This window comes from Pan troglodytes, chromosome 21, assembly GCF_028858775.2.
Source record: "Pan troglodytes isolate AG18354 chromosome 21, NHGRI_mPanTro3-v2.0_pri, whole genome shotgun sequence".
NCBI classification, from domain to species: Eukaryota; Metazoa; Chordata; class Mammalia; order Primates; family Hominidae; genus Pan; species Pan troglodytes.
The window spans coordinates 63,358,737-63,430,335 of record NC_072419.2 but is presented as its reverse complement, the minus strand read 5'-3'; the positions used below and the strand labels follow the sequence as shown (position 1 = coordinate 63,430,335).

Below are 71,599 nucleotides of genomic sequence, written 5' to 3'. Positions count from 1 at the left end.
AAAGGTAAAAGCAACTCAAACATCCGTAACTAATGAGTGCATAAACAAACTGTGGTCTGTCCATACGATGGAATATTTTTCAGCCGTAAAAAAGAGAGAAGTCCTGCTACCTGCTACAGCATGAACGAACCCTGGAAATAATTCTGCTAAATGAAAAAAGCCAGATGCAAAAGGCCACATATTGTGCAATGCCATTTATAGGAAATGTCCAGAACAGGCAAATCCATAGAGACAGAAAGAGGATTAGTGGCTGTTAGGGGCTAGGGGAAGCCGGGAATGGGCAGTGACTTCTCAATGGATATGAGATTTCTCTCTGGGGTGATGAAATGTTCTGGAATTAAATAATGGTGACGGTCGCACAATTTTGTAAATGCGTGGAAAGCCACTGAATTGTACATTTTAATATGGTTAAAACAGTGAATTTTGTCATATGAATTTTACCTCACTAGAAGACAAAAGATAAACAAAAAGTAAAGAGTTGGGCCTGAGGCCGGGCGCAGTGGCTCACACCTGTAATCCCAGCACTTTGGGAGGCCGAGGCGGGTGGATCACCTGAGGTCAGAAGTTCAAGACCAGCCTGGTCCACATGGTGAAACCCCATCTCTACTAAATATACAAAAATTAGCCAGGCGTGGTGGCAGTCGCCTGTAATCCCTGCTACTCGGGAGGCTGAGGCAGGAGAATTGCTTGAACCTGGAAGGCGGAGGTTGCAGTGAGCCGAGATCGCGCCATTGCACTTCAGCCCGGGCAACAAGAGCAAAAATTTCGTCTCAAAAAAAAAATAAAAGAGTTGGGCCAGAAACGAAGTCACACCTGTGAAGCATTTGCACAGCCCCTGGCATGGAAGAAGTGCCAGCTGAACTTAGCTCCCGGGAAATAAAAGTGAAGACGTGCACAGTTCTAAAGCGTGCCGTGTACCCCAAGCCTGAAAGCTCTGCTCCAAGAAGCCGGCAGTCCGCCCTGGGCCTGGGAAGCTGGACAGAAGCCCTCTCCATGAACTCTCCCAATCCTAGTTTACGTGGCACTCGAGGACTCAAAGGAAATTAAGGCCAAACAGGGAAATTGCAGGGGAAGTAACTGCAGTAAAGGAGAATGATATGAAACAGTGGTGAGTCCTCTTTCTTCATGAAGACCGACTCAGGAAAAATAAAAATCTTATGTGTGGCATTCTTTTTCCCATTTAATAATGAAAGTCGTTAAAGTGTGTCCCATAGAAAATATATAATCTTACAACATAGACTACATACTGTTTTGAATAACAGTGCAGGCTCCGAAGCCAGACTGCCTGGGGTCAAATCCTGTCTCTGAAGCAGAGGCTGTGGCGCTTCAGGCAAATGGCTTAACCTCTCTGTGCCTCAGTTTCCTCATCTGTACCTACCTCATGGGGTGGTTGTGAGAATTTCATGCAAAGTTGTTGGGCTGGTATCTGGCACAGCAAGAGGGCTCCATAAATGCTAGTGTGCATTAGAGATATTATTATACAACAACTATTCCTGAGAAAACATTTCCTATTTTTTTCAGCCACCAAAATGTTAATTGCTGAGCAAATGTCACGAGCACAACAGGGAGACAGCTTTCCTTTGTTGTTGATGTCTTTGTTGTTGTTTTAGAGACAGAGTCTCACTATGTTGCCCAGACTGGTCTCAAACTCCTGGCCTCAAGGATCCTCCTGCCTTGGCTTCCCAAAGTGGTGGGATTATAGGTGTAATCCACTGTGTCCAGCCAGGAGACAGATTTCTGATCCTTCAGTCTGAGATTTGACTTTGTGAATGAAATGGGTCATGGTGATTATAGACCAGGTTTTCTCAATTTGGGCACTATTGACATTTGGGGCTGAATACTTCTTTGTTTGGCGGGGGAGAGGGTAGTGTCCTGGGTATTGTAGGAAGCTTTTAGTAGCATCCCTGGTCTCTATCCACCACCTGCCTCCCCACCCCTCGACTGTGACATCAAAAATGTCTCCAGATATTGCCAAATGTCCCCTGGAAACAAAATATGCATTGGTTGAGAACCACTGCTATAGAAAGACCAGTGGAAAAAAGGAGACAGTTATTACATTTTATTATATTTTCTCTGTTTCTAGAGAAGTTTTGAGAAATACTACATTGGCGTGAGTTTTCAAAGATCACATTTTAGAGTGACAGATGACGTCTCAGTTTGAGGGAGTGAAAAGACGTTTGAACTAAGCTTAAAATCCAGGCTGGGCATGGTGGCTCACGCCTGTAATCCCAGCACTTTGGGAGGCCAAGGCTGGTGGATCACTGAGGTCAGGAGTTCGAGACCAGCCTGGCCAATATGGTGAAACCCCTTCTCTACTAAAAATACAAAAATTAGCCAAGTGTGGGGGCATGCACCTGTAATCCCAGCTACTTGGGAGGCTGACACAGGAGAATGGCTTGAACCTGGGAGGCAGAGGTTGCAGTGAGCTGAGAGTGCACCACTGCACTCCAGCCTGGGCAACAGAGTGAGACTCTGTCTCAAAAAATAAAATAAAATAAAAATAAAATAAAATAACATAAAATAAAATCCAAATAACATAAAATAAAATCCAGTGTTTTTGCCCTGGCCCCGCATGGGTATATGTGTAACTTGAGGCACATACTTGGTGCCACCCTCCGTCTCCACTCTGTCATCTGTCGCCTGGAGACAATCGCAGCAGATCAAATGGCTTCTCCAGAACTTGTGGCCGTCAGCTGAGCCAGTGTTCCCCAAACTTCACTCACCTTCACAATTTTTACCTACACCCACCAAATGACTGTATTATTCTTTAACATTTTATTTAAATCAACCGTACCCCTTTTTTCTCATTTAAATACTTACTTTAGCCCCGACTTAAGCAATTGTCTTTGTCATGTGTGATATGCTTGCTATGTTTTTAAAATACGTTTAAACATAAATAAATAAAATAAAAATGTTTGTTGGTGTCTCGCCTAAAATCATCTCACGTGCTACCAGGAATGTTCAGAACACCCTTTGTGAAACATCAAAATAAACTCTTACAGGGGAAAATCCTTTGCAATGTAAAAAAAATTATAGATGCTAGACATGACTTTGATTCACTTGAACCAATACTTGGTAACAGAATTGATGTTCAACTCTCATTGAACATCGCAAGGAGACCAGTTGCTTCTTGTTCTGCTTTCCTGTGGTTCATTCCTCCTTCACTTCTGTCACTTGAATGTGGAGAGGTGACGGGCCTTCTGTGCTTGGTAGGAAGCTGCCTGGTGGCCTAGAAACTCATTTTCCACACTGGAGAGCTGAGCTGGTTTTGATACCCCCCTCTGATGGTCCCTGGTTCTCTCCAGAAAACCTCCCATTTGCTTGGGTGGGCATGGCAAATTTGAATAATCCGAGAAATTAAAGGGTGCTCGAGGGAGCCTCCCTCACTGTCAGAGCGGGCAAGGCGCACAGGAGAAGCGGGCTTGCTTTTCCAAGAAGGCAACGACCGGAAGATGTTGTTCAGGGCTTCTTCAACTCCCCTTCTCGCTACTCCGCTATGGCTTCCTCTAAACTTCCCCAGCCTTTTCTAAACCCTAACTCCAGCTCCCTGGCAGCAGGAAATACTGTTGTACGAACAAACAACATTATGAGTACAACCCCTTCCCCACCTCAGCCCACATCTCTCTTTGGGGAGAACTGTCCCACCCAAGAGGGTGGGCCTCTTGGCAGCCATGTTTGTGCACCACCGCGCTGCCTGGGTGGCCACAGCCCATTTGGCTCAGAGACAGCATGTGACCCACACTGGGCCAATCAGAGGCACTTCCTGGGGAATTTGCCCTGACAGACACAGAGCCTGGGGCTGGAGATTTTCTGAGATACCTCAGGCTCCTTCCCACAAATTTCGCATCAGCTTGAGCTCAGTGGGAGTAGAATCTGCCACCGACGAACTCCTAAGATGGCTTTGTTCATTCCCACCTTCATCATAAATCAGGTCAGCTGGGAACACGGGAAGGTTGCAGAACCCACCTTGCACCTGCCTCCCCTGGTGTCCACCTACGCATTTACTTAGGGGTTTGGAGGCCAAAAAACAACAACAATGGCCTCAATCGCTGTAGGGTGCTGAGTACTTAGTGCAGAGTCAGGATTAGGGTATGACGAGGGAGGTACTTGCCTCAGCCACAGAATTTAAGGGGGTGCCAAAAAAGTCATCCAGATAAATAATATTTTAATGCACTGCATTTAAAAATCAAAATTAATGCCCAAAATTCCATGATGAACAAAATATCAACATTTTAAAGAAAGACAGGGTCATTCGCAGCGCCGTGTCAAGCCATATTGGAGCCTGAGGCAAAAGGAAAAATCAGTAATACGAATTGTGTCTTTATTTATTTTGATTACCGAGTTTTTTGGCAGTTCCTTCTCCCCATCTTACATTTTGCACTCTAGGTGAACGCTTCACTTGCTCTGTCCTCTTGCCAGCCCTGACTGACTGTGTGCTGGCCCTGGGCTGCCGGCCTCATCTACTTTAATCCTCCTTTCCGCCTGGACACTTCCCATAGCCCATACCTGGTCTCTTGACTCCTCTCCCCCTGCTGGCCCACAATCTATTTTCCATCCAGAGCCAGAGAGATTTTTAAAACGCAAATTAAATCTCATTACTCTCCTACTCAGAATCTTCAAATGGATGCCTTCACACTCAGAGTAATAGCTAGACTCTTTGGCCCCAGAGCCGTACACATTGTGGTCCCTATTTTGCCACCACTCTCCTCCCTCCCTTGGTTCCAGCACAGGGTCTGCCTTGCTGTAGCAGGAGCGCCCCACGCCTGTCCCTGCTCCAGGGCCTTTGCACCGGCCACAGCCTTTGCTGGAACACTCTGCCCCTGAGTGTTTGCCTGGCTCACACCTTCCAGGGTTCAAGGCCAGTGTTGCTTCCTTAGAGAGGCCTTCCCTGGCCATCAATCTAAAGTGGCCCCATCCCTGGTCCCTTTTGGGTACATCCCATCCTGTTCTCTTTATAGTATTATCATGACCTGAAGTTTTGTCTGTTAATCTGTTTGTTTCCTTATTGGTTAAAGTTTTTTGTCTAGACTGTAAGATCCATGAGGGCAAGGACCTGGTCCTTAATGCTCCCCAATGGACCCCCTGTGCTCAGCCCACACTCTGTAAGCATTTTCAGAATTAATGAATGAAGTCTAGTTTTCAGATGAAGACACTGGTCTGCAGCTCTTTCCAAAGCTCTGAAGGAGTGCACTCTGAACTCTAACCCGGATCCTCTTTCTCTAGGTGGTCACTGGGATTTTCTGTGTAAAGATTCCTGACCCCCGCCCCCCATCTCTTCAGCTCCCCACACCCTCAGTCTGGCTCTGATTACTGGGCTGCCACCCACCCGCAGACTAACAAACGTAGAACAGCTGTACCGCAGGAAATCGCCTCCAACTCAACCCTGATGGTGCAGGGATGTCTTTAGTTAACGTAAATAGGCTTTTAACATTCATTTTTTTCTCTTTGTGCAAAATACCTATCATTAATTCTGACTTGTGAGATCAAACAGTTAACAACGTGTTGATCCTAGCTTACTTTCAAGTGATGTATTGTATCATTTTGGAGAGTTATGGGGGGCTGATACTTTCCTTGACAAATGCATCTGAGTCCCTGAGAAAGGGGCCGGCCAGCATCCCGGGAAGGAAGCAATTAACAGCTCCGCTCTGAGGGTTCTGCACACCATTGCGTCATTCCTCCACGTTTTATTGAACACTGGCTTTTTCTTTTGCTTTCTGGGTTTTTTTTTTTTTTTTTCCAACCAAAGGAAATGAACTTCTCTAATTTATCACTTTGAGCAGCATCAGAGGTAGAGTGGAAAATAAAAGGGCTTCACTGAGCATCATTGGGGTTCTTTTTTCCCCCTCTCCGTGCTGACATGGCTCTGCAGGGTCATTTTGTGAATGGACTCTTCTTGATCTCTTTTGATTGGAGCCCTCTCTGTCTTACCGAGACCCCATGGCTTTTCTGCATTTTGTACCTGAAACACCAAGAGTTCCAAGACAAGAGCATATACTCAAACACCTCCAGGGTCTAGGGAAATATAGAGTGACATAGGCTAGATGTAAGACTCTAGGGAGTGGTGGCAGTTTTGCCACAGTCCCCAGCACTCCCTAGTGTCTTGTACCCAGCCTATGTCGCTACTCAGAGCCACACAATTGTGGCCACAGTGGAAACAATTTTAGAAGAATCTGGAAATCTGGATTTGTGTGTGTGTGTGTGAAAATTGAAAGACACCATGCATGCCAAACAAAAACAGGGGGCCAGAGGCCAGCTGTGTCTAAGCCCTGCTCCCCAGCTGAGCTGCTTAAACTGGAGCGTGTTTAGCCTCAGGATCCAAGTCAGTGGGTGAAGGAGTCGGAAAAACCTCAGAAGAAATAAGGTTCATCCTCTGGGAAGGGTATTTGATTAGAAGCATTTTAGGGGAGAAAGTTTGTGAAATTTCACTCAAAGACAATTAAGCACATCATTCTGATATTAAAACAGATATAGAGGAGAGGGTAAAAAAAACAAGGGAATATAGAAAACAGAACTTCAAAGAAATTTTGCGTTTGCGGCGGTAGACTTGGGGAACTCCTCTGAGTCTTCAGCTCACAGGCTCCTTTTCTTCGGCTTCCTGGAGCATTTTGATGGGAAAGTTGAGAAACTTAAGAGACTTGGTTTTTTCATCTGTGAATTAGGTGTGATAATCGTAACTACCTCTTAGGATGGTTTTGAGTGATCAGAGAGAGAATAGTGCATATGGACTTCCTGGCATGGACTGACTCTTTAAGTACACTTCAGCTGTGATTATTACTATTGTTACTCCTTAGAAACAACGACATGTTGCTCCCAAGGGTTGTTTTGGTCATGAAAGCACAATGGATTTCTCACTTTCTCCCATCTATTCATTCTCTTCGGCTGAACTCCATCCCGCTTCTCTCTGAAGCTCTCCTGATTTCTCAGTCCCCGCTGCTCTCTCTCCCTGGTGTATGTGCTGGTTTACGCCACACGCAAATGCAGACACTTGGCCTCATGTGGCTGTCCAGGTTGACCATTCAATTTGGAGATCAGGACCTCAGCCCTCCCTGGTGAGCCTTCAACAGGTGCGGGCTGTTGTCAGCTTGCCCGCACCAGCTGGGGAGGGGAGGCCACCTCCCCAACCTGCCACCCCTCTGTCCAGTCATCTCTCTGTAGCAGGCATAGCTAGGTCCCATCACTGTCCCCAGACTACCCACAGAGCATAAGCATAGCAGGAGAGAGCATTCAAAATTAGCCTTGGATTTCTTATTCTGTCTTCGTAAGAAGGGTGTGAATTTTAAACCATCTCAGACAAACAGGGGCAGGCCTTCCAGCCCACGGTTTTCCAGGCTGATTCCCTGTATTCTTGAACATCTCCTTCCAGCTCCTGCAGTGTTCCCTCTTCTGGGATGCAGGGCCGTGGACTGGAGCACTCCCCTCAGCCTCTTCCAGGGCCAGGTGTGCGCTGACACACAGTAGGAGCTCATGGAAATTCGGTGGAAATAAAAGCATGCCAGATTAGTTTCCCATACAGGCCATCTGCTTCAGTGGAAATCATTTCTGGCAGAATTTTGATGACATTGGGGCATGTTGAGTGATTTATGGAGCCGTTAAACATACACTAAATCAATCTTGCTCTTTTTTTTGTAAAGGTGGGGGTGGAGAAGCAATATCCCTAAGGGAAAAATAAAAGTCTCCAAGCTAGGACTTTCAGCCTGGGGCCTGACATTGCACAGAAAATGGCCACTGCAGTCTAACAGGAACGCAGCCAGTCAATGTGAGTATGATAGCTTTCATGTTCCCTGAATCTTACAAAATGTGTATCCAATTAACCACTACTGAAGGGCCTTATTTATAAAATAATACTTTTGTGGTCAGGTTGCACTTTTTCCACTCATTTCGGGTGGACGGGGCTCAAGTTGCAGGTTCTGCCTGTGATTAATGGGGACAAACATGGGGTTTCTGCTGGCATCCACGGTGCTGGGCGGAGTCTGGCCAGAGCAGAGTTTTGTGTGGAACTCAAACTCGGAGACCTCTCTTCTCATTTTGGCCTCTCCTGAGGAGCACCAGGGTGAGGGAAGCTGGGAAGAAGTCTCAGGGAAGGAGGGATGAGGCCATGCGAGCAGTAAGAGGACAAGTCATTGATCTTGGGCAGCAGAGGGTATAGTGCTGTGCGGTCACATCTCTTTGGCTCATTGGAGGGGGAAGTCTGGAGAATTTTGTAGTGTGTGGGGAAGAGCTCCCTGGGCCACTCGAGGGCTGGGTTTCTTGAATGCTGTGTGCCTCGTTCTCCAACGCTGGTTGAGTTGCTATAACGAAAGCAGAGCTTAGCGCAGGGAGATTGGAATTTGGAGCAGGTGGGAAAGTGCAGAGGTTGACAAGCTTTTTTTGCAAAGGGCCAGATAATAGATATTTTCAGCTTTGTGGGCCAGACCGTCTCTGTCGCATCCACTCAGTCCCGTCGTTGTAGCGGTGAACGAAGGGGGAGTGGCTATTCCAGTGAAACTTTATTTACAAAAACAGGCAGTGGGCCAGATCTGAGCCATCAGCCCTGGTTCGCTGACTCTGGTTTAGTCCAGTGAGAATGGAGACTCCCAGAACTGAAGCAAGCTGACCACCATACCCAGGGACTAAATACATTCTCTGTGTCCACAGTGGGCATGAATTTCAGTCTGCAGTCTACGGTGTGCAAGAAATATAAGTCTAATGGAAGTTAATTTATCTTTCAAGCCCCTGTTCCAAGTGGCAGAAACCTAATTTTACGGATTTGGGTTCTCCCTTTCCCTAAGTATTGCTCCAGTTTGGGTGGTGGGGGGTGGAGGAGACCCAAATAGCCCAGGCATGCGAGTGATGTCAGCCTGGATTCTCTCCAGGTGACCCAGACATCTGTGGAAACTGCCTCCTTCCCTCTGGAGTGGTCCTCAGTTCTCACCAGTCGCACCTGTGCCCTCTGCATCTTGAGAGCAGAGCATCTCTGGGAGTGCTTGGCCGCAACTCCCAGAGCAGCCTGAAAGCCCGGCCCATGGGAAGATTTCATTGGATACTGGGGCGTTCTGAGCCGATGAAACCCTGTGAGGCTTCCAGGCACCCAGGCAGACATTTCTTCTGTACCTGCTCCTCTGTGTCTCAGGGAGATGTGGGGAGTTTGCCAGCTCCTGTATTCTATGAATGCTTGACCTAGATTTTCTGTGCTCTTGGATCCCCAGAGTAGAGTTCTATCACTTTCCCCCACATGACTTTGGGGTCTTGGGGAACAGGAGTGTGTGGACCTCTTGAATGTTCACTATTGTGCAAGTCAGCTATTGACAATGTTGCATAACACACTGTTACTAAGCTCGGTTTCTTGGAACAGTGACAGTGGTTGATCGTGATGCAGGTGATCTAAGCGGGGCCCTGCTGGAGGTCTCTGCTTCAGGCTCAGGGTCCGCTGGCCTTGGTTATAGGACACAGGTTGGGCTCATGCAGCCGCACATGTGTTTGTTCTGGGGCCCAGGCTGAAGGGGCAGGAGCTTATCCTGGGTGTATTCTCCTCATGGCAGATCACTGGGGCACAAGAGTAGAGCCCAAACCTGCAAAGACTTCGAAGGCCTCTGCATGTGTCACATCCATTGCTGTTCATTGGCCAAAGCAAGTCACTTTGCCAAGCACACCATAAACAGGATAAGAGGCATATTCTGCTCATTATGCAAAGGAGAGGGGAGTGACTGTGTGTTGAACAATATTCCAAACTATTGCAAATATCACACAAATCTGTTAGGAATGCTTCCATCAGTGAGGAACAGAACATTCATCTAAACTTAGCTTAAATAGCAGAGATTTGATAATCTCATCAACAAGAAGTCTGGAGATAGTGGAGATAGATGGTTCCAGGACTTTTTTTTTTTTTTTTTTTTTTTTTTTTTTTTTTTGGAGATGCAGTCTCGCTCTGTCACCCAGGCTGGCGTGCAGGGGCGAGATCTTGGCTCACTGCAATCTCCACATTCCAGGTTCCAGAGATTCTCCTGCCTCAGCCTCTTGAGTAGCTGGGATTACAGGCATGTGCCACCACGCCTGGCTAATTTTGTGTGTGTGTGTGTGTGTGCGTGCACGTGCTTAGTAGAGATGGGGTTCCACCATGTTGGCCAGGCTGGTCTCGAACTCCTGATCTCTGGTGATCCGCCTGCCTCGGCCTCCCAAAGTGCTGGGATTACATTCGTGAGCCACCATGCCCGGCTCCCTTAACTAAGTCAGCAATGACCTCCCCCTGGACTCCTGGCCTGCCATCCTTTGTGCTTGGCCCTGTCTCATGGTGGCCAGATGACTGCCAAGGCTCTGAGTAGAGCAGCCTTAAATGACAGCATTCTGAGAAGAAAAACAAGGAAGGCCCTTCTCCTCCCACACCTTGCTCTTATGGAGGAAGATCTTTGCTCTCAATTCCACGCAGGCCCAACTCTTCTGCCTCCTGCCTTCTCCGTCTCGGGCCTACAGATACACAATCCCTGAAGCAAAGAATCGTTTGCAAGAAGACCAGAAATCTGGTGGCTTTGTTTGTGATACAGCATTGTTGTATGCAGAATGTCCCCTCAAAAATGTCCGCACCCTAATCCTTGGAGCCCGAGAGTATGTAATTTTACATAACAAAAGGGACTCTGCAGATGTGACTAAGGTTAGGGATGTTACAGTAGGGGATTATCTTGGATTTTCCAGGTAAACCCAATGTAATCCCATGAGCCCTTAAAAGCAGACAACTTTCTCTGGCCAAAGTTAGATGTGGCAGGAGACGTCACATTCATGGCATGAGAGGGACTCAACTCACCATTGCTGGAGGAGGCACATGTAAAGCGCAGGCAGGACCGCAGCAGCCTCTCAGAGCCTGTCCGGGCTCACAGCCAGCGAGGAGCGGGGACCTCAGTCCTTCACACACAAGGAACTGAATCCAGCCAGCCACTGAATCAGCCTGGAATTCCAGCTCTGGATTCCTCCCCAGAGCCTCCAGGAAGGAGCTCAGCCCTGCCGACACCTAGATCTCAGCCTTGTGAGATCCAAGGCCGAGACCTCACTGAGTCCACTGGGACTTCTCACCTACAGAAGGGGCATCAGCTTATCGGCAATAAATGGCTGTGGGTTTAAGCCCATCACATTGGTAATAATTTCTTACAGCAGCATTAGGAAACAAACACAGGCAGCATTTCTCCTTCCCCTGCTCTGGGCAGCCGAGGGGAGATCACATGGGTAATCCTTGGCCACCGTCAGGAATACAAGCATGTGCTCTCTTTAGAGAGCAGCCTCTGTCTAGTGGACACTAGACACTGCCACTCTGCCAGTCCAGTGTTTCTCACCCTGTAACTCAGAACTGCTTGGGGTCCTTGTGTAATATGCCTATTCCTGGGCCCACTACATGCCTGCTGGGTCCCACTTTCTGGGTAAGGTCCAGATCCAAGCCTCTTAACATGCTCCCCAGATGACTTCGCAGCAGGCTGATGTCTGAGCTCCATGGTCTCGGTGGCATGGGCTTGGCGGAGGCTCCATTGCTGGTTGAGCATGGGAATCTCTCCGGGCAGGAGTGCGTACTTAACATTCAGATTCCTAAGCACAGGCACTGCCTCCACTGTGTGGCTGGCAGCCCACGTGTAACACCCCATGTCCTCTCTGTGCTTATCATTCCTGTATCAGGAATGGCAAACTCCTGCCCCTTTCTATAGCCTCTAACCTCCAGGGTGGCAAGTGAGTGAATTGGGAACTGATTCCAAGAAAGATTAGCTGGGCAGACAGAAGGGAGCACGTTTCTGCTGTGGGCACCTGGGGGTCAGTTTCACTGGGGGCTTCCCATAGGTGGTTCAGGAGGTGCCTGGGAGTTAGCCCTTGAGGAGATGAACAGTGCATTCACTCCTCCCATTAATCATTGCCTGAGGGCTGCTCCCAGGAGAGTGTTAACCCCTCTGCCCTGAGTACTTCTGGGGAGCACTAGCATGTCCTGGCACTGGGAGCTATTGCGTTCTAATACCCAGGAAAAGTGAAGGCCAAGGGGGTAAGGACAGGGCCCCCACAGCATCTGCTAGAGTCCTGTTCACTAATTTATCTGCCACCTCCCTTTGGATGGAAAACCAACCTCTTTCCAGATCAATGAGTACACTTTCCTAATATCCATTGTTACAGCTGCAGAGCGTGGCCTCATAATGGATGATCCCAGAGGATGGTACCATCCCCTGCCGTTCCACATTCAGTTATATCAGGTTTTCATCTCTGTTAACAAGAGGTTTTTCACCAGTACCTTTTTTGAGAGCCACATCTTACAGATTTCTGAAAGTTCATTGCTAACTTGAAAAGAACTGTTTGCTTCTGTCCCCTGCCAGCGGGTGAGGGTGACTGCACGTAGATCTCATCTTGCTTCCTTTTGTTTCAGTTTGGGTAAAATCTGGATAAGAAGCAGGCAGCAAAGAGCAGGACAGCCTTGTGCAGGTGGCGAGAGGAGCCTCCACCAGTGCAGAAGGTAGCGGACAAAGCAGGAGAGAGGCAGGGAACTGCAAATGGCTTCCCCCAAACACTGTGCGGTGCATTTGTTTTATTTTCTGGTAGGAGTAAAAGCGACCCCATAAAACTGACAGTTTATCTTCAAGCCTTGGGATACTTTTGACTCTAGGGGGATGATCAAAAGAGAATGTTGGAGGGAAATATAAACACCTTTGGGGTCACAGGTTAGCACTGAGCCTTGCTTTTGGCAGCGTAATTAAGAGTCCTTTGACATGGGGGGCGTGGGGCTGACATCTCCCTGTGACAACAAATTCTGCCCGTGCTCTGCCTCGAACTTCCCAGCACAAAATCCTGGGCCTCCTCTCTCCTGCCCAGCCTGAAGGCACCTGCCTCCCGCACAGCTACAGAGAAAGAGATGACTCAGCCCCCAGGAGTTCGTCCACACTTGCCCTTGTTAGCAGACGCCAGTGGGCATGTGGCGGCCCCTCTCCCCAGCAGGCCCACCCTTCCTTCTTTCTTTCAACGGGTCCTGAACCTCCATGAGGCCCAGTTCACTGGGCCCCTGTTATCACAAGTCCAGGGTACCAGTTGTTCTGCCAATTCCTGTATTCATCCAGTCAACAGATAATTCCACAGCACAGAGCAAAGCGGAGAAAAACTGCATCGTGGCATCTTCCCAGGAGACAAGACGGAGAACAAACAATGCGCAACCAAGCAAAGAAGGTCGTTTTGCGTGATAGCAAGGGCCGTGCAGGAAACAAACAGGATGTGGTAAGAGCAACCAGAAGGGCCACAGGATTTATTTTAGAAAGACCATCAGGTAAGGAGCCTGCCCTGCAAGAAACTGAGATGCAGGGACCCCATGATTGATGCCCTTAAGTTGCTGAGTGAGCTTGTGTATTTGAGGACCCAAGAAGGCCAGGGAAACTGTATGACTGTGAGCAAGGAGGAGGATGCTAAGAAATGAGGCCAAATGGCAGGCAGGAGCCAGACCACAGAAAGCCTTAAGTCCTCGGGGGAAGAGGAGGCAGAGTATGGAAGCCTCAGTAAAGTCTGTTCTGAGGAGACGTCACCTGAGGAGAGGTGGAGGTGCCCTGGTGGGTTTTCACATTCAGTCCCTCACTCGTTTATTCTGCAAGTATGGATTGAACAGCTACTATGTGCTGGACATGTGACAGAAAAAAAAACAAAACCCTGTCTTCAAGGAGCTTCTGTTCTAGAACAGGGTTTCTCAATCTCCCCACTGCTATTTTGGGCTGGATCATTCTTTGTGGCAGTGAGGCTGTCCTGGGCATTGTAGGATATTTAGCTGTGTCCTAGCCTCTACCTGCTAGACACTGGTAGCACCTGCACCCCCCAAGTCCTGATAAACAAAAACGTCTCATGGAGCTCCATCCCTTGTGGGAGACATTGCTGCCTGGTTGAAACCACTGCTGTAGAACTTGACAGCAGAACTCATCTTGGGCAGGCATCTTAGGTTGGCTGTCCCGGCAAATCTCAGAGGGAGATTTGCTGCAGAGGTTGCTGGGGGAAGAGCTTTGGGATCAGTGGGGTGGGGACGTCAGCAAGGTGGACAGAGGATGCGGATGGGGATGGATGGGGATGTGGTGGCCACAAGGCCCTCAACCGGGTCCTGTGCTCCTGCAGAGGTGTCCTGCCTTGAGCAAGAGACCAGGCCTCCCTACCCCATAACCTGTCAATGGGCACCAGGTCGCCTCCTGGGACAGGGTGTGATGTTGGGGATATGGCTTTTGTCAGCCAAGGGCCTTGGTCACTGACACCCCCAGCAGCTGGGGAAGACTGTCCTTGTGTCTCAGTTACTGTACAGGGGCCTTAGGTTGACACAGGAACAATTTTATGTATAGGCAAAGGATTGGGATTTGATTTCAGGCCAACTGGGACTATGCTGGCCTTTAAATATGTCCCTGAAGCAGAGATGTTGCTTTTTAAAAACAAAATTGAGGTGAAATTCACATAATGTAAAATCAACCATTTGGAGGCGTGAACTTCAGTGGCACTTCGTGTGTTCACTGTTGTGCAGCCATCACCTGTAGCTGCAAACATTTTCATCCCTCGAAGGGAAACCCCATACCTGTTAAAAAGTCTTTCCCACTTCCCTCTGCCCCAGCCCCTGGTAACCACGAATCTGCTTTCTGTCTGCACGAGGTGACCCACTCTGAGTATCTCCTATAAATGGAATTATACACTCTGTGGCCTTTTGTGTCTGGCTTCTTTCGCTTAGCAGGATGTTTTTGCGGTTGGAGCTCAAATTTACAATGTAAATATTCCTGGGGAGGGCGATGCAGCTTCTTAAGTGACTGATGCTGCGTCCAGTCTTGAGAGCCAGTATTAGGTTCCCGGTATGTTGCCTTTGAACTGAGCAGTCATGATCCAGCTGCAGAATCGTCCCATGTGGCAGCCGCCACCTGTGGAGGCCCCTTATGTGTGGTTGTTAAAAGTCCACGTGCAATTCTGAGGATGTCCCCAGGCTAAGAACCTCTGGAAAAGTGTTTTCATTTTATGCTCTATCACCTAACTCTTAGACCTATATAAAAATATGCCTATAATAATGGTATAATCTATTCACAGTTATGATAATAATTGTTTACCCCCTTCCTCATTTTATAGATAACGATGCAGTGGGTCAGAGAGGTCCAGTTAGTTGCTTGTGGCTATTGAGTAGCAAGCTGGGATCAGAGCCAGGTTTGCTTGACTCTTGAGGACTAAAGAATTGGGGGGAGGAAGTGATGGCAAGGAGAGGAAAGGGGATGAGGGGAGAGACAGATGCCGTGTGTTTCTCAAACCATCTGATACTCCTCTTGGGCTCCCAGGAGACACTTGCAGCTCAGTGGTGCGGTGGGACGGGTTTGCCAGACGAAGGGTGGGTGGAAGTCACTTTGAAGCCTGGCACTTGGGGCCTCCTGCAGGATCTCTGCCCTCACCTCTTCTGTCTGAGCTTTGGTTGGCTGGAGGCCCTGGGACCCCTAGAGCCTGATGATGGTAGGGGCCTAGCCCCAATCGTGACTTGGGAAATGGTCTCACTTTGTTAGATTGTGAGAGGGGCAGGAAGTAAACTTTTACTGTGTATGTTCATTTCCAATTTCTGCTGTACACATTACCACAAACTCGGTGGTCTTAAACAGCAAAAATGTATTATCTTATAGTTCTGGAGGTCAGAAGGCGTAAAGTCAAGGTCTCACCAGGACTGTATTCCCTTCTAGAGGCTGGAGGAAGAATCCGTTTCCTTGCCTTTTCCGTCTTCTAGAGGCCACCTGCCTTTCCTGGCTCCTTCCTTCGTCTTCAAAGCCGGGAGTGCAGCATCTTCAGATCTCTCTCTGCCCCTGTCTGTGCTCTGTCATCTTATCTCCTTCTTCTTCTGCCTCCTTCTTAGAAAAACCATTATAAGAGGTCCAGTTAATCTGTCTATTCCAATATCTTTAATCACATCTGCAAAGTCCCTTTTACCATGTAAAGTATTATACAGGTTCTGGAAATTAGGACCTGGTCACCTGCGAGGGGCCGTTCTTTACCCAGCATTCAGTGTTAAGCCACTGTGGTTTAGGGATTATTTGTTATAGCAGCACACAGGGTTACCCTTACTGTTGTCCAACCGAGGATGTCGACTACCAAAATTAAACTACTACCTCCAATTGTGCCACACTCAGACCTGAATGGGAATCAAGGAAAGCGGAAATGAATTCCCTTAAAAGGGCAGGTCTTTCTGTTTGAGTGGAGCGTGAATGGCTGTTAGGAATTACTCTTGCGAAAATTCTAGTTGCCAGCCACAGAAGCTAATGGTAAAAGGAAGACACGACGAGAATTGAAGAGAACTGACTTGTCATTCTCACTCAGCTACCAAAAGGCTTAGAGCAATTTGCTTTTGCTCAGAGAGCCTCACTTACTTCCTCTATAAAATGAAGGGTTTCACCAAGTTTACAGTCAAAAAACATTCGATGCATATGCTTCGCCTATCATTCTGTGCCTGAAGCAGACATGACTAATCAATCACAATGAAGCATTCCGTCCCACTCAATCCAGCCTCAGCTCCACACACTTGCATTGTGCTGTGACCCAGGCAGCTATTCCCAGTTAAGGGAGTTCCTTCAAGATGAGACCCAGCTGAATCTGAGCCTTAGATGATCGCTAAGCTCTCTTTTAATTTTTGCATTCTATGAAACCATGATTTTGTGAGCAACCTCATCCTAGCAGGGGGAAGGTAAACCAAATTGTGGAATTTCAGAAAGATTTTCCCAACAGTTAGAGCCACTCCGCTTCTAGACCTGTGTAAATAAAGCCCCAGGCAGCTTTAGCTTGGGGGTCAGGCTCTCCTCCTTGTAGCCCAGCTTCTAAATTACATGTTTCAAATTTCCCTTCCTCTGGTTTGGGATGCCATGGTTTGGAATGGGGGAGGGCTATTAACTTTTACAACCATGGAATACAAATAATATTTCTCTTGGAGAATTTTCTCATTCCCCAGGCCATTTCCCCAAGATCCAAGAGTTCAAAGTTATTGCAGGGTGTTGTTGAGTTGTATTACTTAAACCCACAGAGTCCGTTTAATATTCACTCAGGCCCCAGTGCTCAAACTTTTATTCTTAGTGATTTCAAGCATGACTTCCCCACCCTGTGGCCGCGTTGCCACTTGGTACACTCCCTTGTTTCTTCTTTGTGATCATCCTAGTTAAATTGGCTTCTGGAACATGTGATGGGCTTTTTCTTCTCTGGAAGGACTGTTGATCTGTGCAAAAGCTGGTCTTGCTTCTCTTTCATACCTCTGTGTGTATAGTTTAAACATTTTTTCTGCTATGTTTTTCTACATTTGCTGTGATGGTTAGGGTTTTTGACAAAGTTGTGATGTCTGAATGCTCAATTTGTTTGAATGTTAGATTTTTTTAAAAAATAGAATTTGCCTGTCATTGGACCCTCCTTAGGTAATTGGCATCTCTGAAATTTAATTAAATGGAATTATATGATAGTGGTTATTGCAGGCACAGGCTGTAGGGGCAGGCTGGGAGTTGCATGACCCTAGGTAAGTTATTTAATCTTTCTGAGCCTCAATTTTATCTAAAAGCAAGGATAACAAGAATAGCACCTATTTGTGGCAAAATCTGATCATTGTCCCTCATTATGCATCTCCCCTTCTTCCTTAGCAAGAAAAACTCTGATTCTTACTTGGACCTGTGACAAACTGGAATAAAGAATCACATTTTGCAGGCTGGGCATGGTGGCTCACACTTGTAATCCCAGCACTTTGGGAGGCTGAGGTGGGTGGATCACCTGAGATCAGGAGTTCGAGGCCAGCCTGGCCAACATGGCGAAACCCCGTCTCTACTAAAAATACAAAAATTAGCCTGGCATGGTGGCAAGCGCCTATAATCCCAACTACTTGGGAGGCTGAGAAAGGTGAATCGCTTGAACCCAGGAGGTGGATGTTGCAGTGAGCCGAGATTGTGCCACTGCATTCCAGCCTGGGCAACAGAGCAAGACTCTGTCTCCAAAAAAAAAAAAAAAAAAAAATCACATTTTGCATTTTTTCTTGCACCCAGATCATGTATGTGACTGAGTTCTGTCAAAAGGGGCATAAACATGTGCTCTTATAATTTCTAGAAAGTGTCCTTAAAGGGGAGGGGGGTGATGTCCTTCTTTGTTGCTTCTTCCTTCTTGCTGACTGGAGTTTTGTGTAATGGCTGGATCTCCAGCAGCCATCTTGGACCACGTGGGTGACCCTGAGAATATAGACCACACAGGGTTAAACAAGAGGAAAGGGTTGGAGTTTCCCAATCCCAGCCTTGCATTGCTTACCTCTGAACTTCTAAATTTTCTTTAAACCACAGACAGTTTGGGTTTTCTGTGACTCTTATTGGACTTGATGCTAACTGATATATGCTTACCTCAAAAAGTTGTGACGACTGAATGGGTTAACAATGAATTAACAGCTTTGAAATACTTAGCACATGGTCTGGAATTGAGTTAGTCCTCAATACATGGTAGTTTTTATTTTTATTATTCTTTTAAACAAAAAAATAGCATTACATTTGAGTTGTTTTATTTCTTACAGGAGAAATCCGAGCTGAGCTGCGTGTGTAACAGGAGCCTGTGATGCTCCGAATGTCTGCCGTGGCCATAGGCCCATTTGGACCTAGATCCTATATTCTCTACTCCATGATCCTTCTAGGGTTCGCAGATAAAATACAGAATGCCCAGTTAGATTTGAACTTCACGTCAACAACAAATAATATTTGAGTATTAATATCCCCAAATATGGCATGGGGCATACTTACACTAAGACATTATTTGTTGTTGGTCTGCAATTAACATTGGTTGGCCAGCCTATATTTTTATTAATGAAATCTGGCAACTCTAGGCCTATGCCTCTCTCATAGCTACCTGGCCTAGGGATTGTTATAGATGGGTTTCTAAGGAAGCAGATTAGGAGGTGAAATTGGTGTGAAAGAAGGTCACTGGGGAGGGTTTCCAGGATGAACATGTGCAGGGAGGGAGAAGCTGGGCTTTAGAGATGTCACAGCCAAGACCTCAGCTAACTCACAGAAGTCTGGAGTCAAGATGGCCCTTCAGGAAGGTCATGAATAGGGGAAAATGGGGCCTGGACTTTTCTGCTTTTTCCTTGACCATTCATTGCACGTGGGCCACCCCAGGAAGGGGCCTGACTTTGAGGCAGGTGGCTGTCAGAACCTGAAGACAATTCCTGGAGAAGGACTCTGCTAGAATGATCAGCCATCAACACTCCCAGCAGCCTGGGGAATGTGCCTCAGATCTGAGGGAGGATCTGGGTGGCACATCATGGCACCCACGGCAGGGTTAGACGCTTACCTCCAGAGAAGCCATCTATGGCTTGGCCAGGACAGCAATGCCACCAGGGACGTGCAGTGCTGGTGGTGATGGCCAAGCAGTTAGGCCGACTCCCTTAGGGAGCCCACAAAGGAGCACTTAAGAGGGGGTCTGGGGCTGACTCACAATGGTGAGTGTCCAGCGAGTGGGGAGAGGACATGCCCGGCTCCAGCAGGAAAGTGCCGCCAGTTCTGTGGAGTCCCAGGATCTCCAGGGAGCCCCCTTTTAGGATGCCGGCCTTTTAAGCTGTTTTCTGTCTTCTTTGCTTCCCAGGGTTTTCCTGAAACAAACTCTCATCATCTGAGAGAACCTGCATGCACCTCTGCTCCCTGCACCCCGGAGGGAACCAGCAGTGTGCCCTGGGAAAAGCTGGGGCCCCACAGGTCCCAGTCTCTGAACAGGGTCTCGTATAAAGAAGCACCGTCCAGGGACTATTGCAGCGTGCACTGGCATCTCGAAGACAGTATCAACGAGTATCTACATCACAACCCGTAACCTCGCTCCTCAAGTTCCCTGTCCTCCCCTCCCAACCCCTGCCCCCACAGCTGATCATGAGCCTTACACTCACCCACCTCCAGCAGTGCCAGATTCACTCCTTACTTCCCCACTCTCTTCATATGGAGAGTGACAGCTTCCCTAGGTGGGTTAGAGCCGCTTTGGGCCCATCTTTCTGATCTTGTCTCTCTTGTTCCATTCTCCAGTTTTTTGTTCTAAAATATCTGGCAAACATGTCATTTTGAATTAGTCTGGGGAGGTCAGGGTGCAGTTGGGGCAGGAACATTTCTGCATTAACAATTCTTGCTCTCACCATGATACTGATTTTTTTTCTGGAGACAGAGTCTCGCTCTGTTGCCCAGGCTGGAGTGCAGTGGGGCGATCTTGGCTCACTACAACTTCTGCCTCCTGGTTTCACACAGTTCTCATGCCTCAGCCTCCCGAGTAGCTGGGACTACAGGTGCATGCCACCATACCCAACTCATTTTTCATATTTTAGTGAAAACAAGGTTTCACCATGTTGGCCAGGCTGGTCTTGAACTCCCAAGCTCTGGCAGTCTGACTGCCTCGGCCTCCCAAGGTGCTAGGATTACAGGTGTAAGCCACTGCACCCGGCCAGATACTGATTTTTTTTAACCCTACCATTTACTGGGCACATACTACACATCAGGCGGTGACCTCAGTATTTTCCATTGAAATGATCGTTTAATCCTCAAAATGATTTCATAAAACTGATTAAAATCCCTAATTTATAAGTAATAACTGAGAGAGATCAAGTACTCCAAGAAAGAAGGAAAAAGGGAGAGAGAGAAGATCCTTGCGATGATGAAATCCCTTAGACTTTGCCATCTCATCTTTCTCCCGCCTCCACACAGGGTCGTAGAAGAAAACAACACGGACCACTTACCAGCGTCTCTTTGAACAGAGAAGCTACTGCTGTCTAAGGTAAGTTTTATTAGAGCCCCAGGAAATGAGAAATTATTATTTCAGAAACATCATTTTTCCTGCTGGGTGGATGTACAGAATAGTTGGGGGAGATGTATTTTAGCCGTTGGTCCTGGTCACTGTTTTTTTTCCCTGTTAATCCCAAGATTTTTTTCTTTTTCTTGTTCTTTTTTTTTTTTGAGACGGAGTCTCACTCTGTCACCTAGGCTGGAGTGCAGTGGCATGATCTCTGCTCACTGTAACCTCCGCCTCCCGGGTTCAAGAGATTCTCCTGCCTCAGCCTCTGGAGTAGCTGGGACTACAGGCACATGCTGCCACGCCTGGCTAATTTTTTGTATTTTTAGTAGAGACAGGGTTTCACTGTGATAGCCAGGATGGTCTCGATCTCCTGACCTTGTGATCCGCCCACCTCGGCCTCCCAAAGTGCCAGGATTACAGGTGTGAGCCACCGCGCCCGGCCCTGAGACATTCTTTAAAAGTTAGAATTACAGGCACCTTTGCTGGAAAGCAGGATTCCTGGGCAGGTGACAGGCACCAGAGCAATCTCTGAATCTCGGAAAAGGCAGCTGTGTTCTTATGAATGTTTCCAGTGCTGTGCCAAGACAGCCTCCAGGGGTGGTGGAGCTGCTGGTTTCTTACTCTGAGGCAGGTGGGGCCCTGCTCTGTGAGGCGGGCAGTGCTGCAGGTGTAGTGGGGTGAGCAGTGCTTAGGTGGGGGTGGGCGGTGCTTAGGTGGGGTGGGGTGGGCGGTGCTTTGATGGAGCGGGGGGGGGGTGGGCGGTGCTTAGGTGGGGTGGGCGGTGCTTTGATGGGGTTGGGTGGGCAGTGCTTAGGTGGGGGTGGGCGGTGCTTTGGTGGGGTGGGATGGGAGGTGCTGCAGGTGTAGGGTGGGTGGTGCTCAGGTGGGGTGGGCGGTGCTTAGGTGGGCTGGGGTGGGCGGTGCTGCAGGTGTGGGAGAGTGGGCGGTGCTTAGGTGGGGGTGGGCGGTGCTTTGATGGGGTGGGGTGGGCGGTGCTTTGATGGGGTGGGTGGGTGGTGTTTTGATGGGGTGGGGTGGGCAGTGCTGCAGGTGTGGGAGAGTGGGTGGGGCTTAGGTGCGGGTGGGGCGGGCAGGGCTTAGGTAGCGGGTGGGCAGTGCAACAGGTGAGGTGGCCACCTGCTGTTCAGTCTCCTGGCCTCCATGTGCCCTCCTCTGGTCACTGCATCTTGCTTTCCTTCTGCAGAGCCACCATCCCCAATCCCAGGCACAGGGCTTGAGGGAAACTTATTTTCTGCCCCCACCTTCCTTAAAGGTGGAACTCATGACTGAGACCTGAGCCTATCAGCCGGTCACGTGATCCTGGCCCAGGGCGATTGGCTGTGGGAAGTGGATGCTGCCCGCCCTGTTGTCCTGTGGGAGCTTGAGGGGATGTACATCTAGCATTGCTGGCAGCCATTTTGTTCCCATGAGGGAAGAGTCTGGGAGGGAAGCAACCTGGTGGAGAGTGGGCCTAAGACACAGAGAGAGGATGTTGATGCCGTGAGTTCCCAATCCCGCCGCGCCCGTCAGACTTACCCTCAGCTTTCCAGTCTCAGGAGCCAACACTCTTTCCTTCAGCCAGATCAAGGTCCTTGTCACTTACAGCCAACACCACAACTGATACAAAAGGGAAGGACACAAAACAATTGTGGAGAAAGCCGTCTGGATGGAGCCAGCAGCTTCGCGACCATCGAGTGGCATTTCCAGAGAGCAGATGCACGCGGAGGGGTGTAGTTTGAAGGAAGACCTGGCGGGATTTGCTAATGAATTGGATAGCAGTGTAGTGAAAGAGACCCTCGGGAATGACTTCAGGTTTTTAGGCTAAGGAATTACAGGAATGGAACCATGAATGGAGATGTTGGTTTAGACCAGTCGCCCTCTGGACCAAGCTGCTGTGAGCATGGATTTAACAAAATGTCAGCCCCACTGGGTGTGATTTTCAAGTATGAATTCAAAACCTATGGTGAGTTTCTACCAGTTTAATCAAAAGTCCTTTTATTTTGTTCTGGGTAAACACAGCTACGTCTGGGGTTTGCATGCAAAGCAGTGGCTTTGACTTTCTTTTCATTTTTTTGTAAAGCAGTATTCATCCAGTTATGAGAAAACCACTTTTGCTTATTGACCTTCTAAAATGTCGGCATTGTAAATCAAATCACTTGCAAAAAATTCTCCAAAACATAATTTTTCAAAGCTTTCATCCCTAAAGAAGTCAATGTATAAGGAATAAGTGGTGAACGAGCCAGGGTCCTCTTCTCCTCTCTAGAGGAGGTAAAACGTCCTGGGCTGGGAGAGAGAGGAAGAGAAGCCAGAGGTTGGATGGTGGGCAGCTTTTGAGAAGGGGTTTCATGTTCTGCCCTTCCTGGGTCAGTTTCATGGAAGGTCCCCAATGCACGAACAAATCAGAGAGGCCTGGAGCGGTAGGAGCTCAAGGGCAGAGCCATGAGCTGCGTTCCTGCGACAGAGGAGACATGGCTGGTTCGCGTCGTGTCTGCATCTGAGCAGAGAGCTTGTCTGTGCTTTGTGAGTTTCTCCAGCCCTGAGTGGGGAGTGGAGCAGCCTCTTCCCCTACTCCACCCCTGTGTCCAGGGATGCTCAGAAGTCCCCGAAGTAAAGGCAGACTTGGAGACACCTGGAGCCTGGGAATGCGGGAGGGGATGGACTGGATGATGTCTTTGTGAATCTCTCAAGGATGGGCAGGATGTGGTCCATCTCAGTGGATAGTGGCCTGCAGCGCAGGTGACTGGCAGACAGGTGTGTCCCCAGCCTCCACTGCTGCAGCCGGCAAGGCCCTCTGGAAACCTTGCTGCAACCTCTGATGGGAACAGCCCCGGTGGATGGGAAGCTGCTGTCTGGATGAAGAGTGATTCAAGGAAGCTATGGGTGGAGTTAGGGAAATACAGCATTGCATTTCATTCTGGGTCTGATGCGTGTGCCTGACTCAGGGTGGGGCTTCTGTGGGACTGTTAAGAAGTGTGTATGAGTTCTCTATGAGAATTTAAATGTGCATTTTGAATATATATATATACTTGGTATAGATAATATATTTGGGTCCCTCCAAAATTCCTAGGTTGAAGTCCTCACCCCTACTGTGATGGAATCAGGAAGAGGAGCCTTTGGGAGGTGATTAGGTCATGGAGGGTGGGGCTTTCAGAGATGGGATGAGTGCCCTTATATAAAGCCAGAGCAAAGAGAGCTCCCTTGTTCCTGCCTCTATGGGAGGACGGCGCCATCCACGAACCAGGAGGGACACACTCAGCAGACACCCAATCTGCTGGTGCCTTAATCCTGGACTTCCCAACCTCCGGAATGATGAGCGATAAAGTTCTGTTGTTCGTAAGCCATCCAGTCTGTGGTGTTCTGTTATAGCATCCTGAACAGACTAAGACAATGTTTATAAGAGCCCATCTGGGTTTCCTGGGTGGCCCACAGGAGCAATGCAGGGGTTCTGGGGTCTGTGCCTTTGGGACTGGATGACGCAGCCGTCAGAGCCTGTGGCTTGGCTTGGTCAGCGCCTGCCTTTCCCTCCAGTCTCCTCCATCTTGGCTCCCACCCCTCCTGCCCCCACTGTTCCCCCAGCTCCAGATTCTTCACCGTATGATGTTCCATAAAGGAATGGAGTTCTCCCCAGCTCAAGTCCCACAGCCTCTCACCTGAACTCCTGAAGGTGCTCAGCAGAACCCAGAGCCCTCCATCTGGCAGGGTGAGTCCTCACTCTAGGAACCATGGGAACCACAGACTCCACCTGAGGCAGCAGCTGCTGCGCACAGAGCAGGTGCTCCACAGACCTGGCCTCTCCCAGCTGGCTGGTCCTCGTGCTTTCTTTCTAGTTCCCCTGCCTTCCCTTCCCTCAACTCTGGGGCAGGGCTGGGGGAGGGGGCAGTGCCTGTGTGATGGAGCCCAGCTGGCCGGGAGGCACCTCCTGGCCTGTACCACTGTCCTAACCCCTGACCCCTGACCTCCTGCACCTGGCTCCTTAGGCCCCTCCTCCCCCTGGCTGGATCACTTTTACCTTCAGGGCAGAAGGTGGCAGTCCTGATCACAGGTCCAGGGTGTTTAGGGAAGCAAAGCTAAGAGGGGGCAGTGACCTTCTGAGAGAGAGTGCTGTTTACACAGCAGGGATGGGCAGAGAGCCGAGCAGGACCAGGACAAATGGCCCCAGAAACCCAGGAGACTGTCAATTGCACCTTGAGGGCTGCCAGTGACTGCTTTTTCCCTTGGAGGGTGGTGTGGTTCCTCCTCATGTAGGATGAAAACCCCTCTTTCCCAGAGCCCCTGGGTCAGGCTGTCATCCCTGCTGGGAGGGATTCATGGATTGGAGTGAAGGGATCAGAAACCCCAGAAGCTCCAGGCCAGGAGCAAGCAACTGAGTCAGATGCTAACTCAGTTTGCAGCCAGGCTGATCCTTGCCTTTCAGTGGGTCCTGTGGAGCCACACGTCACCACCATCACCACCACCACCAGTGCCACCACTACCACCATCAACAGCAACCACATAAACATCACCAGGACCACCACTCACAATACAAACAACACTACCACAAACACTAACATCACAAATACCACCACCACCGTCAACACCACCAATACTGCCAGAGCCACCACCATCAACACCACCAATACTGCCAGGGCCACCACCATCAACACCACCAATACTGCCAGGGCCACCACCATCAACACCACCAATACTGCCAGGGCCACCACCATCAACACCACCAATACTGCCAGGGCCACCACCATCAACACCACCAATACTGCCAGGGCCACCACCATCAACACCACCAATACTGCCAGGGCCACCACCATCAACACCACCAATACTGCCAGGGCCACCACTAGCAATACAAACAACAATACCACAAACGCTAACATCACAAATACCACTACCAACACCAAAACTGCTGGTACTGCAAGGGCCACCAGCATCAACACCACCAGTACTGCCAGGGCCACCACAAGTACTGCCAGGGCCACCAGCAGCAATACAAACAACAATACCACAAACAGTAACATCACAAGTACCACCACCACCACCAGCACCGCCGGTACCGCCAGGGCCACCACCACCAAAAACAACACCATCATGTGTAACTAAAATAAGATTCTATGCCTCCCACTGACTGAATGGACCCTCCTCTTGGCCGAGGACTTTCCAAAGTCAACCCAAAAAATTAGTTTAGGTCATGATGGGCAGGGGGGTCAGACATGCCTCATGAAACCCTTTGGAGTGCAGGCACAGCTGACCAGCATTGACATTAAACCAGAGAGACCTTAAGACTGACAAAACAGGCTCTTTGTAGCAATAAGATACCAAATTCCAACCTGACTCTAGCATAGCATCACATGACAGATAGCAGGCCCTGAAAGAAATCAAAGTATTTTCCCCCAAAATAGATTTCTTTGACATATTTTGAAGTGGCCCTGAAAAGCTGTCTCTTGTGGAGAAGACATAAGAGATGGAGATGGAGATGGAGATGGAGACAGTCTACATTCTGCAGAGAATCTTCTTCCCTTTCTAGGTCTTTTCACTGATTCCGGAGAGAATTGACTAAAGGTCTGGCACCTTTTTAGATCTGATAGGGGACATTTACCAACTACTCTCTCTGAAGCCTGCTACCTGGAGCTTCATCTGCAGAGTAAGAGCCTTGGTCTCCACAACCCCTTATCTTAACCCAGACACTCCTTTCTGTTGATTCCAGGTCTCTAGATAGTAACTGAAATCTTTCAACCAATTGCCAATCAGAAAATCTTTGAATGCACCTATGTCCTGGAAGCCCCCCTACCACTTCGAGTTGTCCCACCTTTCCAGACCAATCCAATGTACGCCTTACATGTATTGATAGATGTCTGCCTGTACCTTCTGTCGCCCTCAAATGTACAAAATCAAGCTGCAACCCAACCACCTTGGGCACATGTTCTCAGGACCTCCTGGGGCTGTGTCACAGGTCTTGGTCACTCATACTTGGCTCAGAATAAATCTCCTTAAATATTTTTCAGACTTTGACTTTTTTCATCGGCAGTCATCACACTAACCACCACCACCACTACCAGTACCAATGGCCATCAGAGCAACAATGCAGCTACAGTGGATAGAGCCTCTACTGCATCCTGGATACAAAGGACTTTTCATGTCTAAATTCCTTTGATTGTCTTTATTTTAAAGATGAGGAAACAGCAGAGGAGTTCAGGAACTTGCCCAAGATCATTTAGCAGTGCTAGTGCAGCTGGGGTTCAAGCCCCGGGTTGTCTCTTTAGGAAGGAAAGAGACCTTCACTGCAGAAACCTTGGCCGGCCGTCTTCCTCTTTCGAGGACCATTTACTGGCCACTGAGAGGAGACAAGCTGGCTGAGGAAATGGGCCCATCTCCCTCTTAACCCCTCACGTGGGCTGCATTCATGGAGGTATGGTGTGGGGAACAAGGGAGGAGATGGTGCTGCTAGAGTCCTCATGGCTCATACCACACCTGGAACATGGTGACCATGCCTTGGCACCAAGGCTTATGGCACCAGTGGGCCAAAGTGGACCCAGAAATGGGCATGACAGTTTTCCTTGGCCTAGTCCCCTGGCTCAGTGAATGATTCCTCAGGCATCCTCGAGGACTACAGAGTTATCCTTGCCTCCTTTCCCTCATCCCTCACAGTGAAGCAAGGGCTCCTGGACCCTTCCATCTCATATATGCCCAAGCTCTAGCCATCCACCTCCAAGCCAGCCCAGCCAGCCTGGTTCTGGTCCCAATCGTCTCTCTCCTGATTACTCCACAGTCTCCTCTCTGGCCTCTTTCTTTCTGGATTTTCCAGATGGGCTTTCTAAAATGGAAATGTGCCCCCATCATGCCCCTGCACAAACCCTCTGGTGGCCCTGAGATAACATTCATCGCATGGCCTGAGGTTGCTGGAGGTCTGGCCATCCGTCTGCCCCTGCAGCCTGGGCCTGCTCCTCCCCGCATCCCCTGCTCCCTGCTGCTTGAACATCCCTGAAGACGTCATGCTGTTTTGCTTCCAGGAATTTCCACACACTATCTCTCTGTAAGGAGCATGGACCAGACTAAATAATAATTGATTGGGCATTTACTATGTACCAAGTGTGATTTTTAAAATTTTACATTTATTATCATCATGAAAATCCCAAATGTCTCCCATTCCTGTGGTATATTTGAGGAAATTGAGGATCAGAGTGGCTCCTGTCGGGGGGAGCTGGATGGGTGCCCAGGCAGCTTCTGATGTGTGCTCCTGACACTGCACCACCCCTGCCTTACAGCACAACTGTGACTCTAAACCTGCAGCTCCAGCTCCGAATGAGGGGCCGAGTGAATTGCATCCTTGCAAGGGCACGGGAGCAGTGTGAGGGCTCAGAGCTTGGTTGGGTCTGGGTTTTAGTCCTGACTCTGTTGCTTCCTAACTGGAGGACCTGGAGCAAGTGACCCAGCCTCTCTTGGCCTCAGTTTCCCCTTCAGTAAGATGGGGCTTAAAAACAATACCTTGCTGGATGTGGAGAAACTGGAACCCTTTTGCACTGATGGTGGGCATGGCACAGCTGCTGTGCAAAACAGTATAGCAGCTCCTCAAAGAACTGAAAATAGAGTTATCACTTGATCCAGCAATTCCAGCAATTCTTGATACAAACCCAAAAGAATTGAAAGCAGGGTCTAGAAGAGACACCTATGTTCATAGCAGCATTATTCACAACAGCAGAAATGTGGAAGCAACCCAGGTGCCCATCAATAGATGAATGGATATGCAAAACGTGGTGCATCCACACAATGGAATATTATACAGCCTTAAAAAGGAAGGGAATTCTGACACAGGCTCCCGCATGGATGAACCTTGAGGACATTACTCTAAGTGACAAAAGCCAGTCACAAAAGTACAAATACTGTATGATTCCACATATAGGAGCTCTCTAGAGCAGTCCATTTCATAGAGACAGAAAGCAGAAGGGTGGTCACTAGGGGTGGGGGAGCAGGGAAGTGGGGAGTTAGTGTTTAACAGGGACAGAGTTTCAGTTTGGGAAAATGAAAGGGTTCTGGAGATGGTGATGGTTGTATAACATTATGAAGGTACTTAATGCCACTGAACTGTACACTTAAAAATGGTTAAGATGGTGAATTTTAGGTGTATTTTACCACAGTAAAATTGAGAAGCAAAGCAAAACAAAACAGTGCCTCACTGCCATGGTTGAGTCGGAGGGAAAGAGTGCGAATGCAGCCGGAAGACTTAGCACAGGATCCCGCACACGCCCAGCCGGAAGACTTAGCACAGCGCCCCGCACACGCCAAGCCGGAAGACTTAGCAGAACGCCCCGCACACGCCCAGCCGGAAGACTTAGCACAGCGCCCCGCACACGCCAAGCCGGAAGACTTAGCAGAACGCCCCGCACACGCCCAGCCGGAAGACTTAGCACAGCGCCCCGCACACGCCAAGCCGGAAGACTTAGCAGAACGCCCCGCACACGCCGAACCGGAAGACAGCACAGCGCCCTGCACACGCGGATCTGGAAGACAGCGCAGCACCCCGCACACGCCGTGTGGGAAGACTTAGCTCAGCACCCCGCACACGCTGAGCCAAGCCCCGCCGAGCCAGCTGAGGCTGCTGCTGCTGCTGTTTGCGCTGTCGCTATTATGCGTGCATAGCGAAGCCTGCTCAGACAGCCTCACGGAACAGTGGTCAGCTGGAGACTGCCTTCCTGTGGGGGGCTTGTCAGTCCCATCAACTGGAACTGTCATCTTCTGGAGGATTTTTCTAGACTGGGAGCATGGGCTGTTTGCAGGAGCAGCAGCAACCCCAGCCCTCAGAGTCTGTGCTCCGTTTGTAGCCTAAGTGCTCAGAGCCTGGCGACACAACTACGAACATGGAGAGCTTGGGGCTGGGGTCAAGGCCGAGGGTGACTCCTGGCTAGGCCCCATCTCCTAATCTGTGAAATGGGGGAGGGTTGCGGTGATGATGCAGACGATGGGTCCAGCCCAGGGCCTGGCCCTTGGTGGGCGATTGGGGGTGCTGTTTGCATGATGAGACTAAGCGCCACCCCCCAGGCCTCTCTCCTTCTTGATACCGGGGGATGAGTCCTTTTTTCCAGGGTGTGTCTACAGAGTGTCTCAGTACCAGAACTGGAACTAGAACACAAGCTTTCTCATTGCTGGGCTGGGCGTGGTTCTTCTGCGCTGGGCCTTCCAAATTAGTGAGGTGTGCTCCAAGCCTGCAATAACAATTAGAGCTAATATTTATTGAGCTTTCCTCGTGGCTCTTCTTTCGTCCATACAGTGAGCCTGGGCGGTGGATGCTCTTAACCCCATCTTGAGGATGGCTAATATGCATTCAGAGAGGGTGAGCCACGTGTTCAGATCACAAGCTGGTGAGCGGCAGGGCAGGACTTTGAACTAAGGCAGTCTGATGCTCGGTCCACCCTGATAACAGCCTCATTACATTGTGCAAGCAAAGAGGCTGGGACCCTCCAGGCCTTCCGGAGGTCTGGCTGGCCCTGCGGGGACTTCCCAGCAGCCAGGTTTGCTCCAGCTCTCAGTGTTTCCTCCTCTTGCCTCAGTTCGTTTCCCAAACTGCAGCCCCACAGCTGCCACTGCTGGCTCTGTGGGGACTGGGAGGGGGCACTGAGATCACAGGGAAGGGCTGGCCCCGTGGCTGGAGGCCTCACCCCAAAGCAGCTCTGGGGACTGTGCCGGGCCTTTGTGAGCCGCACGTACTCATTAAGCCGGGTTGAATCGAAGGTCAGATTTTACTGCAGATCTGGAAAGATCCTTGCTGGTCAGGCCAACCCAGAAACCAGCACTACAAAAGGGCTACAGGGGCTTTCCTGGCCATTTCCGTGGAAGCTTTTATGACTTGGTGGTTGAAAAATCAAGAGCCAAGCTGAGAAGTCCTGTGGCCCCCTTGAGGTCCAGCGTGCTGGCATCAGGCACCAGGAACCTTCAGTGCTGGGGATGGCCTGCCGGCGGCCTCGTGGGTCTTTTCTCAGCTCCACGGTGGCAGATTTACCCAGCAAAGGTGTCCTAGGCTGGAATCAGAGCAGGATGAAGAAGGAGGCAGAGGCAGGGAGGTGTCAGAGGAAGAATTTCCCAATGGTCAGATGTGGAATGTGAGTGGTGCAGGTGCAGAGAGAGAGAGAAAAAAAAAAATACCTGGGCAGTTTTCTGCCGTCATCTTCCTAGTGGTAGAGTTTTTAAACTCTACCTGGGTGAGGCCTCCAGCCACGTGCCCCACCACTCCCTCTGACCTTACTGTTGGTAGTGTGACTATGCTGTTGCACTCATTGACAGGTGGGGTCCATCCTGCCCTCCTGGGACCTGGGCTGGCCTTGTGACTTGCTTTGGACAATGTCATGTGGTGGAAGAGAGGCTGTCCCAGTTGCAACCCTGGGCCAGGAGATGCCGTACACATTTCTGCTGTTATCTCTTGGGCCCCACCTCTGCTGGGTAAGCAAAACCCAGCTAGCCTGCTGGAAGATGAGAGGCACAGGGCCCAGCCAATGGGCTGACAGCCAGCCACCACTATGCATATAAGCCAGGCCGTTTTAGACTTGCCAACCCCAACTGATCCTCCAGCTGACTGCAGACACAAGTTCAAGCCCAGCCTTGATCGGCGCCAACCAGCCTTGATCAGCAGAACCTTCCAGTTGACCTATACACTCGTGAGAAATGCCATGGTGGCTGGGGGGTGGCTTGTTACTCAGCTAGGGATAACAGATACACAGTCACTGCTTCCCTTTGTCAACACCCCCATTCTGGGTGCTCCCTCTTCCTAGCCGATCTCCACTGCTGTCACATGTTTAATTGTTGTTTTGCACATTAGCGTGTACACTCCATGAGGACGAGGACGCGGGCTGGCTCTGCCCCATTCACTAGTACCTCCACATGGCTGGGACATAGTAGGCCTTTAATAAGTATTGGCTGAGTAGATTGATGAATAAATTAGTACTCATTTGTGAAGTTTTTTGTTTGTTTCTTCTCATTTCTTTCACAGATCTGGACGTATTTATTTGGTTTGATGTTTCTGTCCTGCACTGGGCTGTAAGCTCCCTGAGTGTGACCCTGTCTTCATCTCCATGGCAGCCCCAGTGCAGTGTCAAGCACATAGTAGGTGCTTCATAAATAGTTGCTGAATGAAAGAATGAATTTGTGTGTGTGCCATGCACTGCTGGCAATCTAGAGGAGGTGAGAAGCCTCCGTGTTTGTGTTTGTATTTGTGTTTGTGTGTGCTTGTGTGAATGTGGAGAATTTCTACTCCGTCCTAATCCACCGTAAGGCCGTTCTACAAGACAAAGTAAATTTTCACTGGTCCAGTCTGGGTGGAGGACCAGGCAGCAGGGGAATGAGTGGAATGACTTTTGTGGTCAACAGAATAACGGATCCAGAGACGTCCACGTCGCAGGACCTGCGCATGTGTCCTCTTACACAGCAGAAGGGGCTTTGCCGATGGGATTGAGTTAGATCGCTCTTGACGTGACGAGGTTATCCCAGATGACCTGGCAGGGCCCAGTGTAATCACAAGAGTCCTTATAAGCAGGGAACAGAGGTGTGAGAAAGACTGCAAGATGCTGTGCTACTAACTTTGAAGGTGGAGGAAGGGGCCGTGGGCTGAGGAGTGCAGGGGCCTCTAGAAGCTGGAAAAGACAGGGAAACGGATTCCCCTCAGAGCCTCCAGAAGGCACACAGCCATGCTGGCACCATGCTAGTCACCCAGTGAGACCCATTTTGGGGTTTGGATTGTCAAAGAATAGACGTGTGTTGCTTTAAGCCACTTAGTTTGTAGTAATTTATTACAGCAGGCAGAGGAAACACACACAACCCTTGAACCATCTTCTTTAGCGAAAATTACTAGGAGTTTCTCAGTTTCTTCTGAGGGCTGGTGTGACCTCAGGGGCCAGCAAGAAGAGCCTCATCCCTCAGCCACCTTTGAGGAAGTAAACATGGACTTCCTCCCTGAGCTGTGGGGGAAATACGGGAAGATCGTCTTTCAGATCAGAACATGGAGGAAGAGAGAGGAAGTGAGCTGATCCCGGGTGTGCAGTGACAGTGCAGGCAATGCCTGGCTGGTTTTGGAGCTGGGGGACCCCTAAGACCCAAGAGGGATTCTCTGGACCCACCAGAGAAACAATGAATGGAGGTAAGTCTCCTTGGTCTCAGTTGGACCAGGTGTAATTCAGACTCTGTAATGGATTTTTTAAAATGTTTCCCTGCCCAGCATCTATTCCCTTATTCTGGAAATGATTCCAGGTTTTTTTTTCTGGAAAACTGCTCTTCCTCCAGTTTCATGATGTGGCTCTTATCACCCACACCCTCATAGCCAGATGTGGTTCTGTGACACCGGCTTAGCTAACCAGGGGACGCTGCTTCTTTGGCCACAGTGATTGGTCCGGGATGAGCATGTGACCCATGTTTGTCCAATCAGAGCCAATGTGGACCTTTTGCCTGAACTCTGGGGCGAAGGGAGTTGCTGTTGTTGCCGGGGGCTCAGGGAAGACACGATGAAAGCCTGGCTTGCTGGAAACGATCCGCCATCCCATAGGGATAGCTTGCGTGAGAATGGAGCCAATACACAGGAAAGCAGAGCCCAGAGTGGAGGAAAAACAACAGAGAGAGAGGGAGAGGGACAGACTGACCGATAAACAGATAGAGGCCGAGACAGAGACTGACTCTTTGTCAGAGCACCTGGATCGAGCCATACCTGAATGAGAACACTCCCCAAAAACTCCTTGGTTAGCCAGAAAAATCCTCCCTTGTCCTTCCCTAAGCCAGCATGAGTGGGATTTTCCATCACTTGCAACCAAGAAAGTCCTGACCGATACAGAACCGTAAGAGCAGAGCCATTAGGATGCTTTCACCCCTTTAGGTGGGAGCCCCTCTTTCATTTTGTAGTTGGGGAAACTAGAACCCAGAAAGGCAGTGGTACTTGTCTGAGGTCACACAGCAAGTCACTCCATAGTCGGGACTGGACCTGAGGGTGCAGAGTTCCAGTTTAGGACTCCTTCTCCCACCCCGTGGTCAGGAAGGTCAATCTGCCCCATTTCCCACCCCCACTCCCCAAGCATCCTCTACATAAATGTCCCTGAACCTGAGAAGCAACAGGAGACGGAGGTTAAGGTTTCCAGGTTTTAGGCTGGCTTCCCACGAGCCTGCACAGAGATCTCGACCCGGCCTTTGGCATCCTACGTAAGGAATTCTGGATCTGAGAGCCCCTGATTGTGGCAGGGGGCTGCAGATACAAACAACAGACTTGCCATTGCAACCTTGACCCATATCTTATTAGTTACAGTATTTATGCTCTCTAACCTCAGTTTCCTCATCTGTAAACTGCTCATAACAATAATATCAGTATCATTCATGCAGTCATTTGACAAACATGTAGCGAGTACCTACTATACGCCAGACACTGTGCCGGGCAGTGGGAAGTCGGGGTGTCCATGAGGACAAAATCCTGCCCTCTCTGTCCTTAACAGTTCAGTAGCTCCTTAGGGTTCCTGTGAGGATTAAATAAGACAGCATGAAATTGAGGGAATTTGACGGGGTGGAACTCTTTGCATCTTGATTGTGGAAGATGATTTTGTGACTGTGGATGTTTGTTAAAACTCACAGAACTACACCTTGACTATACATACATTCTACCTCAGCCAATGATGCTCAGTTTCATAAAAAAAATTAAAGAGTGTCTTCTCTTTCCATTAGTGGTTAGGCTTATGTTGCAAGTCAAAGGAGAAAAGCTTCACATACAGTGAAAACTCATTAAGATAAAAAATCCCTTTAGAGAAGAAGAGAGAGCAGGTGTCAAGCGCTTGGCCTGGCTGCAGACCGAGTCAAGTCCTTAGCACCAGCCATTGTCACCAGAGTCCTCTTCCCACTGTTGGTTTTCAGCTGTTTTGAATTGTGTCGTGACTCCCTTCCCTGAGCTGAGATCACCGAGGAGTGACCGCGGCTCAGAGCCCACGCCTAGGAGCTTCGAAAGGCAGAGCTGACAAGTTGAGTGGCCCTAAAATCATTACCAGGAAGGAGCTCAGCCACGGGGCTGCTTGGAACCCGGCCTGGGGCCTCTTGGCAAGTGCAGGCTGGAGGAGGGGGATCAGGCCAGCCCCACGTCCCCCCTGCTGATCCTCCCACCCTCTCTCCCAGCCTAGTGTCCAGGACTTGTCCCCAAGTGGGAGTCCCAGGAGGGCAGGGACCGTGGCCAGGTGCACCCCGTGTTGTCATAATCTCTCCACTGGCCTGAATGCTCCGAGGAGACCAGGACGAATATGAATCAAAGTGTGGAGCCTCCACTCCCAAGAGGAGAAGAGAATCGAGAATTAAGCCTGTGAGATGTAGCTGTACACAGAGAAGAGATGAGGGCGGCAGGGAGCCCTCTGAGGAGACGACATTCTTGATTCTTGAGCATGAGTTGGAAGAAATGGAGTCAGCCAGGTGGATATTTGGAGGAGCAGAATCCCGGGTGAAAGGAATGACTGTGCCAAGGTACTGGGGCAAGAACATGCCCAGTGTGTTCCAGGCACGACTGGGGTGGAGGGAGCGGGTAGTCGAGATGGAGACACAGCAGGAAAGCCAGGTGGTGAGGACCGTGGCCCAAGAATGGGACCTGGAGTTTACTCAGAGAGAGAGACAGAGTAGCAGACCTGTTGGAATGGGAGCAACAAGGCAGGGTCTTCCCCCCAGCAAGCTCTGCTCGGGGACGGAAGGTGAGGGGGGCATGTTGTCAGCGATCATGGACACCAGGCCAGGACTTACTTCTGGAAGGACGCATTCAGCCCTGCCTTGTAGTCACCCACACTTCCGCCTACCGCCAGGGTTTTCTACCTCGGGAATAACACACGGGCTATATCTTGAGGATTTGTTTTCCTTTTTTCTAACAACACAAAAAGCTAACAAGTGAGAATAGGCCTTTCTGTGTGCCAGGATCTACATACTGGATGCATATATATATATATATATATATATTTTTTTTTTTTTTTGAGATGGTGCCTCGCTCTGTCACCCAGGCTGGAGGGCAGTGGCGCAATCTCGGTTCACTGCAACCTCCGCCTCGTGGGTTCAAGCGATTCTCCCGTCTCAGCCTCCTGAGTAGCTAGGATTACAGGGGCACACCACCACACCCGGCTCATTTGTGTGTGTGTGTGTGTGTGTGTGTGTGTGTGTATTTTAGTAGAGATGGGGTTTCACCATATTGGTCAGGCTGGTCTTGAGCTCCTGACCTCAGGTGATCCAACTGTCTTGGCCTCCCAAATTGCTGGGATTACAGGTGTGAGCCACTGTGCTCGGCTATCCATGTATATCTTTGAAGGCATCACCTGCCTGGGAAACATGAGACCGAGGACTTGGTCACAAATCAAGTGGATGTTTTGGAGTGTCAGCACAATCTGTGTCCATATTTGCCAACAAATTTTTAAAAAATGATGTTTTCTATAATCCTGGATTTGCACGGCACGATCTTGATGGTGTCACCTTTCTCCCCGTTTCTATCCCAGCAATAATCTTAAATTCTACTCAAAACAAAGAGCTCCCTGTTGGCAGTTAATCCTCAAAGGGAGAGCTTTGTTCGAGACTAAAAAACCTCATTCAACAACGTTGGCAAGAGCTGGCATTCTTTGTGCCCACTCGGCCCAGTGTTTTCAGCTCTGACTAGGAGCCTGCATTTGAGAGCTTAAGTTCATTTTTTTTTCACCCCTTGCAAGTAGACCTCTGTGTCACAAGGCGCATTAGTGGAGCAGGTATTTAAGGGAATAATAGAGGAATCAGAGCAGCCGCCAGGAATAGAGGCAGGGGGCTGGGGGAGGATCTCCAGGTGTGCTGAGCGAGGGGGTTTCTGGAAAATGGGACCCAAGGACAAAGGAGGAGCTGGGTCTTCCACGAGGTTCTCCCCACGCTCAACAGACACACTTTTGTATTCATTTTCAGTGCTGTGTAACAAATCGCCATAAACTTGGTGACTTAAAACCTCCTTTTGCTACCCATCAGCTCTGGAGGTCAGGGGTTTCGCACAGTGCGACTAGGTTCCCTGCCCCAGGTCTCGCCAGGCTGAAGTCAAGGTGTTGGCAGCCTGCGTGCTCCTCTGGGGCTCTGGGTGGTCTCCCAAGCTCATGCGATTGGGCAGAATGCCATCCCTGGGGGGTAGGGCTTGGGTCTCACTGGCCGTCAAGGTCACTCTCAGCTCCTGGTGGCCACCTCATTCCTGGCTCCGTGGCCCCTTCCGTTTTTGAAGCCAGCAACCGAGAATCTCCCTCACATCAAATCTCTTTTAGGCTTTGAATCTCCTTTTCCAGAAGGGGCCTCGTCCCATTCCCGGGCTCACCTGGTTGTTAGGTCAGGGTCCCTTCAACTCACACAGTCATGGTGCCACAGCAGAGCTTGCTCCTGGAGCGCTAGCCCATGGCATCCACAGGCCCTTCCACACTGGAGATAGGGGGGATTATGAGGCAAGGGGTGGGCTGCTGACAAGGGTCACCCTGGCATTCCACCTGCCATGCCTACCTTCATGGCCATGAGCAGAAACTCAGAGCTGCTCACCAATGCCAGGCCTCAGAAGCCCCAGCGATGGCCCCGAAAGCCCCACACTCTCCATCAAAGCCGGGTGGTTAGGGCCTGAGGCCTGGGCCCCAGACTCGGGTATAAATCTTAGCTCTGGGCTCTTAGTCATGTGACTGTATCAGCCAGGATGGGTTAGATTATGCCGAGGTGACAATCGAGCCTAACATCTCTATGGTTTAAAAACTGAGATGTATCTCACACACATCACATGACTGAGGTGTATCTCACACACATCACATGACTGAGGTGTATCTCGCACACATCACATGACTGAGGTGTATCTCTCACACACATCACATGACTGAGGTGTATCTCACACACATCACATGCCTCTTGCAGGTTGGCAGAGAGACAGTGCTACCATGGTCACTCAGAGACCCAGACAGATAGAGCAGCCACCATCTTAAATGTGGCCAGTAGGCAGGCCAGTGGGAAAAGAGAATGTGGCCTCGGCAAATCTCATGGCCACCCCTGACTCTAAGAAGGCCGGGAGGCGCCCTCAAGCAGAGAGAGCTGGAGTGTTTTTGAATCTTCCGTGAACACTCCGTGAAGTAGGTAGGTGATCTTCAGTGAGTTTTTTTTCTAGTCTGAGCCACAGTTTCCTCATCTGTAAAACAGACACAAGAGTGTGATCTGGCCAGAGCTGGGATGCTGTGTGTTGGATAAGTGTGAGCTGGGTTCTTGCAACGTACAAGGTCATGTGAGCTCATCTACTCCTACAGCAGCAACCCCCACACGACCTTGTGAACATGGTAAGAAGTGCTGAATTATACCTTTTAAAATGGTGAATGGTGTGATATGTGAATTATCTCTCTCTTTCTTTCTTTCTTTTTTTTTTTTTGAGATGGAGTTTCACCTTGTTGCCCAGGTTGGAGTGCAATGGCGTGATCTCGGCTCACTGCAACCTCTGCCTCCCAGGTTCAAGTGATTCTCCTGCCTCAACCTCCCAAGTAGCTGGGATTACAGGTGCCCGCCACCACGCCAGACTAATTTTTGTATTTTTAGTAGAGACGGGGTTTCACCATATTGACCAGGCTGGTCTCGAACTCCTAACCTCAGGTAATCCACCTGCCTCTGCCCCCCAAAGTGCTGGGATTACAGGCTTGAGCCACAGTGCCTGGCTGTATCTCAATTTTAGCAAGTCAGCTTGCTTTGTGAAGTTCTCTTATGTCTATTTTGGAGTTGATGAAACCAGAAATCTATTGTTCCTTACATGCCCAGGGTCTGTTTTGCTGCTTTTCTTGTGACAGCACCTAGTTTTTCTCTGAGAAACTGCTTTTCCACCACTTTCTTTGGCCCTGGTGAGCTTCCCACACTTGCCCCGCCCCAGCACATCTGCCTGCTCAGGTCAGGCATGGGCGGTGGCCCCACGCTGGCCCTGATTCTTCTTTCTCTTCATACAATCAGATGGAGAGGCGACGAGATCTTAGGGGTACCCATCGATCAGAATCCTGCCCTGGGACTGCTAGGATGGGAGTGGTGTAAGCCTGGATCCTTCCTGGACTCTACAAGGAACACATCTGTGGGGAAGATGGTGAGGCTGACACAGAGTGGAAATAGAGAGATGGACAGAGCCTGAAGATGCACTCCACATCATCAGAGGCTGGTCCCATCCTGAATGTCAGGAGTGCTAACTAAGGTTAACAAACTCTGATGCGAGCCTTTATTTTCAGCCATGTCTGGAGCCAAATGCTCCTCCCCAACTTCCCAACCACAGGAGCCAGTGAAGTTCTTCTCCTGCTTAAGCTGCTGTGAGTCAGGTTTCTAGCCCTTGTGATATGGTGTAGGATGTGTCCCCCACAGATCTCATGTGAAAGGGGAACTCCAGTGTTGGAGGTGGGTCTGGTGGCAGGAGTTTCGGTCGCGGGGGCAGATTCCTCACGAATGGCTCGGTGCCCTCTCATGGTGATGAGTGAGTGCTCACTCTGGGAGTTCCTCCGAGAGCTGGTTGTTTATAAGAGGCTGACACCTCTGTTTCTCTCTCTTGCTTTCTGTCTTGCCATGTGACAGACTGGTTCCCGCTCTCCTTCCACCATGGTTAGAAGCTTCCTGAGGCCTCACCAGAAGCAGATGCCGGCACCATGCTTCCTGTACAGCCTGTAAACTTCTTCTTTATACATGACCCATTCTCGGGTATTCCTTTATAGCAATGCAGATGGACTAACACACCTTGCAATCAGAATGATTCCAGCCGACACAGTGGCCACTGCATCTGTAGAAGTGTTAAGGAACAGGATATAACAGGTGGGCTAGTATCCTGCTTCAAGGAGTGGAAGCCTCCCTTTAGAGGAGCTTTACTGCTCACCTAACAAGAAGGCTGGAGGGAGGCACATGCTGCCATTGGTTTAGCAGTTTGCTGATGCCTCTGTGATTCTCCTGGGCCTTTTCTCAAGGCCACCAAATGGCTACTGGAGCACCAGGCATCATGTCAGTGGGCATGAAGAAAGGAAGAAGATGTGATGTCAATGACATCTGTCCCTTTTAGCATGAGATCAAAAGCTTTCCCAGGTCTCCAGCAGACACCCCTTACATCTCACCGGAAATGTACTGTGACGTGTGGCCGCAGAGGAGTCTGAGAAAGTGAAGTTTGCTCTTCCAGCCCTTAGAGTGTAGGAAAAGAAGAATGGGGTTTGGGTTGGCTGTAGGCGAGGAAGTGAAGATTCTCAACTCTACGTGTTTATTCTGGTTATCTCATTTGGAACTGTCTGACATGCTGAAAGTTTTTGATTACCCAAAGGGGGAAATGGATTGTAAAATATAGATTGATAAGCCTATCTTCAAGACATGAGATCCAGGAAGAAAGAAAAACAGCACTGAAAGGGGTTTGGTAGTTAAATGCTTGTTTTATTGATGAGAAAACTGAGGCTCAGAGAGGCCAAGTGACCTGCTCCACATCACACCAGCAGTCACAGGTGAGGTGGTGGTGTGGGAAGAATCTTGCTTGGCTGGCCTGTCTGGGGCTCACATCTAAATCCTGGCTGAAGCCTCTGGCAGCCATCAATTGTGTTTGTCTCTGTGGGTTTACCTATTTTGGATATGTCATATAAATGGAATCACAATATATGTGGCCTTTTGTGACTGGCTTGTTCAACTTAGCATAATGTTTTCTTTTTCTCTTTTTTTTTTTTTTTGAGATGGAGTCTCACTCTGTCGCCCAGGCTGGAGTGCAATGGCACAATCTCGGCTCACTACAACCTCCGCCTCCCAGGTTCAAGCAATTCTCCCATCTCAGCCTCCCGAGTAGCTGGGATTACAGGCACCTGCCATCATGCCCAGCTAATTTTTGTATTTTTGTAGAGACTGGGTTTCACCATGTTGACCAGGCTGGTCTTGAACTCCTGACCTCAGGTGATCTGCCCGCCTTGGCCTCCCAAAGTGCTAGGATTGCAGGCGTGAGCTGCCGCGCCCAGCCAGCATAATGTTTTCAAGGTTCATGCGTGTTGTAGTTGTATTAGCATTTTCTTCCTTTCTGTGGCTGAATAATATTCTGTGGCCTATTCTGGTGTGCTTGGACCACATTTTGTGTACCCATTCATCAGCTGATGGACACTGTGCTGTTTCCACATTTTAGGTACAGTAACCAATGCTGCTCTGAGCAGGAGCGTACGTGGACTTGTCTGAGAATCAATTTGCAGTTCTTTTGAGTATATATCTTAGAGTGGAATTGCTGGGTCATAGGTTCATTTAACTTTTTGAGGAACTGCCAGGCTGTCTGCCACAGTGGTTGCACCATTTTAATTCCCACCAAGAGTATCCGAGGGTTCAGATCTCTCCACGGCTTCACCAGCAGTTGGTATTTTCCATTCCTTTGATTATGGCCATCTTTGGTGGGTGTGAAGAGACATCCCGTTGTGATTCCGATTGGTATTTCCCTAATGACTAACAGTATCTGGCATCTTTTCATGTGTTTGTTGGCCATTTGTTTATCTTCTTTGGAGAAATGCCCATTGAAGTCCTTTGTCCATTTTCTAATTGTCCTGTTTGTCTTTTTGCTGTTGAACTGTGATATATATATATATATATATATATATATATATATATATATATATTCTGGATACTAGATCCTTATGCAACAGTTAGCTTCTAATGTTGGCAAACCAATGTTAACATTTAGAACTGATTGGCCGGGTGTGGTGGCTCACGCCTGTAATCCCAGCACTTTGGGAGGTTGAGGCGGGCGGATCATGAAGTCAGGAGATCGAGACCATCCTGGCTAACACGGTGAAACCCCATCTCTACTAAAAATACAAAAAATTAGCTGGGCATGGTGGCGAGCACCTGTAGTCCCAGCTACTCGGGAGGCTGAGGCAGGAGAATGGCGTGAACCCGGGAGCTGGAGCTTGTAGTGAGCCAAGATCACGCCACTGCACTCCAGCCTGGATGACAGAGCGAGACTCCATCTCAAAAAAAAAAACAAAAAACCATTTAGAACTGAACAGCAAACTTGCATCCTTGCTCTTACAGTTGGGTGTCATCCGGGCGAGATGTGAAAACAAAGGTTCCAGTTTTAGAGGTATAACCTGGGCCGGTCGGCTTGGCCATGCCCCGCCGAGTGGGAGGACCTTGTTAGATCGAGTGTGTGGCCCGTGCCTCTTTTTTTTCTTTTTTAAATAAACCTTTAGTTACTAACGTGAATCCCTGTGTTCCCATCATCCAGCTTGCTCGTTTAGCAGGCTGCCCTCTTTGTCTCAGACTTGTTTTTAAAAGGATTAAATCCTTACAGAAACAGCTGAGGCCCCCATACTCCCTCCCTAATCCCAGGCCCATGGCCCCTTTAGGAATTATCATTATCTAAAGCTGCTTTCCTGAAGGATTTGAAGCAGCTTATAATAGCAAGCACAAGACTCGAAATTGCCATCTATCCGACATTAATGGGACGGGAGCCGGTGGGAAACTCTTGAGCTCACCTTTCTTCCTTGGGTTCTTGAGATATCACCTGAATTCTGTCACCTATCTAGGTGCCATATCCCCTGTCCTGCTTGACAGAGAGTGGGAGTGCCTAGGACACTCCCTCCATGTGACCAGAGGGAGGACGGGCAGGGCTCAGGGTGGCTGGCTTCCAGGGTGTGCAACTCTGGCAGTTGCACAGGGCCATGCTCACAAGTTCTCCAGGCTTGGTTTAAAACTCTCCTGGCACCATCTGGAAATCTTTAATAATTCTTAATAATTATGTAGCCACTCCTGCCCATTTTGGGTTACCAGGTTTAGCAAATAAAAATATGGCACCCCCAATTAAATGTGATTTTTAGATAAACAACAAATACTCTTGTAGCATAACTATATCCCATGCAGGTAAAAATACAAGACTTCTAACTAATTTTGATTTTCAGATAAACAATGAATAATTTTTTTAGTATATCTCATGCAATATATGAGACATACTTATACTAACTCATTATTTGTCATTTTTCTGAAATTTAAGTTTAACTGGGCATCCTGTATTTTATCTGGCAGCCTTATGCCCATTACCTCCATGTGTCAGGAATGGACGTTTCCTGTCTTGTTGTAGAGACTTGGTAGAGTAGCTGGTAGGTTCCAAGTTAAGGGAGGAAAAAGAGACCAAGCTTTGTCTCTTTTGTAAAATGGTGCTGAGGTGAAAACACGTGCCTGTATCTTGCACGTGGAAAGGACTGGGTGCCTGCCCTCCCTCCTGTGCAGAGGTTTCTGCTCACAGCCTGGAGGCAGGTGGTGTAGACTTGGGTGATTCAGACCTCCGAGTCTCTGGTCTTTCATATCTGTGGCTTTGGGCCTTAAGGCAACCCTATTTCTGTTGGAGAAGCAGCGGGTGAAAGAGGTAACAGAGGAAGGGGACGAGAATTTGGAACACACATATCTAGAGTGTCTGTGTGCCAGGCTCTGAGTGAGGCTCTGGGGTCCCAAGATGAACAAGGAAAACTGTAAAGTCTGGAGCATTTCCTCCCAAAGTGTGACATGGGCATGGGTCACGCGACCCTGTTAAAAAGGAGGCTAATGCCATGCAACAGGGCAGTCTGTCATTCTAACCCGCTCCTGGGGCTCTGACATGACTGTCCTGGACCATGTTATGAGTGTTGAGGGGCTGGAACGTGCAGGGGCTGATGGGGAGTGACAGTGGGCTCTTGAGGGGCAAAAGGAATCTTAGTATTTTTATGTAGGAAGCATAGATATACATATGGTGGGTAAACAGGTAGGCGGTGTGTGTGTGGCATTAGCACTTTATGGGGAAATGAGTAAGAAAAAAAAGTCTAAAAAGCTTCCCTGGCTGGGTGCGGTGGCTCACGCTTGTAATCCCAACACTTTGGGAGGCTGAGGCAGGTGGATCACCTGAGGTCAGGAGTTCGAGACCACCCTGGCCAACATGGTGAAACCCGGTCTCAATTAAAAATACAAAAATTAGCTGGGTGTGATGGTGGGTGCCTGTAATCCCAGCTACTCAGGAGGCTGAGGCAGGAAAATCCCTTGAATCTGGGAGGTGGAGGTTGCAGTGAGCCATTGCACTCTAGCCTGGGTGACAAAAGCAAAACTCCATCTCAAAAAAATAAATAAATAAATAAAGTAAAATAAAAAGCTTCCTGGGGAGAGGGGAGACATTAATTAAAAAAAAAAGATTGAGAAACATCAGGTTAGAGGAAGAGATGAGCAATAAACAAGTTGACCAAGTTATATAAATGCATCTGAATCCATCGGTATAATAATCAATGAAATAATTCAACTATGCTAAGGGCAGCAGAAGAATTAAACAGAGTGATCCGACCAAGAGTAATGGAAAGAGAGCTACTTTGGCCAGGGTGGTCAGGGAGAGCTTCCTGGAGGAGGCGACCTTTAAGTAAGTTCTGAAAGATGGAAGCCCATCACACAGAAAGCCAGAGGCATTTCGGGTAAAAGGAACAGCAACCACAAAGGTTCAGAGGCAGGAAGTAGCTTAGTATGTTCTAGAAAGTGATCAGATGGTCTTTATGTAGATCCCACTCTCTTTACTACAATTTGATGAGAGATTGTTACTCCCATTTTACAGCTGGGGAAACTATGGCTGAGTAACTTGCCCAGTGCCCCTGTATCAGTCAGGGTTCAACCAGAGAAACAGAACCAGTAGGAGGCAGATATTCAGGGATTTATTGCAGGGAGTTGGCTTAGGCGATGGTGGGGCCTGGCCAGGCAAGTTGGGAATCATGGAGGACAGGCTGGGTCTCTGGGGCACTGCTCAGGCCGCTGTCACAGGCGGAATTTCTTCCATTGCAGGGAGCCTCTGCCAGCTCTAAGGCGTGCCACTGAGGTCTGTGTGCCCACAGAGGTGGAGGTCCCGGGTCTCTGTCCTGTCTTCTAGACTACTCATGGGCCTGGCCGGGAGGGCCACCCACCCAAGACAGTCATCCTGGGCTGCAGATGGCCACTCAGCATCTCGCAGCCACAAGCAAAGGACAGGCTCGGTGACCAGGCCCTGGCCTCTCCCATGCCTGACCGCCCACCAGGCTGGGACTGGGGGAGCAGAGGCCGCTGCTTTGATGCTGGTCTGCTCTTAGCCATTTCCCGGACGACTGGCTCGTGAAACCGAATATGAGGGATCCAAAGACTTTTATGGGGGGCTTTTCTGCTTCCAGCAAATTCCAGGACACGATTTTACAACCCCCTGATTCCAGGCCTCCCTTTGCCCCCACTCCCCTTCATCTGCAGGGAAGGTCTGAGGCTTCTACTGAGTGGCGGGTGGGGGGTGTCACTGAGGTGGGGGTGACCAGGCAGGAACAAAGGGGGGGATAGGACAGCTGGGCAGAGGGTGCCCCGGAGATCAGGGCTGAGTCCCTCAGCAGGGTCTCAGGTTAGGCGGCTGCAGCCGGTATACCCGGAGACACAGCAAGACCCAGGCTTGGTCCACATTGGAGGGAGATCCAAGGCCCAGGGACATTGAATTTCCATGAGGAACAGCAAGATCTGTCCACATGGGAGGGCCTGGCCATCCTGCTCCACTCAAAGGGACAGCGCAGGGCAGGGGTGGGGTGGAGACAGAAACACGTATGGAGATGCACAGAGACGCCCACAGACAGACACAGGGAAGGAGCACGCAGACGGGGACACAGCAGCACCCACGGAGGGAGAAGGGACTGGGGATGCAAGGGAAATGCGCTCTGAGAGACGAAGATGGGGATGAGGCCTCGGAGCAGCCAGAAAAGAGAAGGGCACAGCTGGCATCCAACCTCAGCTGTAGGGTGACATGTGGGTGTTGTTTTACGCCACCAGGCTCATGGCCATCTGTGACAGAGGAAGCTCTGGCTCTAGAGGGAAGCTCCTCAGGTCTGCACCCTGGCTCTGCTGCTCACTAGCTCAGGCAGGACCCTGACTTAACTGCCCTGTGCCTCAGTTTCCCCTCTGTAAAGGGGGATGGCAATAGTGCCTGCCTCATAGGGTGGCCATCAGGGCTAAACAAATTAATAGATGTGTACACGAGGAGTACAGCCTGCACGTAGGTGCCCGCAGACATGAGCCGTCGCACTGCCCGAGTCATTATTTCTACGTCACACAGGCGTTCCCCTCCCCCACCCACCCTCCCACCAGCCTCGTGGGGAGTTCTCTGAGCATCCATTTCACAGTGCGGAGAGACAAGCACGTCCCCACAAATATTCCTACACAATCACTCACCCCCACCCTCATGCCTGTACAAGGTCCAGTGAGTTTGTCACCCTCCTGGAGTGCCGTGTCCACCCCAGGTGGGCAGGGCTCTGCCCCTCCAAGGCCTGGGCAGCCGGGCACCTGGCCTCCCTGCCCAGGGGCTGGGTGCTCTCCCACCAACTCAGGGAACCCAAGAGGGGAGGGTCAGGAGGCTGGTGCGGATTCCCACCGGCTCGGTTCCTGTGCTGCTCTTGGCAGCCCCCATACCCTGGAGTCCAGTTTCCTCTCCGTAAAGCGAGCATCATCACGACAGCACCTGCTCCCTAGACCCCGGTGCGGATTGAAGGAGGGAGAGCAGAAAAGCAGGCTGGCATCTTCCCGGCTCCCAGCAAGTCTGTGAGGGTGGAAGGGTGGTTGTAATGGATGCAGGCGGTGGGTTGGAAGTGTGTGTGTCTGTGCTTATTCTCCGGCTGGGCCTGCGTGGAGGAGGGGTCAGAGGGGGGTCCTCCCAGCTGGACTGACTGATCCCTGTCGGGGTGTGTCCCGGCCTGGGGACCCTCACTGCCCTCTGGCCGTGGCAGGACTCGCAGGCCTCTGGGGATGTTATGGCCACCTGGCAGGTCCCTACCCCTCCCCGCAAGTGTGAGGATCTGGGGTCACCGCTCAGGGCAGGGCTCTTGCAGGGCACCTTGGGTAGGGCACAGGCAACTCTCAGGGGGATGACAGGCCTGTCCTGGCATGCTGGCTGTGTGGAAAGGGGTGCGTGTGACAGTGTTTCTGAGTGTGTGTGTGCACGAGCCTGCATGTTGGAGCGTGCATCTGTATGAGTGTGTGTGTGTGAATGTTCAGGGGTCTGTGTGTGAGCATGTGTGTGAATATGTGTTTCAGTGTGTGAGGGACTGGATGCGTGTGAGTGCGTGAGCATGAGGCTGCGCGCGTGCCCGCGTGTCCCTTGTCAACTGTGAGAGCGCAGGCCGGGGGCATAGTGAGTGCGGACGCCCTCTGGTGGGTGCTCAGCATATTCTCAGCCGGTGGCAAGAAGCGTGCAGGGGAGCGGCTCTCTCTGCAGGCCCTTGCGGAGGGCAAGCTCGTGCGGAGTCGCTCGCTGCACGCAGGTCCTGAGAATGAAGCCAAAGCTGTGGTTGCCGAGCGGGCCTGCATGCCCCTGACTCGCCACCCAGCAGCTGTTCCCCGAGCGCGCACTGCGAGTCAGGTGCAGGGACACTCACTGCACCCCTGTTTCACGGATGAGAAACAGACTCGGAGCTGAGATCCGTTACTTTCCCCGGCCCCATAGCTAGCGAGGATGTGACCCCGCTGTGCCCCCTGAGCCTATGCTGTCTCCACGCTGCCCTCCCTGGGCTCCTCCTGTAACCTCTGTCTCCTCCCCTTCCCCCCTGTCCTGGGGGTCCACCTCCCAGCACCCCCCGTACTGTGCCTGACTTCTCTACTGGACCTGAGTCCCGGAGGACATCACTTTATCCAGCTGCCAGCCCGCTGGCATGGCGAGTGCCTCATGTGTGGTCGTTCAATGAACCCCTCTCTGCTTTGGCTGCCTGGCGTCTCGTCATTACAACTTTCTCTCCTCCAGGAAGCCCTCCATGATGTCACATCACCCCCTCTCGGGGCTTGTGTCTGCCTCCTTCAGCAGACTGCCTTGTTCAGTACCGTATTGCCTGGCACATAGTAAGTACTTAGTAAATATGTATTTGTTAAGAAAAGGAAGGAATGACTGACTGACTGAATGAATGACTGAATGAATGGGAGGCATGGGGATGGGGAAAGAGATGAGGGAAGGGTAAGAACCCTGACTAATGTGGACAAGTAATGACAATCCCAGCGACCTCCCAACCTTCTCCTTGTTGAGGTAAAGAGCTGCTGACTGGGACCCGGCCTGTGACCAGGCCTGGCCAGCCCGGCAGGACCCAGTAATCCAGAGCCAGCAGCTCAGGTTGAGTCCCGGCCTCAGCACTCACACTTTTGCGGGTGGAGAGGCACGAGTGGATGGGAGCGAACACAGGTGGAGGGTGAATGCAGGTGGGAGGCACACGCAGGTGGGGTAGTGTGTGCCAGTGGAGGTGTGCGCATGGGTGGTGTGTGTGGGTGGAGGTGTGTGTGTGTGGGTGGAGGTGTGTGAGGGTGGAGGTGTGTGTGGGCGTAGGTGTGTGTGTGGAGGTGTGTGTGTGTGTGGAGGTGTGTGTGTGTGTGGGTGGAGGTGTGTGTGTGGAGGTGTGTGGGTGGAGGGGTGTGTGTGTGGAGGTGTGTGTGGTGGTGGTGTGTGAGGGTGGAGGTGTGTGTGGGTGGAGGTGTGTGTGTGTGGAGGTGTGTGTGGGTGGAGGTGTGTGTGTGGAGGTGTGTGTGTGGGCGTAGGTGTGTGTGTGGAGGTGTGTGTGTGGGCGTAGGTGTGTGCGTGTGGGGGTGTGTGTGGGTGGAGGTGTGTGTGTGTAGGTGTGTGTGGGGGGGTGGAGGTGTGTGTGGGGGTGGAGGTGTGTGAGGGTGGAGGTGTGTGTGGGCGTAGGAGTGTGTGTGGAGGTGTGTGTGTGTGTGGAGGTGTGTGTGGGTGGTGTGTGTGGTGGAGGTGTGTGTGTGGTGGTGTGTGTGTGGGTGGAGGTGTGTGTGGGCGGAGGTGTGTGTGGGCGGAAGTGTGTGTGGGTGGAGGTGTGTGTGCGTGGCAGAGTGTGTTGGTGGAGGTGTGTGGGTCTGGAGCTGCACGAGCTTGTGCAGCTGTGAGTGTGTGTGGCAGGAGCACCTGAGTGCATTCGTTTCCTCTTGCTGCTGTGGCAAATTGTCCCAAACTTGGTGGCTTAAAACAATGCTTCATCTCATAGTCTGGAGCTCAGAAGTCTGAAGTGGGCCTCACTGTGCTAAAATCAAGGAGTGGCAGACCGCATCCCTTCCTGAGGCTTTGGGGGGAACCAATTTCCTGGCCTTTTTAGTTTCTAGAAGCCACCACATTCCTTGGCCTGTGGCCCCTTCCGCCCTCCCCAAATCCAGTGGTGGCCGGTGGAGTCTCTCCCTGCATCACTTCAACCTCCGCTGCTCTGTCACATGGCCTTGGTGTGACTCTGACCCTCCTACCTCCGTCTTACAAGGGATCACACTGTGCCCACCCAGCTAACCTGGGAATATCTCCCCACCCCAAGATCCTTAATTGAATCACACCTACAAAGTCCCTTTTGCCATGTAAAGTGACATGTTCACAGGCTCTGGACATTATTCCGTGAATCACACTGGGTAGATAACTCCCCACTCTGAATCTCAGCTCCTGCGTCCCTAAAACAGGTATGAACTGTGCTGGCCTCGGAGGATCCCGGCTCCCGGGCTGTGTGCACCTGCACGGTTCCCGCCTCTGGATCTGCGGGAAGTGCAAGGAGCCCCAGGGGTGGGGAGGTTGTCAGGGCGTGGGCCCTGCTCCCTACCGGTGCCGCGCCACTTAGACACCTTCTGTAAAAGGCCTGGTCATAGCAGCAGTGCCTGCCCCAAAGAGACTGTCCCGGCACCTCGTCAGAACCGTGAGGGTCCCCACTGTTATTACTTTGTCAGGACACAGGCAGGGACACCTGGCGCCGGGCAGCCCCTCTCCTGCCTGTGTCAACCCAAGGGCCTTCTCCCTTACAGGTGGCTGCTGCCCTCTGCTGGCCGCTGGGGGGGGGGGGGTCCTCCAGGGTGCCCTGTGGCTGCTTTGGGGCAGCCTCTTCCTGGTTCCCCTGGGGTTGGGGATCTTCCTGGTCCCCACTTTGGGGTGGACTCAGGCATGTGCACCTAGAGGCTGTTGTCAACACTGCTATTAATAGAAGGCCACCTCCTAAGGTGAGGCAGCCCCGACTCAAACAACCCCTGGCTCTGCTTCAGGCAGGTATCATGGCCACTCAGTGGGTCTCCTGGTCACTGTCCGGTGGTTGAGTAACCTGATATCTACTCACTGGTGTCCTGGAGCCACCCAGACTTGTGCTCTGGCCCTTCCTGGCTGTGTGACGCAGAACAAATTACTTTACCTCTCTGAGTCTTGGTATCCTCTTTTGAAAAATGGCATTAGTATCTGCCTTGCAGTGCTGGAGCCGTATATATACTAGAAAACATAGTCTCTGACATTTGTTGAGCATCTACTATACACCAGGCCCTGACGCCCTTCCTGCATCATCATATTACCTCTTAACTGGGCTTATCAAATCTTTTCAAGAACCTTAGCAAGGAGGTGCTGTTCTGATCCCCATTTTACCGATGAGGAAAGTGAGTCTGGAGACCTGAGGTCTCCTGCCCCAGGTGTACACAGCCAAAGTGGAAAACCAGGATGCAAACTCAGGTCTGTCTGGACCCACAGCCTCTTCTTTTTACCCTGTGTCTCTTGCTTTCTGGTCTCAGCAGAAGTCCAGATTGGCTAATACATATGTTTTTGATCGGTTTAAAAAAAAAAACAAATAAAATTAATGACTTAATGAAAACATTTTGTTTGGTAGCCATTTTCTTCCAAAATAGGGGGTGGCCAGGATATTATAAGAGGTTCTCAGGGCATGGAGTTGGGGACCCCAGCCTTCAATGCGTGTCACCAGGGCGTCTTCAGCAATCCTTCCTGCTCAGCCCCCTGCCTTGACATGCAGCGAACAACAAAGATCTCTGGGAGCAAAACACTCCTGGATCCTAAAACCCTCAAGAAAAGACATCCCGTCCACCCCTTCCCACCCACGATCACCAGTTGCACAAGTCTCCTTTGGAGTTTTTATTGTCAGCTCTTTCTAGTTTCAAAAAAGCTCCTAAAACCAATTCTACTTTGGGTAACTTGGCTTTTGTAACAGCAGAAGCAATGTTTGGATTCCAATTAGCAAACCGCAAATCCCTGTGGCAGCCTCTCTTTTGGGGTGAGTCTAACAGCATAGAATCCATTAGGAAAGGCTTAAAAGGAACATAACGCTTAGGGTCTGTTCCGTGCCAGGTGCTTTGTGTCTATTACCTTGTTTAATCCACACAGAAACGGTGAAAGGTTTGACTTTTTACAGACGGAGGAACTAAGCCTCAGAGAGATTAGGGGGTCCCCAGGGACACATGGCTTGTCAGAGGCAAAGCCAGATTTGAACCAGATACCTCTGTGTTCCCACCTGAATGATTCCACCCCCGACACCAACCCCTTTCTCTATGTGCTCACGGATGGCCCTGTCCTGTCCTGGTCATCCATCTGAGTCCAAACCAGGGCTGGCAAACTTTCTCTGTAAAGGACCAACTAGTAAATTCTTTAGGCATATAATCTCTGACACTGTAGTGTGAATGCAGCCATAGACTACAAGCAAGCACAAGGATGTGGCTATTACAAGAGCAGATGGAGGATGGAGTTGGCCCCGGGCCATCGTTTGCCACCCCTGGTCTTAGCCAATCAGAGCAATCAATCCCTTTTGCCAAGTGTCGTTAGGAAGAGACACAGGCTGAAGTTCATAAGTCCAGAGGGGACGTCCACAGAAGGAATTTGGGAAGCGGTTTCTTTAGTCTTAAAAAGAGACTCTAGAAGGAAATGTTTATTCTCTACATCTGGACATAGCTAGTGAGGAGGTGATGGCTGGAGCTGGTGCAACCCTCGTGCACCATGAGGAGATGAGCCTTAGGACCAAACTTGACATGTGGAGGGTAGAAGGATCCTGAGTCTCTGATAATGTCACTGAGTCCATCAGCAAGCAACCTGGCACTGCCACCCTCCTCTGGATTCGTGATGAAAATGATAAAGAGTTATTAAAAGCATCTCTGGTAGAAGTGTGTTCCTTTGTAGCTAAAAGCCTCCTGATTCCTGTCTTGCCTGGGTTTATTTTGTACAGTGCTGAATAGAAGAAATGCCAACCCGATTTTATTCCAGAGGATTTCAGTGGCAGCCTGTGAGTCAGCCTTGTATGCACAAAGCCACAGGTACAGATGTGTGTGGAAATGGACAGCTTCCCAGCAGTAATTTTTGATTTATGTTATTTTTATAAATCATTATAAAAAAACAATTCTAGAGCCTGCGCTTTTGAGTCTCAATGTGGAGCAGGTGTGTGTCTGATCATAGAGAGAGGTGCAGCAGGGTGAGCTCTCGTCAGCCCTCTCAAGTCACCTGGTTGGCAGGTAGGTGGCGTGGGAGCTTGCAAAGACAGCCCAGCATGCGCACAGGCTCCCTTGAAGGAAGGGCAGGAGCAAGGCCGCAGGGAGGCTACGGCGGGTGCGGCTGTTCAACAGCAGACACGTGACCAGGGAGCACGCATGGGTGGCTGTTCAACAGCAGACACGTGACCAGGGAGCACGCATGGATGGCACTAGGACCACTGAGGTCTAGAGGTCAGGGACGCCTTCCTGAAGGAAGAGGCCTGTCAGCCAAGCCCTGAAAGGTGTGGGCGGTTAGAAGGGAATGGGGAAGGGGTCGGGGTTGGGGTGGGGAGAGCTTTCCACCTAGACAGCAGCTTTGCACGGGCCATGTGAGAAGTGAGACGGTGCAGGATTTCTTCAGGGAGCCCCTGAGACAGCGAAGTTGCCGCAAAGCTGGATCTTACGTTCTGATGCTAACATTTGCATTCTGTTAACACGATTTTTGAAAATCTCCTGCAATGTCCATAAGTAACAGCGTTCATGCATTTGTGAGCATGACTTTGTAATGGCAAAACCCTGGGCTAGAGCAGTTTTCTCAGCCACGGCACCATCAGCCTTCGGGGCTGGGTAACTCACGGTGGGGGCGGCCAGTGCATCGTGGGGCATCTGCAGCATCTCTGGACTCCACCCACGAGATGTCACTAGCAATCTTCCCTCCCAGTCAGGAAAACCAAAAATGTCCCCAGACATCAGCTACTGTCCCCAGGGGGGCAAAATCCTCCCCAGTTAAGATCCCAGGGCTAGACTAAAAGAAGGCAGGTCTGTCCACTAGAGAATGGCCTGGATGGGCAGAGCGTCTTGCCCTGGAAGACTCAGCCACGTGTCTGGTGATGAACGGCCGGTGAGGAGTGGGGATTCGGAAGTGCTGCTGCCCACCACAGGGGTTGCTCCCGTTGTATGTTACTATTGAGCCTGTGGACCCAACACACACTCACAGATGTGCTTGCTACTCAAGGATGGAACAAGGTCATGGCGGCAGGCACCCTTGGTTGCCTTCCTGTGTCCTAACGGCCCCTGATGTAGCTCCAGGTCCAGCTCTCAGGCCCATGAGCCCCTGGGAGCGCGGGCGCCAGTCCCAGTTCCTGTGAGTCAGTCGTGGTACTCTGGGTCCTATTGATGGTGATCGGTTTCGGGATGGGCATGTGACCCAGTTCTGGCCAATGAGGGGTGAGGAAAGGTCTGATGGGAGCTCCTGGGAGAGGTGTCCTCACTGATCCAAAGACCCCAAAAGGCCAGGATCCTCTTTTTCCACCCCCTGAAATCAAAACAGCCATCCTGAAACCACGAGGGAGCCAGTCTGGGGTGGCAGAGTGGAAAAGCGAAAAGCACCCGGCTCCTCCAGGCCGCACGGGCTGCTGCATTCACCAGCTTGGGGCTGCCCTGAGGCCTCTGGGGAGGGAGGTAACACACTTCTTGAGGGTTTAAGATGATGGGCATGGCAGTTTCTGGTTTTTGCCACTGAAAGCATCCTGGTGACAGACTTCTCAGGAAGGCTGTGCAAGGGTGCATGTGGTAGATGTTCAATGCACACACAACATTCTTGGAGATGGGATTTGAAAGCATCACACGACCCACCTGTCTCTCAAGCTGCTTCTGTCAGGACCACTGACTGCTATCACTCAGCGCAGGCTCCTGCACAGCGGGGTCTCATCTTGAGGTTGGGGTGGGGACAAAGTGAGTGTACAAGTTAAATGATGACCCGATGGCAATGCTATATGGGCCACGGGCGTCTGGATGGAGATGGGCCCTGGAACAGAGGAGCCTCCCTGGCTTTGATGCTCACAATAAACCTGGGACTTTCCCATAAAGTGGAGGCCACCCCATCCCCCGCCCCAGGGACTCTACCAGCTCTTCTTTATGGTACAAAAGAAACACTTCCCATAGTTCATTAAAGCTTTTTATATTTTTTTAAATTAAAATTAAAAACAAAATGAGTAAAAGAAGGCAGAGAAGAAAGAGCCCCTCCCTGAAGCCACATGGTTGTCCCAGTGCAGCTGAGGTCGGCCCCACAACAGATTGAACCCCACACCCCACCCCCAGGCAGGATCTTCCTGGGGATCCAAGGGTGACATGCAAGATGAATCCAGGCTTTGCAAGGCCAAGGATGGTGTCTCCGTGTGCCACCTACCAGGGCACACAGCCGTGGGAAACCCAGCCCCTGAGGGTCTGCAAACCTCCTCACTCCCAGCTGAACCCGCTTCCTCCTGATACAGTGGAGGAGCCTGCTGTGAGGCCCCAGTGTCCGCACCTCGGCATTGCCAGTAGGAAGATGCCACCCCGCCCTGTGACTGTCAGGTGGCAGGATGTGCCTGAATTGGGGCAGCTGCCCCCCACCCCCCACCTACTGTTCTGAGCCCTGTTGGGGCCCAGCCTGGCCTAAAACCCAGCACATGTCAGTGGTAGGGGAGCTGGCCTCTCCTCACCCAAGGGCCACCAAATGCTAGTGGCTTCTCCGACCCACCCAATGCTAGTGGCTTCTCCGACCCACCCGTGGTCGAGGCCAGAAACATTGGGTGGCTCAAGATGTCTTGACATATCCTAGGCTGTGGCGGCCACCCCAAAATGGGAAGCGGGGTCTTTCCCAGGCCAGTTGTCCATTCTGTCACCCAGCAGCTCCACCATCATGGTCTCTTCCCCAGTCACTCCTCTGGATGGAGAAGACACCCCCTCATCCAAAGACACGTGGCCTCAGACTGTGGGAGCGGGACTGTTTGCTGACAGTCAAGGACTGAGTTGTCACCTTTGTGAACGGCATTATAGGAAGAGTGGCCGTAGAACCGACCTGAGAGAAAGCAGAGGTTGTACAGATTTCCCAGGGCTGTGCGACAAGTCACCATCCACAGAGGGGCTTAAAACAACTTCCCATTTTGGGGTGGCCGCCACAGCCTAGGATATGTCAAGACATCTTGAGGCATCCAATGTTTCTGGCCTTGGCCGGGGGTGGGTGGGAGAATCTACTAGCTTTTGGGTGGCCTCGGGTAGGAGAGGTCAGCTCCCCTACCGCTGACAACATGTGCTGGGCTCCAGCAAGGGAGCCTCTCTCAGTTCTAGAGGCCAGAAGCCCGAGGTTGAGTGGGGCCGCGCTCCCTCTGGAGGCCCGAGAGAGGCTCTTTTCTTGCCTCTCCCAGCCTCTGGTGGCTGCCAGCGTTCCTTGGCTGTGGTGGCCTCACTATGTCTCTGCCTGTCCTCACACGGCTGTCGCCTCCTCTCTGTCTCTCCTCTGTGTGTTACAAAGACACTTGGTGCTGGACTTAGGGCCCATCCAGATACCCAGGATAGTTTCATCTCAAGATCCTTAACTTGATTACATCTGCAAAGACCCTTTTCCCAATCAGGTGACAGTCACAGGCTTCTGGGTTAGAGCATGGACACATCTTTTTGGAGGCCACCATTCAAGCCACTGTGGGGGTGAAATTAACACACTGCAAATGAATCCAGCCAGACAGCCTGGATACAGTGCGAGATGCAGCAGAGCAGTCACAGTGAGGATGGGGCCAGATGCCCTGCCTGCCCTTGGCAAAGGGACCAGTGTCACCAAGAAAAAAGGAAGGCCGGGGCGTCACTCAGATGACAGGAGGCCAAGGGATGTGCAAGTAAGGCAATGCCTGAGCCTGCATCTGATCTTGGATGGGAAGAAACTGCTATAAAAGTTACTCATGGGGCAGCTGGTGGAACTTGGACAGGGCCTGGAGGCTACAGAGTTATATCGAGGCTGGGTTTTCTGATTTGGGTAATTCTATTTAGGGGAATGTCTTTGATCTTAGAAAATCTGCACTGAGGTATTAGGGTGATGGGTGTGATTGCAGAACTCCTGCAGCCCCTTTACCCAGACTCCCCAGTGCCTCTCTGCACACACACACACGCACGCACACACACACTCATGCACACACACGCACGCACCCATGCACACACGCACACACAAACGTGCACACACATGCACGCACACACGCACACACACGTGTGCACACGCGCACACAGGCACACACATGCACACAAGCACACACGCACACCCATGCACACACGCACCTACACACATTCACATGTGCACACACGCACATGCACACACACATGCACACATGCACGCACACACATTTACACTCACATACAGGTACACACCCTCACTCATGTACACATGCATGTGCACTCACATGCACACATTCACACATGCCCTCATGTATGCTTACACTCGTGTACACATACACATAGGTGTGTACACACACTAACATGTATACCCACACACACCCACAGTCACATACATTCACACTCACTCGTGTACACGCTGTGCACATGCATACATCTCACACTCAGACATACTCAGCAGGAGGTCTCCGTGAGAGTCTCGTGACCACTCAGACCCTCGGGGACACCGGGGAACACTTTTGAGACTGTGAGGGACAGACGCATCCCCAGCAACCTTGGCCTTAGAGGGGATGCCTTCCTTTCAGAGTGAACCCCAAGGTCCCTGCTCTGCCTGCTAAATCCTTCCCCTCCCCCAGCCCGACTTCACCTCCTCCATGCTCCCCTCGCCTGCTCTGTTCCTGCCACAGCGGCCCCTCCCTGCCCCCAGATCCCTGGCCCGTGCCTGCCTGAGGGCCTTGCATGTGCCATCCCCTTGGGCCAGCCGGAGCCCCTTGCCCTGCATCTGCCACATGCTCACCAGCTCCCCTCCTGGCCTCCCCACCCCAGCCACTCTGTTTGGAGCAGCACCTGCACTTCTGTTTCCTCCCCTCGCTCCATCTGCCTCTGTGGCCCTCACCACCACCTGGTGCTCCTCACGCTTCACATAGCTTTCTTGATGACTTTCCATCTGCCCCCCTAAAGGGAGGGATCTTGTCAGCTGTGTTCACTGCTCTAGCCCCAGTGCCTGGGCTAGGTGAGTGCTCAAGAAATCAACGTCACTCAGCATCTCACAGGCCCATACAGAGTGCTGGGGTGACCTGGGAGAAAAGGGGATGGGATCCTGCTGGCCACATGACAGCCCACCCGTCTCGGAGGGACAGCTGTCTCTTGCAAAACCACTACCTTCTGTCAGTGTCCCCTAGTGCCACTCCAAACCCCAAGTCTTCAGGGTCCCCCAAGTCTGGGAGTCACAGAAGGGGAGAATTCTGCATGCACAGGACCCCACCTGTGTGTCTGTGTGCAGAACCAGGTCCCTGCCCTGCCCTCCCACACCCACGTCTGTTTCTGGAAGTTCTCGGCTGCCTAGCGTCTGTGGATGCTCATGAAGCCACATTTAGGCTTCACTGAAGCGAGCAGCAGAGGGCACCTGGACATGTCCACAGGTATGACTTCAGAGCCCTCCTGGCAGCTGCTGGCAGAGAGCCCTTGGCAGGCGGGTGGACATCCTGGTGTTCTCAGCACAGAAAACTGAGATTAAGGACCACGCAGAGCAGACAGGAGCCTGGCCATAGGACATCCAGTGTTGGGCTCCCGGTAGGAACTCCCCTCAAATGTGCACACACTCCAGATCCCACCCTGGAACTTCACATTTAGTAAATCCAGGCTTGTTGCATCTTTTAAAAATTCACCAGCGTTAGCCCCAAGAATCTAGATTTCATGAAGCTGAAGTTCCAGGGCAGGAGTGGGTGACGGGTGCCTTGCTGTCTGTGATCCTGCCTGCAGGATGAACAGGACACATGTGTGCCAGGTGCTGCTGAGGCTTTGATGCTTGGTGGCATCTTGTGTACTTCCCAGGTAGAAATCACCTGCCCCATTTGAGAGGAGACTGAGGCTTGGAGAGGTCAGGGTGGTACCCAGCATCTCCCAGGTGGGAAGTGATGGGCAGGGATTCACTCTCAGGGCTGCCTGACCCCAGAGCCTGGATCTCGCAGTGACCTTCATGATGGCATCAACAGTTCTCATAATTGAAGGGAGGCTCGGCTCTTCAGGTCCCCAGGCAGTTAGAAACCTGTGGTATGGGATGCACAGGGGCCCTGATTCAGCCTGGGGCTGGAGGGATCAATGAATGCTTCCTGGAGGAGGCTACATTTAAGCTGAGGTCATGGGAAGTGTGTCCCAGGCAGGAAGAATGTCACATGCAAAGGCTCCAAGGTGAGTGTACTCATGGCTTGATTGGAGAGCTAATGACAACACTGGCCCACGCTGTAATATTTCACCTAGGAGCAGAGAGCACTCTGAGGGCACAGCAGCTGGACATTTTCCTGAAGATGCTCTGCAAAATATCTCAAGCAGCATCCCCCAGCCTCTGAGCTAGCCTCTTGGATCATGTAGATGTTTGGTTGCTGGAGAGGTATCCACTGGACTTGGCATCCTTGGCAGGTGACTCATATCTGACCTGGTCCATTTCATGGAACAATATGTGGCAGATGACCTCCAAGGGGCCAGAATGCTGGAACATCCATGATCTTTCTATTCCTTGGAGCAGCCAGAAGGTGGGGCTGAAAGCATTAGACTGTCCAGAGTGACTGACTGCTTAAAATGAGGCTTTTGTCTTTCAGATTTATTTATTTATTCATTCGTTCACTTTGACAACAGCTTCCAGTATCTGTCACTTGTTGGACTTTTTACTGATGAGATCTCCTTTGACCCTCACAAGACTCCTACAAGGTATATTTTATTGCTTCCATTTTTTAGTTGAGAAAATGGAGGCTAAGCCAGATGAAGACACCTTCTGTCTCTCTGGAGCACTAAGATGGCTTTTGCCAAAGGTGCCCTACCATCTTCAACGGGAAGCTCAGTGAAGGGGAACAAAAACCAAAAGCTGTGCATTTGCTCACTGTATCCTCATTCAACACACATTTATTGAGCATATACTATGCACCAGGCCCTGGGATAGTGCTGAGAATACACTGGTGAACAAGACAGGTGTGTTCCCTGCCCCCATGGAGGTGTACACTCCAGTGTGGGAAACAGGTAATGACAAAATGAAGAACTAAGAATTCAGGAAGTGATGGGTGCCAATGGGCAGACATTGGGTTGTAAAGCAGGAGGGGACAGAGGAGAGTCTCTCTCTGGAGAGACTAGTGAGAAAAACTCAGAAAGCAAACTTATTCCCCTTATTCTCAACTTGGCCCTAAATTTGGCTTCTCTCTGCACACAGTGCTCTGATTAAATGGATACACAAATTTCCTAAATTGCCACTGTGCCAGGAACCCATGCTTGATTCCACAGGATTAAAAGTTGGCAGGGTAAAAATCCACACACATCATACTGGGGTGACACTAAGCATCCCTCCCTCTTGAGAATCCCCAAGGTACATAGGAAACCCTCAGACTTTCCAGATCAATGGGAAAGGAGTGTGAAAAAACATTCCATGTTATTTGAGCCCTAGGATAGTTGGAGTTCTGGATAATTCAGCAGATTTTAAGTCTAAGTCAGAGGGGAAAACTGGGACAAAGTAACAAAAACATGACTTTGTGGCTGTGGGCTGCCAGGGGTCTGAGGACTCAGATCTAAGGTGGAAGAGGTATGACTAAGCAGGGAAGGAAGGGGGAGGCAGGCACAGCATGATTTCTGTTCTTAGGGGGCCAGGGAGATATTCTCTGCTGCTCAGGGAAAGTCAGAATCCCCTGGATGGAGAGCTTCAAAATGCACCATCCCCCCACCAGACCCCAGTGGACACCTATGAGTCAACATTCTTGGGGGAACTCAAGAATGTGCATTTTCAACAAGTTTGCTAGTTGTTTAAAATATGCATTCTATGCCAACGAGTTGGATAACTTAGTAGAAATGAATAATCTGCTACTTCCTGTGATTTTCATAAATAAATTCCTAGAAACACACAAGCTACATAGATTGAATCATGAAGGAATAGAAAACCTGAACAGACTAATATTAGTAAGGATTTTGGATCAGTAATAAAAAACCTCCCAGCAACAAAAATGCCCAAGTCCAGATGACTTCACTGGAGCATTCTGGCAAACACTTGAAGAATTACTGCCAATCCTTTTTAAACTCCTCCAAAAAACTGAAGAGGAGAGTACACTTCCAAGCTCATTCTATGAGGTCAGCATTACTCTGATACCAAGCCAGACAAAGACACTACAAGGAAAGAAAACTAGAGATTCATGTCGCTGATGAATATTGAAGTAATTATCCTCAACAAAATACCAGCAAACTGAATTCAACAGTATACATCATGACCAAATGGAATTTGTTCCTGGAATGCAAGGATGGCTCAACATATGAAAATAAATCAGTGTGATACACCACATTAACAGAATGAAGGGGAAAAAAAACCCTAATCATCTCAAATGATGCAGAAAAGCATTTGACAAATTTAACATCCTTTCATGATAAAGATACTTAATAAACTAGGAATAGAAGAAAACTACTTCAACACAATAAAGGCTATAGCTAAAAAGCCCACAGCTAACACCATAACCAACACTGAAAGACTGAAACCTTTTTCTCCAAAATCAAGAACAGGGCAAATATGCCTTTCTTGCTACTTCTGTTTAACATAGTATTGGAAGTTCTAGCCAGAGCACTTAGGAAAGGAAAAGAAATAAAAAGCATTCAAATCAGAGAGGAAGAAATAAAATTGTTCCTGTTTACAGAGGACATAATCTCATATGTAAACAACCATAAGGATTCCACAAAAAAAGCTGTTAGAACTAATAAATAAATTCAGTGAGGTTTCAGGATGCAAAATTAACACAGAGAAATCAGTTGCATTTCTATACATTATCAATGAACATTTAGAAAAGGAATTTTTTAAAAAATTCCATTTACAATAGTATCAAAAAGAATAAATATTAAGAATAAACCTAACCAAGGAGGTAAAAGACTTGTACACTGAAAACTATAAAACATTGCACAAGAAATTAAAGAAGACACAAAGGAATGGTATAACATCCCATGCTCATGTATTGGAAGACTTAAATTCTTAAGATGTCAGCTACAGATTCAGTGCCATCCTTATCAAAATGCCGCATGGCATGTTTTGCAAAAATAAAAAAAACACCCTAAAATTCCTGTGGAATCTCAAAGGATCCTGAATAGCCAAAAAGCTTTGAAGAAAAATAACAGAGTTGGATGACTCACACTTCCCGATTTCATAACATATTACAAAGCCACAGTAATCAAAACAGTGTGGTACTGGCATAAAGACAGTTACATAAACAAATGGAATGGAATAAACAGTCTAGAAATAAACCTTTATATGTATACTCAACTGATCTTCAACAGGATGCTAAGCCCATTCAATGGGAAAAGGACAGTCTCTTCAACAAATTGTGTTGGGAAAACTGGATATCCACGTGCAAAAGAATGAAGTTGGGTCTTTATCTTAGACTGTGTATAAAAATTAAAGGGATTATATATCTAAACATAAAACCCAAATGTTTAAAACTCCTAGAAAAAACTTAGGGGGGGCAATCCTCATGACACAAATTTGGTCTTGGATATGACACTACAAGCACAGACAAAAAAAGCAAAAATACACAAATGAGACTAATTTAAAGTTAAAAACTTTTTCCTTAAAGACACAATCAGAAAAGGTAATAAGAGAAAAGGTAATAAGAGGCAGAATAAGAGAATATATTTGTAAACCATATATCTGATAAGAGGTTAGTATCTAAATATAAAAAGAACTACAACTCAGCAACAAAAATCATGTAACCTGATTTTAAAGTGGGCAAAAGACTTGAATAGACATTTCCGTAAAGATAATATACAGATGAACAAGAAGTACATGAAAAGATGCTTCAACATCACTACTCATCAGAGAAAAGCAAATCAAAAACCACAGTGAGATATCACCTCACATCGATTAGAATGGCTACTATTAAAAAGCCCAGAAAATAACAACTTTTGGTGGGAATGTGGTCCCTCTCCCAGCCCTCGGTTTTAGTCTTCCCAGGGGAGTTGGCATGGCCACTGTCACCCTGTGCTGAAATCTTCCAGTAGCTTCTCATTGCCTCAGAATGAAGCCCAGTCTCCTTCCCTGGGCCTCCAAGCCGTGCATCATTTGGCCTCTCCTCTCCGTCTCTCCAGCATCATCTCCCTGAATGGTTCCTGGGTTCCCTCATCCCAGCCACGTGGAGCTGCTCATGGCTCAACACTCTGAGCTCCCTCCCACTGCAGGGTCTTTGCACTTGTAACCCCCCTTGCCTAGATGCTCTTCCTGTAGATGGCCACAAGTCCGGCTCCTCTTGTTATTTAGATCTCATGATCTAAACCATTGCCTCCAGGAAACTTTCCCTGACCACTAAATCAACACTGGCCCTCTTCCCAACCATTCTTTTCCACACTCCTTGGCTTTGTTGTCTTCATAGCTTTTGGTGAAATGCATCATTGTGTTATTTCCTGTGACCCCCAGCTCCAGTGAGAGCTCCATGAGAGCAGAGAGTTTGATGGGTTTGATGGTGACACTCCATGGGGTAGGGCCACGAGCAAAGATGGACAAGATGGTTAGCTGTCCTAGATCTCACAAAGCAGGCCACACCTTCCTAAAGCCAGACTCCCTAGGACCACTTCCATTCCTCTCACAGCCTGGGGAGATCCTCTATCTCTGAGACTTAAGAGAACCTAGCCAGTTGGACACTCCTAAACACCTGGGCTGATTTTCAGCTTGCAACTTGCAGCAGAGAATGGGCGTTCCAATTTCAATTTCAGTTCATGATTAGGGCCTGGGTCATAGGGACCCAAAGGAGCTGGAACAGGGTCTAGACAGGCAGCTCCGACTGTAATCCCTGGGTGTGGTGAAGGCGTGACCTCCACACTGCTGATTAGTGAGTGGGGTCTGGGAGGGGACCATGAAGCCGATGAGAAGCTGGGCATATCTACTCCCCTGATGCAACCCGGGCCCAGCCAGCAATTGGTGAGTCAGCACGTACTGACTCGGCCTGATCCTGGAATTTGGCACAGAATTTGGCTCAGCATAGGCGTCAGCAGGAGAGGGAGCACCGCCTGAGAGGTTGGGAAGCCCAAGATAATATGTGAGAAAGTGTTTCCATATTTTTGAAGTTTCCAGAAGTCAGGAGGCAGTCGAAAGAATCCAGAACTTTTGGTAAAAGCAGCCTGTCATTTGCAGCCGTGGACTGGGACAGGTCTGTTGAAACTCAGTCTCTTCTTCTGAGCCATCTCATAGCGTTGCCCTGAAGATCAAGAGATAATGTGGAGGGAAGTGCTTTGTGGACCTCCAAGGCCAAACCATAAGTCTGTGAGGCAGGAGGTCTGTGTGCAACTGAAATGTAAACTCCTGGAGGCCAAAAACATAGATCTTATCCCTGGTGCCCAGCATTTGGTGGGTGCTACATAACTCTTGGATGAACGTGGGCTGGTGCTGTGTTTACCAGGCTTATTGGTCTTGAATAAGAGAAACCCAACCTGAACCAGCTTCAGATACAGGGGAATCTGACAGAATGCTCCAAGGGCAGCATGCAACCAGGCCAAGGGAACCCAGCAATCAGGACTCAAGCACCTCTTGTCTCTGAACCTCTGCCTCATTCTCTTCTCTCTAGAAAAGATTGGATTCTTTAACTTCTCATGGCCATCAGCAACATCCAAGGTTTACATTCTACCATGTAGGTCCCAAAAGAGTATTTCCCAGGGAAGTATACTGATTGGTTCAACTTGAATCCTGTGCTCATCTCTGGACCAATCAAAGGAAACCAGGAAGTTATAATCATAACACAGTATGGCTGCTTCTACTGACACCAAGTGAATGGTGGTGAGGGGTTCTTGGGAAGGCTCTTTTTCTATTCTTAGAGATGAGGTGCTGAGCTGATAATCCCATGGGTGTGTATGAAAGAAGTCAATTTATAAGAAAGAATTAGTTTTTAGACGTTTATAAAAAGTAACACATTCTCATTGTAATAAATGCTGGTTACAGAAGGGGAAAAATCAACCATCATTCAACAGCTCAGAGATAGTCACGGTTAACCTTCTTCACCTCTCTCTGGCTGTTCCTTCTAGGTCTCCTTTGCTGTTCCTGAACGCTGGAGGGCCCCAGGGTGCATCCTTGGATCTCTGTTTGTTCTATGCATATTTACTCACTCCCTCGTGAGCTCATCCAGCCTCTTCCTGTCCTGAAGATTTCTCAGTTTCCATCTCCTGCCTAAGCCTCTCCCTGACACCTGCCTAGTATATCCAGTGATCCCAACATCCCAGGATATACTAGGGACTGTATATCCTGAGCAACCGTCAAAGTTGGTCCCTTTTGGAGGCTCTGAGGGAGAGTCTGTTCCAGCCTCTCTCCACGCTCCTGGGCTTCTGGGCAATCACTGGCATTCCTTGGCTTGTAGCCATGTCACACCAATCTCAGTTTCCATCATCACATCACGTTTTCTCTGCATGTCTGTGTCTGTCTATGTCTCTGTGTCTCTTCTTCCAAGGACACCAGTCATACTGGATTTGGGCCCAACCTATTTCACTATGACTTCATCTTACCTTGATTATATCTGCAAAGACCCTGTTTCCAAATAAGGTCCCGTCCCCAGGTCTCTTCTGCATAGCCACTGTTTACGTATTCCTGTCTTCTCTAAGCCTAGATGCTGCCAGAGTCCCTCTCAGAGCCTTGAAATCCCCTCTGAGGTTGGCTAAGTGAAGATCACCATCCCCACGTTGCAGGGGAATCTTGAAGAGATGTTGACATGTCCAGGATGGAGCGGGGCATCCCCAATGCCAACGCCAACACCCACCTTCCAGCCACTCACGTTCACTGGCAACAATTTCAAAGCAAACGCCTCAGCGTAGGCTGTGGAGGGAGGGGTGTATGCACTGGCGGGAGGCTGCCTGCTCACCATTCAGCTTTGGATCCCTCCTAACTGGCACCCACCAGGCCAGGCCACCAGTGTCCCCTTCAGGACTTTGCTTATGCAAAGTGGAATGCCCTCTTCTGGGCCCCACACAACCCACCTTGTCCTTCCACCTCAGAGCTAGTGTCCTTTTGGGTGACATCTGCCCTGACCCCTGCCCCGTTCCCAGACAGCGCCTGGCACCTCCCTGGAGCCATCCGCGCTAAACACTGAAGCATGCTCATGTTGCCCTCAGTTACTCTCCCAGTTTCCACTGCTCGGCTGAGCACCCGAGGCCGGGACAGAATTCAGTTCCTGAGGGCCTGGCCAGTTGCAGAGGCCTGTCAGCCAGGTGAGCACAGCAAGGGAAAGGGTCCTGGACCACAGGGGAGTTCCGGAATCAGGCAGAGCTGGGCTTGGATCTCCTCGGATCTCCATCCTCCCATTTAATCTCTGTGCTGTCTTGGGTAAGTGCTTGGGTTGGATCGTGTCCCCCGAAAAGACATCCTCAAGTCCTGATCCCTGTGAATGGGACCTTATTGGGAAATGGGGTCTTTGCAGATGTAACTAGTTAGTATAGGGTCATACTGGATCGAGTAAGTGCTAAATCCAGTGACTGGTGTCCTTAAAAGAAAGGACACAGACACACAGAGGGAAGAAGGCCACGTGACACAGGAGACAGAGGTTGGAAGGATATGTCCAAAAGCCAAGGAACACCAAGGATGACCAGCAGCCACTGGAAGCTGGAAGCAGCCAGAAAGCATCCTCCCCTAGAGCCTGTGGAAGAGCCTGGCCTGCGGGCACCTTGATGCCCGCAGAGAAACAAGTTTCTGTTGTTTTAAACCACAACCGCAATTTGTTACGGCAGCCCTGGGAAACTAATGTAAGTTACCCTATCCGTGCCTCAGTTTCTTCATCTGTGAAACAGGTATAAGGGCACCAACCCAAGGTGATCCGGATGATGAAATGACAGTTTCCAGCATTTTCCTCCTGTGTGCCGGGCACTGTGCCAAGTGCCATAAATATGTTAACTTATGTAAAACGCTGTGTAATTCTGCTTTAAAATCTGATTATACTCAGATTACATGTTTTTTAAAAAAGTGTTGGCTACAAACAGTATGTATAATTCTGTTTTAAAATCGTATTATACTCAGATTTCATGGTTTTTTAAAAACTTGTCTTGGCAACAAACAGTATTTGAACTATTGGTCAACACTTTTAAAATAATGTTATTGAAGTATTATATACAATAACATGCACAGAGTTTAAGGGTGGCATTTGATACATTGTGGCAAATGTGTACACCCTTCCACACTCAGAACAAGACGTGGAATACGGCCCCCCTCACCCCAGGAAGACCCCACCTCCTTCTGCCCTGGGTGGCCGTGGTGCTGCTTTCTGGCTGCAGATTGGTTCTGGCCTTCTGGCCTGTTTTTGAGCTTTATGTAAGCAAGATCACCCCGTTTGTCCTCTTCTGGGTCTGGCGTCCTTCCCTTAGGCATCTGTGTTTCAGCTCTATCCTTGCTGCTGCTGCACCCGAAACCTGCTCCTTCGTATTGTAGAGTACCCACTGCATGGGGCACCAGTTTCATGATCCGCTGTCCCGATGCCTGTTCCTTGTTTTCAGTCCCCCGTTCTACAGAGGAGGAAATGAGCCACAGGGAAGCTTTTGACTTGGGCAAGTTCTCACCGCTACTGAGTCTGGGGTTGGTACGGAGTGACGCTCTCAGCAAAGGTCTATGCTTCTATGCGTATGATAGTGCCTTGCTATGCCAGGCGTGTGGGGAGTGTGCCATGCTATGATAATGATTATTAAGAAATGGCTTAATTAAATATGTGTGATCACATTTATTGCATTATTAAATTTCAGAACCAGGAATGGTAGCTGGTCTCAATGGTTCTACCCAGGACCCAACTGCTGTCTGTCAAATAGGTGTTTGTTCCAAGCAAAGACCTGGGGACTCCCACACTGGGGCTGGAGCCAGCCCTGCAGTAGCTCCACTCCTTCCGAGAGCCCCTCACTCACCCTTCTGGGGGCCTCATTCAGGAAGGCTGAGCAAGAGAATGACATTAAACTTCAAACGTCTCTTTGTCTCTGAAATTAATGGAGAAGAGAAGTCTTTAATGGGTTGCAGACTTGTCTGTGGGCCACAGTGACATGACTCAGCCCAATCATCCTCCCAGCTCCGGCCATCTTGGCTTAGCTGTTTACCAAGAGACCAGGGGATGGAGATGTTGAGGGCTTAGGGTGACAGAGGCAGCACCAAACCTGCACCTCCAGCCCTGGTATGCTGGCATTCAGGAAAGCTGTGCTCGCCTAGCGTGGTCTCCAGTTTCCTTTTGGGGAGTGATGTAGTTCCCTCCTCTCAGGAAAGCAGTAACTCAGTCCTGCCTGGCAGTGGGAGAAGGGTTGTAGAGAGATGTAGAGAGGTGTTTCTTAGCCTGTCACATGCCCAGGAGTTCCCAAGGGATCCTGTGAAAATGCAGTTTCTGACTTGGGAGGTCTGGGGAGGGGTCTGGGACACCGCATTTCTACAGAGCTCCCAGGAAATGCTAAGGTTTCTGGTCCGTGAGCTGTAGATTGCAAGTTGCAATCTGACTTAGGGTATATTCCCATCAACACATGCGCACATACGTGCACACACAGGCTGGAGGGGGAGGTGGAGGGTGGGCATAGAGCTATCTGGGGCTGACTCCAGCTCCACTAGGACTCACCTGTGTGTCTTGGAGCAAGGTAGTCCATCTCTCAGAGCTCCAGTTTTCTCAGCTGTAAAATAGGAGGAAAGCCAGTGACTACATCAGGCTGTTGTGAGGATTAAAGGAGATCACATGTAAGGGGGTTTATGATGAGAAAGGGCCGAGAGAGGAGAGACAGCTAGATGGCGAGAGAGACAGAGAGTGAGGAGAAACACACACAGAGACAGAAAGACAGGGAGAGAGACAGAGAGCCAGGGCGCCAGCAGGCAGCATTCCTTTTCAGACCCCTCTGCACTGTGTGAATGCCCTAACCGGTTCCTTCCCTCTCTCTCCCCGCTTTCCTTTGTGTATTTATTTATTTACTTGTTCGATGCTTCATTTAGTTGTTTTAATACCCCCCGACATCATCTGGGCCATGACATTCTGAGCCACATGATGGAAGGCTCAGGAATTGTTGTAAAGTGTCACTTACATCTCCGATGTTTGTGTGAACAGCACGCACGGCGGTGGCAGTGATAATGGAGGTCATGTGAGCTCTCTGATGTCTCATCAGGTCCCGCTGGGCAGCCAGTATCGGCTTGTAATGATCCCTGCAGACAGGTCAGGGGAACTTGCCACAGCGCTGGGTCTCAGTATAGCACTTGCGGTAGTTTTTATTCTCCTCTTTGCATTTTTAGAAGTATTTTCCTCAGTGTGTAATATTTTAATGAAACACAATGTTTGTTGTTAGGACACATGTAATGAGGACCCAGTATGGGCTATGTAGGCAGCTAACCAAGAATTTAATCAGTGGTCCATTCAATCTGCGTGTTCAGTCATCGCTGGAACATCGCAGCCTGTCAGATACCCTCTGCACTGTCAGAAATTCCCTGCATTACGCTTCACGCCTTCAACTCTTGAAAGCCTGATTTTCGGAAGGGCAGGGGTGACTCAAAGACAATTGTTGCCTTTTGCAGCTGATTCTCTCCATAACATGGAACCCCAGGATTTGAGAGAGCATCAGTGGCCGCCTGCCATGATGCCCCAGGAATGTCTGGTCCATCTCCATAAGCCAGGGCTTGGCAGGAGCTTGGTTTGTGGATGAGCCAAGTTCTTGGGTGGGACCTGCTATGATTCGAGCACTGGGGACTGGTCCCTAAAATCTCTCATGTCCATGTTAAAAAGAACTGTTCTCTTGATTGCTACTTCTCCAGCAGTAAAGCACTCACCTAGGTGACAAGATCTCAGCTGTGACTGGGCTGAACATGGCATTGGCCAACCAAGCTCTAGAGGTTCCCATCTGTTTGGGGTCAGCCCTGGAGCAGAGGAAAGTTTTAAACCAGAGAAGCTGGGCCACACATTCCTGGGGAGAAGAGTGACCCTTGGAGGCCAAGTTTCTCTTCATCTCATGGAAAAGGTGGGGGCATTGGGCGAGGTGGGGCTGGGAAGAAAACTCAAGTCAGCTGCCAACAGGCCAAGCCCCCCCACCTGGGGAGAGGCTGAGAGAGCTGCCTGGAGCCCATAAAAGCCAGTCCCCCTCAGGGCTGGCTCCAGGGTTTATTAAATACTAGGCCTTCTAGACTAGGAAAAGACTAAACAAAATGTGGTTTTCCTCTATGAACTGATTGCATCTGGGGGTGCACTTCCCGAAGACCAGTCTGCAGGGATCCCTGGCCTGGTGTAGACATTCTGCCCCTTGACCCTGGTCTGAGGCCCTGGACTAGGGTCACTGGCTTCCCTGAGGACAGCCCATCAATGCCAGGAGGGGGAGGGGAGTGGGTCAGTAGCTTAGGGAGGGGATGAGGATGGATCCACAGGCCCCGTGTTGTTCAGTGTGGAAGCTGGTGGGGCCTGGGCAAAAGGAGAAGATAAGAGTCTAGTCCTGGGATTGCGTCCTTCCCTGCCACAGCAGCTACTGTGAAGACCAGATACTTAGGAAGAGTGGGACCACTCCAGCTAAACCAAGTGACCCTGTCTTCCCGGAAACTGGGCGGTTCCTCTCCTGCGATGTGGGGAAGGGTGAGAATGGGCTGGTGGAGGTGCAGGTGGAGGGCAGGTGGAGATGCAGGTGGAGGGCAGGTGGGAGGGTTCTGAGGCTCTGCGGCACTACTTTTGCACCCTCCCCTCATTTTCCATGGTGATTCATTTTCTTTTCTTTGAGTTTTCGTTGGAGTAAGAAATGCAAACAAGGCAGCTACAGTCCTTAGGTCCTTAGGTCAGACAAGTAGCATTCGCAGTCACAGCTGAGTGTCTTGGCCTGAATACTGTGGCCGGTCAGAGAGCGGCTGGGCGGGGACCTGTGAGCAGATTCCTGTCCTTGTTCCTGTCCTGTGGCTGAGACCATCCATCCGGGGCCAAATGGTGGATTCCCTCTTCTGTCTTAGGGAAGTTTCCTTTTCGCCTGCAGGAAACCCTTGGGAGCAAGCACAGCTTTTCAGAACCCATTCTGACAAATTACAAAATAAGACTTTTGCCCCAGTTTTTCTCTGCACGATTTGACTTAATGTCAAATAGTGTCATTGGTCTTGATGAAAGTTATTTAAAAGAAAAAGTGAAATTGTTCATAAAAGCCTGCAGTTATAACCAGAAGTATCTGGGTTAGGTGAAGCTACAAGTTACAAGACAGTCTTGTCCCAGATTCCTAGGAAGAAGGGGATTGGCTTCAATCCTACATGCTTTGCTTAAGATTGATTTATCTCAAATAAGTATTGAGATGCATTTATTACCAACTACTACCTATCAGCTGCTTAGCCCTGTAAACTTCTACTTCTATAAGCGTGCCCAAAAGTCACCTCCTCAGTGAAGCCTTCCCCGGCTTCCTCAGGTTGCCTCTTCTGCATTCCTATGATATTTTATTCACCTATCTATCACAAGACTCTCCAGTTTATGTATTTCTAATAATAAAGTAACCTTAAGGAAGCTGTGACCCATGAGGGTCAATGACCAAGACCTTGGAGAAGTGACGTGTGCAAGGTGCACAGTTCTGCAGCCAGAACAATGTTTGAAAGCACCTCCATTTGCTACTTTCAAAAGAACATAAAGAGCGTAATGGAAATTCATCATGTTTGGTTGCCTGGCCCCATTTCCCCTTCATAACCATGACCGTTTTGATTCAAGGGCTTGCCCTCCTCCATTTACAGACAGGGCACTGGGCTTACAGCACCCCTCCCCTCCACACAAGACAGACAGAAGTAGGCACATGAGCCACACCAAGTCAGTCAGATAGCCCACTTTGGAACCTGAGTCTCAAGCAAAGGGACAAAGAGGCTGACATTGTTGGTGTTTCATTCCATCGCAGAAACTGTGCCTTGATCAGACTGTTTCTGCTACCTGCATCATAGCCTGCAGCCTGCCTTGCTCCTACTCATTCTCAGTCCCACATCTGCAGCCTGCCCTCAGTTCTGTGATGCTTCCAGTGAATTCCCTTTTTCTAAAGTCAGCCAGGACTGATTGCTGTTGCTTGCAACGAAAGAATCCTGGATCACTCAAAGTTCCCCAATGCTTGACTTCCTGCCACTTTTTTCAGATCCCCTTTTCCTTATTCTCCCATTGTCTGACCTTTATGTTCCTTAAGTGTCTTATTTCCTCATCTCCAGTGCCATTTCCCTCCCCCATCCTGCAGGAAAATTTTACCTTTTCTGCCCACTCTTTTCTCTCTCAGCTCTTTATTTTGTAGATTGTCTTAATCAGTCTCTTTAAAGCCTTTCTCTGTCCTTCCATCAAATCCAGGCTTTCTTGACCTTCTGGCATCCCAGAAAGGAGGTCCAAGAACCCAAAGGGTTTGATAGAGAGTGAGTCTCCCCAGAGGGCAGGAGACAAAGCGATGGTTGAACTGGACTAACGCCTCTTTGGCCAGCAAAGGCGGGGTTGTTGGTAAATGCCTCATCTTTACTCTGTCACATGAGAAAGGCTGCCACAGGAGAAGAACTTGTGTGCCACTCCCACACTCATCTCCCCTCATCCTGCCAATGAGGGAGACTTCCTTCCATCACAGTAATTTTACATGTCAACTTGATTGGGCCACAATTAATGCCCAGATTAAATATGATTCTTGGTGTGTTGGTAAGAGGGTTTCCAAATGGGATTGACATTTGAATTGGTTCACTTAGCAAAGCAGATGGCCCTCCCCAATGTGGGTGGGCCTTGTCCAAATTGTTTAAGGGCCTGTATAGAACAAAAGGCAGAGAGAAGAGGGCTTCACCCTTTTGCTTCCTGTCTACCAACTGGAGCTGGGACATCTCAGCTCATCGTCTCTCGCCCTTGGACTAGGATTTGCAACATCAGCTCCCCAG

General features: G+C 49.9%; 1 long non-coding RNA gene across 1 annotated transcript; it reads left to right on the top strand.

Moving 5' to 3' along the window:
• The first annotated feature begins 19,071 nt into the window (after positions 1 to 19,071).
• On the top strand, positions 19,072 to 26,723 carry LOC107969927 (uncharacterized). The gene is made up of 5 exons (XR_008541261.2): positions 19,072 to 19,918; positions 20,649 to 20,718; positions 22,315 to 22,699; positions 24,313 to 24,436; positions 26,432 to 26,723. It is a non-coding gene; the product is annotated as an uncharacterized LOC107969927 (long non-coding RNA).
• The last annotated feature ends 44,876 nt before the right edge of the window (positions 26,724 to 71,599 follow it).